Below are 60,948 nucleotides of genomic sequence, written 5' to 3'. Positions count from 1 at the left end.
TTTCAGCTTTCACTAAAGCTATGGTGTACATAAGTGCTAACGTCATATTTGCTCGTCGTCCAGTTTATTAGTTCTAAGCAAAATATACTTCGCCTGAGGTTCACCGCGAAATCATTCAAGCGACGCGCGGGCTGGATCGACCAGCTGAGGGCAAATATAATGTGATCACCACATTGTTAATTGTTTAGCACAAACTTTTTTGGAACCAGCAGCCTTGACAACTTAATTGGCCAGTAGTAGGCCTATGACGTCACAATTGTGTACAGAGTAGGCAAACTTTATTTATAGTTGCATTCGATCATCGTTCTCCTCATGATAGAGCAAACAAATATAAACCGGGCGGGCGAAAGCACCTCCATACTACCTTGTGTACACAATTTAAGAGTGATAACAAAAACAAAAATCTATAAACAACATTTAGTATAAGGGTGACGCGAAACCTTCAAGTCCTAAAAAGGATGCCGTGAGTGAAAATGGGGGAAAAACACTGGGTTAGCAGAGACAGTCCTGGGCATAGATCGAAATTCGAGAGCACAACGAGCCCCCCCCCCCCCCCCCCCGCCCCAACCTCCAACCAGGTCAAGTCTTATGATAACGTCTAGCGAGAAAGCTCCAGGACCTTTCGTCCGTCTCTGCGGTTCTCCAATCTTCATCTTTGTATTTACGTTTGATGTCATACACAATCGTCGATGAATGAGCTCAGTCAAACAAAACAAATTACGAAGCCTGTATTTTCTCTTTCAGAAATCAGAACAGTCATTTATCGCCAGGTATAAAAATAGTCATGGCATGATTCATTGGCAAAGCTTTCGAGTCGTTTCTCCATCGTTACATTCCAATGATCACGAACAAAAGAAACAAACGAGCGAACGGTATCACAAAAGGTTTTGGCGAGCCGTTTATTGCAATACGGGATTTCATCCTGGCCCTGCATTGCACGGAACGGGTGACGGTTGACGATGCCCGCAGTAGCAAAGGGGACAGAGTGAAAGGGTAAACAGCGAGGGAGCTGCGAGAAGATTCAACATTTCCGGGATAATATTGGACCGTTTTGACACATTCTTTCCAGGAATCAGATGTAACTAGGCAAGAAGATGAGTATCAGGATATTTATGATTGCGGCATTTCTGGCCAAACTAGGAGGTAAGTTATCAACTCATCCCGATTTAAACTCAGACAGGGAGAAAAAACATGACTGTGATGATTACACAGTTTGGTATGTTACGTAGACTAATATGTAGTAGTGTACCAGTTTTGTTAATGCGAGAGATGCTCAGTAATATAGTCATGATTGTAATTTGTATACCACCGATTGAATCATACATGTTTCGTGAAATTATTCGTATTTCTGTTCCATCGCTGTAGACCAACAATTGATATTCAGGTAATCCATTTAATTTAAGTCATAAGCCTAAATTAAATTAAAACTTATACTGTGAACATTTTTAGTCTATTGGAACGAAAATAATATGTTTGTGTGTGGTACTGCACTGGCAGCCTATATAATTCATTCAAAATGGCGATTGCGATTGAATCTCATAGTCATAAATAACAATGATGCACGTACAAGATCAGCCGTTTACTCTGTGATTTTCACTTTGGGTTATTACATTATAAATACATGTATACTCAGGATTTAATTAAGCGTTGTTTCAGGTATGATTTTGTGGTGATATGTAACCCCATCAACCGATGGAATTTATTAATTTGTGTAGCCTTATATATGGTTTGTGTTAGGCGCATACAGACTTGAAATTGTAAGTCTATTCGAAACCATTAATTCAGATGCAATGATGGAATATTTATTATGATATCAAAATGGATGTATGGTGTATATGGTGTATTTTGTTACAATAATGTTGAAGATGAAAAGATATAAAACTGGGGCGTTTAAAATGCCGAAATAAATATATCGTGCAGTTTCATTCCATGCATGCATTAATTGGGTACTAGGTGTTTGCTGGTTCACTTGCCATTATTATCATGCCAATAAATACAATTAGACTCCAATTCTCGACCCCTAAACCTTTTTTTTCAGACTGCGGCAGGCCGGCCTCAATTTCGTTTTCGTTTTCGTTATTCGATATCTATGTTGTGAAATATAAGAAAAAATGAGAATCTGAGAGTGAGACATGAATAAAAAAACCCATACATTTCAATGATATTTCAGTATTTTAATGACATAAGAAATAGCACAACACTGTCCAGATTCAAATCATTGTCCAAGTTACATTAATTCAAATCTTTAAATAATCTCAATCTCTCTTAGTAGCTCTTTATCATGTATTTTTGTTTTACTTCCTCTTACATGTATATGTTTGCTCTATCCTGTCGGGTGTGTATGAGTGTATGTGTTTGCTTGTAAATAAAATTGATATCATTTTTGTTGAAATTGGCACAATAGCATATGTATGTAAAAGGAGAAAAATATATTAGAAACCCCTTCCTCCTTGTTCGGCAAATAGAGAAACTAGGAAATAGGAATCCATTTTAAATGGCATATACATGTACACACAAAATGGTGGGGGTAAAGCGAATATTGACTATGATGACTGAGAAAATACTGGTACCGAGAAAAGTAGTGGAAATAAGGAACATATGAACACCCGCATGTTAAGTATTTTTGAAGCCTCTTAAAAGTTACAATAATGCCATTTCATAGATGATGTACAGTAAAGAATATTTCTTTTATATTATACAGTTAACGACTAAATTACATTCATAGTATAGACTACGGATGTATCATATCATTACCAAGTTTTGTATTTTTTGTAAGTACATGTACATACAATGTTGGTTTCGTTTTCCAATTATACCTGTACATGTATTTGTTATCATGCATCTGACCGTATGGAATGGAAAATATGTGCATGTAGCTATATCTTTCTATACAGGTACCATGTTTTTAAGTGATTCAGTTCCTGAAACTTTATATCGTAAGTCTTTTGGTTTAGCTTACATTGTACATGTAATGTGGCATCACTAAATTGCCAACGCGGAGTGAAATGTTGTAATCACTATCTATGTGTACAATGTGGACATTTTTTGTTGACTTGTCGTTGTTGTTGTTGTAACTTTCATTCATATTGGTTCATTTGCTAAATGTAATTATTTCATTAAAGTATGAACGAGTGGAAAATCCAAACTGGTGCCAAATAAGAGAGAAAAAAGCAGAAGTTCCCCATTTAAAAGATCCCCATTTTATGTATGAAATCAATTGTAATATCTTTGTTTACTTTTCTGTTGGAAATGAAATAAATATGAATATGAAGATGAATATGAATAGACCTTTGCATATACTATGTAGAAAACTCTGTACTACTACTACTATATTAGGTTTAGGTTAAACCACTTGCTATACACGTAGAAGTACAGGGCGTACATGCACAATGTATAATGATGCCTCTCTTATAAAATTTGGTATGAAGTAGAATATCATGAAACATGAATATCAAGCTGTTTTCATAGAAAAATAAAACAGTACAGTTTCCCATCCATGTTGTTTTGAAAAAAAAAGATGAGTTCTGGGACAGGTGACAAATAATTTGTGAGCATTTGTATTCCTTTTTATATTAGTTTGGAAAAAGGCCACATAAAAAATAAACATCCCCTTGAATTGCTCTCCAAAAGTTGTTATATTTGGAATATGAAGAGTAACAGTTAAAGTTTGTGGACCAGTGCTACATGTATGCCCTATATTATGTTTGTGAAGTCCCGTATACTCATTTCTGTGTATTGCACGTGACTTTCAGCAAAACTTGGCCAACTTCTTAATCATTGTAATGATTCCAAAACGTCACACTCACAGTCCATCCCTTTCCAATTGCCTCAAGACAGTTTTTTTCACCCTGATCAAAGGAATTCGCCTTTGAAGTTGGGAGAGAATGATTGAAAATTAAATGAATTTGAAGGTTTGGTGAATAGACGAAAATGAAATGAAAACATCGACGTCCGATGATCGCATGAGGTTATTGTAAAATAATAAGATTAATTGAAACTATGAAAATCGAGTATTGAATGATATAAGAAGAGATGTGACTTGTAACCATGGTAAGTGAAAAAAGTTGTGAAAGTGCCTCGTAGGTTTAGCAAAATTCGGTCTGTAATAAAGAGAAAAAATAATCCGACACATATATATCAAACATTGTTGCTAGTTGCCTCTTTTTACAACTGTTATACATGTAGGGTATCTGTCATAGAAAGAAGTGACGATCGAGCCACAGGAGGTAAAAGAGAGAGAAAAAGAAACAAGAGAACAAAATCAAAGGAACGAAGAAAAGAAAAAAATATACAAAAACTAAATTTGTTCTTATTTGTTCCTTCTTTTTCCAACTTTTATCGTCAGTGTTTGTCAAAGAAACAAGCGTGAACCACACGAGATATTAGTTCGGTTAGTAAAAGAGAGAAGTTCAAAAAGAGTAAAAATCAAAGGAACCACAAACAAAAATGAACAAACGGTGTTGCTGTTTGTTGTTTCTAGTTTTGTTATTGTCAGTTCTCCGCAGATAAAAATAATAATGGAAGACTAAATACTGGGTCTTGACGTTCCGAGCAACCGACTCGCATTTCTGTCTAAACTAATTTTAATAAGTGAGTAGAACATTCAATCATTCATGACAGTTTAGAATCATGAGCTGGGACGTTGCTCGGGGTGCATGAAAACAATTTGTATACCTCATACAAAGATAAGACATATCTTGCAATTTTGCAAATTGAAGAATCTACATGTAATTGCTCTAAACTTAAGAAGAAACATTTGAGACGTTGTTTTTGTACATGTATACAAACTCTCCCGAATGATTATCAATTTAAAGTGTTATCTGTATCACGATCTAAAACACGTCAAGGAAATATTCAATCAACTTTAGGCAAATTCGATTGCATTATCCATCACAAATCGAAATATACGAACATTGTAATGACGCACATACATGTACATGTATACATGAAGTGCGTAGTCCGATTTCGTTTACATGTTCAAGTTCGTTTATTTACACTCATCATTAAAATATACAGGATATATACAATTAAATACGGAGTAATCACTCATAAATTATCATACATCCAACAACAACAAACAAAAAACAAAAAGCACACACACACAAAAACACACATAACATAATGGGAGTGAAGGGATGGGCTAAAAAGGAGTATGGTCCTTATGCTAGAGCCCATCCTTCGTATATAATATTAATAAAAGGCAAATTAAATGTTGTACTATTGGAAGCATGGACAAAAAATGGGGGAAAAGAGCCTGGTGAGCTATTGCACGTAAAATTAAATTAAATACATTTTATATTTTTGTTTAAAAGTTTGAAGACTTTTGCAATTTTTTATATTAATTGGAATTCCGTACAGGGTACAGAATTTGTTTCCACGAGAAAAAAAATTGCGATCGTGCTTATAGACGCATTACGTCAATATGTATATGTACAGTGTACTTTCAACCTGGAAGTTGCTTAGGTGCTGTGACGCCCAGTTCTATGATTCCGTGATCTAATCCGCTAACCATTACCGCCATTACCACCACCATTATCACCACCACCATTATCACCACCACCACCACCACCATCTCCACCACCACCACCACCATCATCACCACCGTCATCATGCACCACCACCACCACCATCATTACAACTACAATCACAACCACAATCACAACAATCATCACCATCATCAACATCATCACCGTCACCACCACCTCTACCACCATCACCATAACCACCACCATGATTATCCCCACCAACATCACCACCATTATCACCATCACCACCACCATCATTATCCCCACCACCATCATCACTACTGCCACCATCACCAACTCCACCACCGTCACCATCACCATCACCATCACTAGTTCACTACCACCACGTACCATCACCGCCACAACCGCCGCTACCTCCATCACCACCATCACCACCGCTACCACCATCACCACCACCACCACCATCACCACCACCATCACCATAACTATCACCACCTTCATCACCATTACGCCGCATACAGTGCAAACTACAACATCAAAAAATAAATTTGAAATTCTCGACCAGGATCTGTTATTTCTTCTGAACAAACATGGCAGTCCGTTCATCGCTTGGGACGTGTGCAGCTCTTTGAAATCAAACTTCACTTCGAGGACTTTTTGTTGACTTTGCAAATTGACAAGAATACATGCGTATTATACTTCTGAACAATATATTTACTCAAAATGGTAGGACGAAAAATGTAACATCGCAGTGCATATTTACTTGCAGTGGAAGTCAGCTCGAACTAGATTACAAAAGATAAACAAAGTCGGACTTTTTCTTCATGTGACTTTCTTTGTATATTTTTCCTTGATCTTTGCGGAATATTTTCATGCGCTCGTTAATACTCACTCTCATGTACTATACTATCCGATTGTTTATTTTCTCTAATATTGGAGCATTCATTAAGATTTACCGCCGTGCTTTTTTGTAAGGGGTCTGTTTTTTGTTTGTTCTTTTTTTTTTAAAATTCTCTTGTATAATCATTATATTTCATTATGGTGTTATATAGTTTTTGATACATTTTATGCTTTTTAAAATCACCCCCCCCCCCCCAAAAGGAGAAAGAAATATACGATTGTTTCTCTAATCTCTACCGATCGGTACTCAAGCCATATGGATCGCAATTTCCCAATATTTTGTGTGTTAAAGTGTCAGGTTTATCAGGTTCAACTAAACTGCATGTACAGTGTAGCTAGCATGTGGCATCGCATGCATTTGTACCAGTGAAATTACGACGAGCGGGTCGTGACCACTGTGTAATTTTTAAGAGATGTGTGTATGTGTAACTTTTTACAGATGTGTATGTCAATCATTCAGATATGATTATTTACGTCTGAGGATCGAAAGACGTCTCGAACGCGAACCGGGTCCGTCCGCCCGAATCAGTTTGAAGACGAATAATCAAGGGATTTCCCCTTTTCTGTAGTAGTCTACAGCACATGCGTGTGTGCTGCTTTGTTGTGGTTAATTTAAGTGGATCCACTTCTGTTTTAGAGTCTGCTGTTTGTATTTGAAACATGACTCCCCCTTTCCTTTGCGATTGAATCGTCGAAACCCTTTTAAACATTGTCTCTCCTTCCATTACCAAACAGATGCATTGATTGTGACGCCGACCACCCCATACACAAAGTTTGAAGGGGAGAGCGGGTTTTTCTACAAATGTGAGAACCCAGATTTAAACGGACCCCAGCCAGCATGGGACGATTCCGAGGGAGACCCTATTTACACCATAAGTGGAGGTAAGGTGGTATAATGGTTTCATTGTTGTGCTTTTATTAAAGTTAATAGGGACTTTAATCAAATTAATAAAAGGGAATTAGTAGATCTACATGTACATTGTACACATTTTAACTTATTTTACATAGATCTAATACAATTCTCCTAGTTCTTCCATACCTACAGTGTGTAGCAATTTCTTAGGCCAAATAATTTGGCAAATTAACTGAATAAGATCTTAGGAAAGTTACTAACTTAGGCTGGGTTTATATTATTTGCAAACATAAAATTTGCGAGGAATACTAACATTGAAGATAATAGTTGAAAGTGATGGTGCATTTCATAGTGCTCGGAAAAGAATGCTGAAACTTTTTTAACCAACATAATAAACCACATCAGTACCAAAAGTCAAGTTTGTTAATGAAGTAAATAGTATAGTATTAATGACTGCTTTGAGAGAAATAGTTGTTTTATTACGCTCAAGGGAAGGTTAGAATTGTGCTATTACCCGAGGCGTGCCGAGGGCAATAGCCCAATTGTAACCTTCCCGAGAGCGTAATAAAACAACTATTTCTCGAATATTAAAGCAGTCATTAATACTTTTAAATGCCGAAAAAAAATAGACTAAAAAATAAAAAATAAAAAATAAAAAAACTTTTGTCGAAGATGAGATTCGAACTCTTGCGTACAAAAGGTGATGTAACTAAAGTCAGCGCCTTAACCCGCTCGGCTATCGCGCTCTGTTAAATACATAGTAGTTTTTTGTTATATATACCATTAAAATGGATTGAAAACGGTTTCGAGTGGAGGATGCTTCGCGGCTGCTCCATATAAACAGGCCCTTCTTTTACTTTTGCAATGCATATTGGCACGAATTTAGATCAAGATCTATCGGCAGATGTTGTTTTTTTGTTTTTGGAAGTTTATTTTCGTCTTCATGTCAACAATGCAAGATAAAATTGTCGGTAAGATCGATCGAGATTCAATTGTATTGAAATTGCCGACCAATTTTTCGCACACGTTCGCGGTATCCTCGATCGCTCAGACCATTTTTTAACATGTAAACCTATGGGGTAACCATGGAGACTGAACTATTTTCCCAATAACCATGGTTATTGGGAATTTTACAGAAATAGTTGAAGTTTATGAATGCAATTCGACCAATCAGATGGCTGGATTTCTTAAGTGAGGTATATAATAACGAATGCTTTGCTCATAGCATATGATTGTTGTTTTACGATTGTGTTGTTATGACAAATTAACCACAAACCATTTAACAGCACCAGTCCTGATTATATATATTTGAGAGGATATAAAGGCCAAAGCAATTGCCACCCGAGTAACCGTTGGAGCACCAATACTAATATGGAGATGTCATGGTATAATGGTGTATCACCTTGACTCTGAATCCAAGGGTCAAGGGTTCAAATCAAGGCCCGGACCGGGAAGACATTTATCCACTTTTGCCACTCTCCATCCAGGTGTAAGTTTATGGGTACCGGTACTTGATATACCAGTGTGCTACATATTTGGCCGTGAGCTACAACTGGGTACTAATAATGTTAGAGCACTTGCAGATTCATGGCGTGACGCCACCATTATTCCTATTAATATGTAATTGTGAAAACGATCATTCCTTCCTTATATTTGCAGGTGGCAGCAACAGGGTCTATATCACCGAGACGACAAGCTCGACAAGCTGCGCCACCCCTGGAACGCTCTGTCGGTTCACTCGTCTCCACTTTCGAGACGTTCAGATAGCTGACAGTGGTCTGTATGCATGCAAGGCCAATGGGCATCAAACGCAGACAAGAAACGTATACCTCTATAGTGAGTTTTTTAAATGTAAATTTATACTAGTTTTGTAACTGAATTGTTATCTATAGTGGCCCATCTACAAGTATTTTTATTTTGCCTGTCAATTAATTTTATGGACAAATTTTAAAATGACATTAATGATGAATGCAACGTCTACATTTATGAATGTGGCAACAACAAGGAATAGACCTGTTTACTTACATTTATATTCAAATTTTATGCATACTTTTCAAACAAAGGTTTTTCTTGACAACCTGTAAGCTTGCCCAAGGCTTGTCCAACAAAGCAACAAGTTTTGTATGCAGAATGGATTTCAAGTATTGTACTTCATTTATTAATATTGATTATATATCAAACTTTTAAACAAATTTAATATATAGCAACATCATAAAGTACAGATTTATTATTTTCTACTTGAACGAATGTTCAATAAATATCTTCTTTGCATAACAATAGGAAAGTGTAGACCTTGGATAGTTGTGCCTAAATTCACTGCTAATTTGAGGTGTCATTGTCAAGTGGTCTAAGCACTAGACTTGGAAATGAAACGCAAATGTCTTATTCAATCCCCGACATGACACTAATGTCCTTTGTAAGGCATTCATCTACATTTGCCACTCCATACCCAGGAGAGATATGAGGTCCTGGCAGGATGCCCTCATGGTGACCATATGGTAGGAATACTCCCCAGGGAGTGGAGATGGTGCATACATGTATTGAGTGCGTGAATGAATCCGATGACTGGGGTAATGATATCTTTAAAGCTCTAAAAGACAATATTTTGTATGAAGCGCTATATAAATTCAGATTATTATCATTATTATTATTACTGGTATTTTATTGTATGTTTTATTTCATTTTTTTCTTCTTCAGAAATCATCACATTTCCTTTATATGATGGCAACGAAGAGGCCCAGTCGCTCATCTACAACACGACCGCAACAATCTATTGCTCGGCAAGACCTCTGGATAACGGGCTAGACATGTTTTGGCAAAAAGATGCAACTTCTGTCGGAGATACAGGTGACCTTTGAACCTCGTCTTTTTAGAGGGTCCTTATTTGTCAGTGGTGTTAGATACAGGGACTCTATATGCGTGTTCAAATATAACTCGATAAACCCTTCTCAAAAACAGATAAAAAGAACAGCCCCCTTTTTGGAAAGTGTCCATGGGAGTGTTTCACAAAGACTAAGATTGACTTTAAGTTGGACTTAAATATGACAGGCCATTCACGCCACTGTTTGCTCTCACCATTATGATCTTTATATAATATTTTTTCCTTCAATAATGAATTATCAAAAAATGTAAATTCTGTAGATTTGTGTCTGTGATTTGTACGTCCCTTTAGAGACATATGCCAGTAAATGGTGAGAGCAAACAGTGGCATGAACGGCCTGCAATATTTAGTAAGTCCATCTTAAAGCCGATCTTAGTCTTTGTGAAACACTCCAATAAGTCTAAGGGGTCATTTTCAACAAGCCAATTTAGTGCTTTTTATGGCCCCGCCACTATTATTCATATGTATATATTATTGATTTGTAAATGTTTTTTAAAGTGGAAATGAATTGAATTTGAATTTGAATTAAAATATTTTTTAATGAAATATTACTTGTAATTAAACCTATTCAAATTGCTGTTTGAAATTGACAGTACGGATACACAACCCGTCTATAAAGACACCCATGGGAATCAGAGAAAGTGACCTCTGTAAACAGGTGGCCCTTGTAGACAGGTTCAACAACACACATTTCTCTCTCTCGATGGAGGCAGTAAAAATGGCCACTGTAGACGGGTGGCCTTCATGGAGAGGTGGCCACTAAGACAGGTTTGACTGCACATTCTCAAACAAAAACGTGCAATTTATCCACAATTTGCTTCGCTCTCTTGCAGAAAAATATAACGGTAATACGTTCGGGCAGCTTACCGTCAAAAACGTTGAAGTTTCAGACGAGGGAGAATATTCCTGTGTGGCTTATTACCAAGACACCCCCTTGAGTATCAATAAAAACATTGATGTTACAGTACAAGGTAAGTTTATTTATTTATTGATTCAATTAATTTCTATTTTAATCTATTTATTTTATTTAAACAGGGTAGTCCAGTCAGTAATCAAAGTACTGTTTTCCAGGGGGCCTGTAAACAAATGCAACATAACAATATGAAGATAAAAACTACTTGAACAATATAAACAATATGAACATCATGGAAAACATCAATACATAGTAAAATATATGAGTGAATAATGAATAAAGCCGTAGGAAGAATAATTTCCATGAGCAATTACAAATCAATAGAAATTACAAATTAGCGTATACACTGATTATTATCAATGATCTGTTCAGATTATAACATAGTATCATATTGAGAAATTTATGTAAATATTCATGAAAGAAAGAAAGAAAGGCAATTCAATCTTTAACATCACTGCTTAAAACAAAAAGAACAAAATGCATTTGATAGGTCGAGAACAATAGCCAGTAAAATAAGCAACAGGTCTATCATGATGGCCGGTGCATACGTACTGGGGAGTTCATGAATAGACAGTATAATCATCTGTGAATATTAGTTCTCTTTCTAGAATGAATAACATTAAGAAACGTTGGAAAGTAGGTACATGATTTTACTGCTTCTTATATAAGTCACATTAAAAAAAAATACATAACAGTGCAAGCGCTTGGACAGTAAAACTTAATCATGTCTTATTAAGATATTGAAACTTGCAAGATTCCTGGCAAAATATTCTAGAAGTATAAAATCTGAATGAGTTTGTGAAGTTGTCTATTGTATGTGAAACAACAGTGAAACCTGTATATAAAGACCGCTCAAGGGAGACATAAAATAGCGGTCTCAATAGGCAGGTGGTCTTCATAGACAATTGCTTTGATTGATTGATTCAAAATTATTCCATTTCATATCAATTGTTTGCCCAATAAAGAACATAGTTGACAAAGTAAGTTTAAAATTATGAAATGATGTATGGGTTTCAGTGGGAAATAATTTTAAAGGAAAGTAAAAGAGACAGTCTTTATAAACAGGTGGGCTTCGTTTACAGGTGGTGACTAAACCAGGTTTCACCGTTATACTAACGACTGCGACAAATGAACTGAAAATCATACTTAACTCCGTCATTTCTACTTGTCTTATACCCTGTAGTCCCACCTGCGTGGAACGGTGTACCCCCCAGGCCCCGGAACGTTGTTATAAACTCTGACGTGACCCTGGTGTGTGCGGCCTCGGGGCGACCCGACCCCACGGTCACTTGGACGGACGTAACCGGTGGCGACCGGCAGGAAATCACAGACTTCCCCAATGTGTATGAACTGTCGTCGACTGGAAACAGGCAGCTGAGGATCATGAATATTCAGCTCCCTGTCAGCGGGAACATCATCATCATAGAATGCAGGGCTTCTAACGACCCTTCCGGAGCCAGAGTCAGGTGAGCGAAGCCTCGTTTAAAGCCCCACTGCACTACTTATAGCTACTTGCGCCCTCTATATAGCAAACAATGCCTAATCGGTGCCTGTTGGTCCCCCATGATCCTCTTTTTCTTTTGTTAATTGAGAGCTTAATTGATGAGATAACCATCTGTCAGTGACCTTGCAGGGAGGTCTAATCCCCCTGGCCAAACTAGTACAGATGGACTTTAGCTGTGACATGTTAGATTGCGGAAGTTTTTTAATGAAATACATTTAAGTGTCATTTACGCTTTACAATTCTGTTTTTGACAGTGACACGGAACCTAATATGTGTTGGACCTTTGTTTTCATGCAGTTGTCAGTAATCATACATTTTATTATAAAAATACAGCAATGGTGTACTGCAACATATGAGAATGATCCTTCAGGCTGTGAATTCAGTGGCGAATCCAGGAATTTATGGTGAAAGATAGGCGTGAACCAAATTGCCAAAATACATGGAATTCGCTGTTTAGACGCCATTTTGTATACCGGTACACTACTAATAGTTAATTTAAAAGAACAGTCGATGCACAAAATTTACTGTTTTTAACGGCTACAAAATGGCGATAAAACAGAGGATTTTTGTTAGCAACAAAACGGCAAGTCTATTGTTATCATTGAAACGTATGGAATGCCTCAGTAGTCAAAACCTAACCCTTTCTAGCCTTTTCCCAGCTGTTCACTCCCTGTTTTCTAGCCATTTCCCTTGCCCCAAAGGAAGAGCAAAATCACAGGAAAACGGCTAGAAAACCGAGTTGAAATAATGTAGCTAGTGGCTAAAACACTAAAATTGTGGTTTTAGCTCACCGTGTCTTAGGTAAAGCATGACTGTTGTGAAGGCCCATTCAGATATGATGCAGTAAACTACAGCAAATTGCCATGCCTTTTTTTAGCGTGTACATAAATTAGAACTGAGCGCAAATAAGGTCCTCCAGGTAGTCACTTAACTCTGTGTCTTGTAAGATACAGAAATGTGAACCATATCTGAACAAACCTTGAGAAAACTTGACTGTGGAAAAAGTTGTTTTCAAACTAAAACTTCAAAGCCATCTCTGTTAGAGGACATGTGTTAGGGAAGGCCCTTATGAAGCCCTTATTGCTCCCAGGAGATGACACGGGAATTGTTTATCTGCTTGCTCTTTCTCTTCTTCTAGTACGGCAATCACGCACACCATACAACTCACGGTGCTTGTGCCACCCAGCCTTACGCAACAACAGGTCTATACAGTGGACGAGACTGCTGAAGGTGGCAATACGAGATCGTTCGAGTGCGCCAACACAGACTTCCGTTCGCAGGCTCGCCTTTCGTTCAGGCGTGATGGGCGGACCGCAATGGATGAGCTTGAGATAGGTCCTCAGGTAAGGAGGGATTCATGTGGCGTGTTCCTACAAGATTTCAAAACACGTTCACCTTTTTGTCACTATCTGCTACTCTCCCGGGCTTTCCTGATATGCAATTCTTTAGGAAACACATTGTGATCTGATTATAACGATAATAATAATCTGCTATTATATAGCGATTAATACATCTACAATGTCTCTAAGCACTTTACAGATATACTATTACCCCGATCATTGGATTCAATACTTGCCCGCACACAATGTGTGCACAATCTCCACTCCCTGGGGAGGATTCCAGCCAGGCGTTATGATAAGGTTAACGGAATAGTGTTTCCATGTTTACGCACATGTTGTCAGTTCTCTAGAAAAGATTCTGTACTTTAGCCTTAGCATTTCTTATTACTTGACACAATAAATTATTTTTAGATATATTGCACACAGTTCATATACAGTTCAAAGCGATATGGTAGCTTGCAGTTTTCCTCTGCAGTAGGCCATAATTCGCTGACACCGGACATGGTTGAAGTACCATTCGTGCATGTATAAGGCTTGCACTCAGCAAACTGGATGTCCCATCGAAATATAACTCCTAGCCTCTCGGAGAGTCTTCGGTTGAGGGCAATGTAAGATAATGACTTTTCCTTACTATGAGGCCATTTGTGAAAGAAACAGAGGATGGACAAAAGACCAAAATTGAAGGCCCATCCCGGTGACTGACAGCACCTGTTATTGGGGTAACCCCCTAATGGTGTCAAATTCCCCATGAGAGGCCACTACTAATTGTCCTTAATTTATTTTGAACTCTGACACAGCCGGATGATTCCCGCGTCGTTGTGACGGAGAACAGCCAAACGATGGCCCTCACACTGACCATTTCCACCATTCAGAGGGAGCATGAAGGAATCTGGACCTGTTATGCCGAGAGCCTTGCCGGGGACGTCTGGGTGGATCACATGCTTCTTGTGGAATGTGAGTATACCTAGATGTTCATCTCATCGTCATCACCTTTTCCTGTAAATGTCTGTCTTTCCAATGCTTTTGGGTAGAACGTTACATTCCCTTAAGCCCCACTGTACTACTTGTAGCTACTTGCTCCCTCCATATAGAAAACAATGCCAAAGCGGTGCCCGTTGGTCCCCCATGATCCTCTTTTTTTAATGTTAATTGAGAGCTGAGTTGATGAGATAGCCACCTGTCAGTGACCTTGCTGGGTGGTCTAATCCCTCCTGGCTAAACTAGTGCAGACAGGCTTTAATAGAGTACTGACATGCTTCATATTTGCTCGTCCAGGTTACTGGTTGTAAACAACTTTAGTGTTTGGCGTTAGAGTGAGCACCGCGCCATCGTTTAGAACTTCTTCATTCGGAAACAGCAACCTTGATAGCTTGGCCAGTATGACGTCATATTGTGTGCATGTTAAATCTTTAAAAAAATCTTTTGTGTATCTTGTATCGCTAAAATGTAATTTGATTTGAATGTTGCAGAAGAAAATGAATTCAATTTACACAATCCTTTTGCAAATTTCAATCTTTTGTGATGATCTACCCTTTTCCAGACAAGCCAATCATCAACCATTAATATTTCTTTATACAATCCTTTTACAAATTTCAATCTTGCTTGTTCATCTACCTATTTCAAGATAAGCCCATGGTAGACCATTAATAAATTTCATATTGCTTTAAAGGGACTTGGTAACATTGTTCAGATGAGAGAAAGTGATACTAAGGTAGTGACTTGGATGCTAGATGTACAATAAAAGAGTGAAAACGGACCATTATTAGTGATACAAATTGGGGAAAAACTGATCTGATCGATTCCTTAATTCTACCAACTATGCTATAACAATTTAATTACATTTTAGGTGAACGTAAATCGTCACAAAGCAATGAATTGGCTCTATAGGAGGTCTATTCCATTCCAGACATGGAGTTGTTGAAAGAATTTTAATAGCCTGTTTTATGTATTTTTTTTCATCGTAAAACGGTTGGGAAAAAAATCAAAAATGGTTGGGAGAATTTACTGTTAATCACTGGAAGAGGGTGTTGCACAGTGACGCCTTCAAAGAAAACCATAGATATCTTTGTTGTTTGAGAATTTTTTCAGGATTTTTTGCATGTTAGAGGGTTAGTACAGTAGAAGAAATATAGTAAGTAACATTTCATGCATCAACCTTCAACAATGTTACCGAGTCACTTTAAAAAATAATTTGATGAATTTAAATTTTGTTCGTTTATCTACCTATTTCCAGATAAGCCCATTATCGATCAGTCGAGGACCCCATCTAGCACCGTATCGTGGGAAGGGAGATTGACCGACCTGACCTGCATTTTCTTTGGCTACCCCATCCCGACCGTCAAATGGACACGGAACAACGTAGAGCTCACAGCCTTAGATGTTGATTTTGTCCCGGATTTACCGCCAGGCTCCTCCACAATTCAGGTAATCATTTCTTCTCCTTTGGGAATTCAAAAAATACACCCCCTCCTCCTTTTACAGACAGTAAACCCCTCTTTCAGATTATGAAATGTTAAACCGTGATTTTTTTTAAAGTGATGACGTCAATTGTACAGTTCCCATTTCTGTATCTTATTATACAAAGCTCAGTGCATACACTTTAGGACCTTAATTGCACGCAGTTGTCATTCATTTTTGATATAGTTATAAAGAAAACAGTGAATGTTTGCCCATTCATATCTGAACAAGCAATTTCATGTTCTATTCTTAATGAAATGTCAAATCCAGGTAAAGTTTTATTCTCCTTTGGGAATATAAGAGGCTTTTGTCAAACAGTTGAATTGTGGTAGGAGATACAAGAACACATTGATTTGTCTTTTACCCAACTTATGTTCTGCTTGGAAATCATCCTGTATGATGCATATACTGTAGCATTTTCATTGCATCAACCCGTCTTATCAGAGCAGAAAGTTGTTATGCTATAAGAGCTTTTGTTTAAAGGGAGTGGGCCGCCGGTTTCCATGTGCAGAAGTTTATAATTCGCTGACACCAGACTTGCACACAGCAGACCAATCATAGGCCAATCAAGGAATAACCCCTCGTCTCTCAGAGAGTCTTTAGGTGATGCAAATGTAAGATAAAGACTTTACCATATGGGGAAAGGCAGATCATTACATAAAGCCTGGTGGTCACAAAACTAAAGGCTTATCCTGGTGATATTGACAACACCTGTTATTTGATAAACACACCGAAATAGCTGTCGAGTCTCATTGTACTGAGCAAATTGTTGATAAGGTCTGTGCAATCATGAAAGACAATACCCATCCACTTCATTTATTTTATTCATTTAATCGTTCTGGTATCCGACTTCGCCCCACCCCAACCAGGCTTTCACGATTCAGATATTCATTTGTACCCGACTCTGTTCATAAATTAAACTCACAGGTTAAACGTTAAACTTCTGCGTCGGAAATTAATTTTATGATTTGAAATACCAATGACCAAGGCTTAATTCTGAAACTCATGATTTGAAGTACATGTACCAATGACCATTTTTGTCGTTTCATTATCTTTTGCATGTATTTGTTCCTTATTTCATCTATTTTATTCTATAAACGTGATGTATTTATTTCTTGTAATTATGTATTTTGTTGAATATGACTGTAACGCCAGTGGAAAACAATTTTCTATGTAACTTGTTAGCAAAGACCAAATAAAATATCTTGTATCTTGTCAACTGTTACCAAAAAAAATTGTAATTGTTACAAATTTCCCATCCTCGTTACGAAATTATAAATACCCCTTCTATTATTAAAAAACAAAATGTGTGTGCCATTTTCAATGGCAAAATGCCCATTCTGTCCTGTAAAGTATCCTACAAGCATCTCACATCGGCAATTTGGGGATGTTCATTGGTTCATCGAACACACCAGTCATGACGAAATCATGCAAAGGTCTTTTCAACCAATGATCCATACAAAAAAATTCTTCCTGTATGTAGGAGCTGTAAGAGGCATTGATCCTTTTTTTTTTTAAATACAATTTTTGTCAGTAAAATACAACTTTGGGGATTGAAGAATACAGTTTTTGAACTCCAGAGGATGGCAGGTCTAACATAGACGTGCGCTTCACGCACATGATATTCAGTTTTACTTCCGAATGTTTGCAGCTATGCGAATGGTGTTGAATACTTCACGAGAGCCCACTTCTATGTGTCTTTAAGGCTCTTGTTTCGTATAAATTCTCAAGCATCTGAACAGACTTTAATTTGTCTTCGCTATTTATTTTCTGACCGATGCAGATCATGCCGGAGAATGAGGACTTTGGAGCCTACTTCTGCAATGGGTCAAATACCAAGGGATTTGTGAACTACCGCCAGGAGCTCACTAAAGCAGGTACGTCTATAATGAGATATTGTTAGGTCGTACCAATAAGCAGTGTCCCCATATCTCTCCTGGGGAGTGTTTCACGAAGATCGACTTTAAGTTGGACTTACCTATGGCAGGCCGTTCATGCCACTGGTTGCTCTCACCATTGGTATCTCAATTATGATCTTTACCGGTAGATACTATTTTTTCGATAAGGTCAATTTTGTACATATGTGACCGCGATTCGTACGTTCCATGAGAAATCAGTACCAGGAATGGTTAGAGGAAATAGTGGCATGAACAGCCGGCCATCGTTAAGTCCAACTTAAAGTCAATCTTAGTCTTTGTGAAACACTCCCCTGGTATGGAGTGGCAAATGTAGATGAATGCCTTGCCATAGGTTATTAGTGACGTGTCGGGATCAAACCCGAAACCTTTGTATTTCAAGTCGGGTGCTTTAACCACTCAACTACAACACCTCTACTAGAAGTTTCAAGTGTAAGAAGTATTTTTCTTCATCATGTATTATGTTCCTTTTTATGCTAACATGTCTGTGAAATATTGATGTATTCTTTTGCTCTATTCATATCATTGTCTAACTTATTTCGGGGGCAATAGAATTAATGATGACATTTGTCAATTAGCATTATTATACAGAAAATGAAAACTTTATTTTTTTTCTTCTTCTGTTATATGTCGGGTGCCAGTGCATTTATAAAGACAATTCAACTGTCTTTTCCTTGGCTGCCTCCACAATAATATAATGTGTAAATATGTGACATTTTTTCCCCATCCTGTTTTAATTTGTTTCCTTACTTTAATTGTCTTTGACATTATTATTTGTTAACAAATAATTTTCATTTGTATTTTGATTTGTCACAGTTGTCACCTTAATGCCTCTTTATTTTATTTGTACACTTTTGTATGTTTAATTGTTGAGGAAAGTAAAATGAACTAATGAACGTATACATTAAAGCTTATCTGCCATAGTTTACAGGAGGGATTAGCCCACTCTGCAAGGTCACTGGACAGGTGGTAATCTCATTAACTCAGCTCTCAATTAACATAAGAAAAAGAGTATCATGGGGGATCAATGGTCACCGATTAGGTATTATTCTATGTAGAGGGAGCAAGTAGCTACAAGTAGGACAGTGTGGCTTCAAAGCCTTTTTATTGATTTGTACACTTCTGTATGTTTAATTGTTGAGGAAAGTAAAATGAACTAATGAACATATCCATTAATCCCTTTCCTTTTTGGTTTGGCTATTCATTACCTACATACAGAGCGACCATCTGAGCCTATAGGTCTGAGAGTCACGGACGAGACGTCGTCAACGATCAGTATCCAGTTCAGTCCGCCGAACAGCGATGGCTCGCTTCTGATCGCAGGGTATACGATCGAGTATCGCGTTTTCACCGATGTTCAGCCGACTGTTCTCCAGTATGAAAATAGTGAGTACCGGTTTGTGCTTGGAGAGTTAAAGTGGATGAGTCGGCAGTTTACTTGTGCAGAAGGTCATAATTTGATTATCCTAGTCTGATTCCTCTTTGCCCTCACTTAAAGATAAACTTGAGTTCTGGTAAAAAAAGAAAATGAATTCTAACAGAATCTAACGAAACTTACACTGAATGTTCAAGATTACAAATAAATGTCATGTGCCAAACAATTTTGGAAGAAAATGTATACTGGCTGAGTAATGAGCATAGAAAGATAAGGAAATCAGGGTAGTACTAGCCCCGACACCATGTGTGTTGTCCCATATACACCTTTCTGTGTAAGTGATTGTTACTTTACCACGACTCTGCCAAATTTATGATGATTTTGATGACTCCAGAACCTTGCATTACACACCATTACTTACATGCTATATGATCAACTTTTCTGATCCATTCCACTCCTTTTCTTTCACAATGCAATCGCATTACCAGAACTCAAGTTTATCTTTAATGATCTTTCTTGATATCTATCTTTCTGATGCTATCAGCCTGCAGCAGTATGATTCTACTGACATCAAATGGTTTTGAGATAGAGCTAGCGCATGAAGAATTGTGATGTCGGCTTTTCTCAGTTAGATTGCTCTTTGCCCCTCTTAAATGATGTTTCTCAGTGTATATCTTTCTCATGCCTTCATCTACAGCTGAATCGGACGAAACAAATTGCCGAAGAACGATTTTTACCAAGATTAAAGGATTGTGAGGAATAGTGCATCAAGTATTGTGACGATTTTTTCAATCTGATTCCTCTTTGCCCCTCTTAATAATCATTAATTTCATAATGTCCCTCGGAATAGTTTACTAGACAGATACTGCATCATATTATTATTATTATTATTATTATGATCTACAGCTGTATCGGACGACACGACTTGCCGCAGATTGATTCTACCTATATTAACCGGTGTGGAGCAGGAGTGCATCAACTACTGCGAAGATTCTCAGTTGTTCATCTGCTGTCCGGTTGTGGATCGTAACATCTGTCTCGAGCGTCCGGTGGACCAAGGCTGTAAGTGCCTCAAATTCAATTCTATTCAATCTAATTCAAATGAACATTTACTTTCTTCCCAATTAATTTGACATCTGTTCAAACAATACAATTTATATGTAGGAACATAAATATAACTAAAGAACTATAACTAAAGGAAGAAGGCGCAAAGTCTGATAAGCAATGCTTGAATGTAGGTACGCCCGAATACATAAATACATAATATACATTATAAATAGAAGAAAGGGATAGTCAAGGAGGAGAGGAGGATAGAGAGCTTGGAGAAAGAGAAAGAAGAGGACTGCAACATAGTAGCAATAGAGTGTATGACATACATAAACAACATAATGGTAAGACATAGGTGAAGAGTATAATTGTGGAAATATTTTACTGCATTTTTATAGGATAATACTGGATTTATCACCCCTACTTCTGTATGGGTATCGAAATATTAGTAATAAAAGACATTCTTATTGAAGAGTAATTTTTGTATAGTTTTAGAGGATAAAGATATATGCTCCTTTCATGACAAGCATTCCACAACATTGTTGTTTGGCTCAGGCCGCTCAAAACTTTGGCTCAGTAAATTCAGGGCCCTAAAGAATTTACTAGATGTATGAAAAGAAAAGGGCAAAAATTTCTGCACTCAATATGTCCATGTTTGTTTAACGACCATATTGTGTTTGATGTCAGGAATTTCGTCGAGGAAAATAAGCTTTACAATTGGCAACAATTTGAGAGTTTTATAATCACTGTTGCTCAGTAGTTTTGGCTCAGTAAATTCAGAGCCCTAAATATATACTAGATGCATGAAAAGAAAGGGGATAAATTTCTGCACTCAATGTGTCCATGTTTTTTGAACGACCATATTGTGTTTGATGTCAGGAATTTCGTCAAGGAAAATAAGCTTTACAATCCTTAAATTGGCAGTCCTTAAATTGGCAACAATTTGAGAGTTTTATAATCACTGTTGCTCAGTAGTTTTGGCTCAGTAAATTCAGAGCCCTATACAAATTATGCTTGATGTATGAAAAGAAAGGGGATAAATTTCTGCACTCAATATGTGTCCATGTTTGTTGGACAACGGTATTGTGTTTGTTATCAGGAATTGTGACAACGAAAATAAGCTTTACAATCCTTAAATTGGCAGCATGTTGAGAGGTTCATAATAATAATAATAATAATAATAATAGTGGGTTCTTGTATAGTGCCTGTATAATCACTGTTGCTCAGTATTTTTGGCTTAGTAAATTCAGAGCCCTATACAAATTATGCTTGATGAATGAAAAGAAAGGGCAAAAATTTCTGCACTCAATATCGTCCTTGTTTTCATGAAGTGACGGTAGTGAGGAAAATCGTAATGCAAAGTGAATGCAATTTTTTTTCACTACCGTCACTTCGTGAAAACAGTGACGATATGTCCATGTTTGTTGGACGGCCGTATTGTGTTTGTTGTCAGGAATTGTGACAAGGAAAATAAGCTTTAAAAAATTGGCAACATGTTGAGAGGTTCCTAATCACTGTTATTGCACAATATCTACAGTTTTAGTTTTTTTGTCAGTGTCATTTATAAATATGGCTGGGATATGTATCTTAATATTACAATTCTTCTTTCTACTTCTTAGATACGGAGTTGCATTTAAGAGGGCTACGCGCAGAGAGCATCTACGAGATTCGTGTAGCCGCTAGAAATGAGCTGGGGACTGGAGATTACACACAGATAGTCACAACAAGCACCGAACCACTCTGTAAGTGAAGGCTGTATTTAGCCATATTGCTCCTCTATACCCAGGTGTATAAATGGCTGACCATATAGTCACGGGAGGAGTCAATTGTTGTTAAGGAAAGGGTTGAGTTCTGGTCAAGATGAAAAAATAATGTCCAAGCTTTGTTATCCTTGTTAAAGGGAAAAGCCAACCTTGCTAGTGAACTACTACTGCTGTATAATTGTACAAATTAAGAATAGGGCTTCATGCAAGCATGATTACATAAGTTCAATAATCATTTGATGATGATTAATATTCAGGATTAAACGATTAGTAGGCCATATGGATAGTAGATGAAATGGGCATTCAACAAACTGGGAATTAGACCGATTGGAAATTAGACTAAATAAGCAATAGACAAAATGAGTAGTAGACTTATTGAAGATTAGACCAATTGACTAGAAGCCCAAATGGTCATTAGACCAAATGATAATTAGACAAAATGATTATCAAACCACAATAATAATAATAATAGGCATTTATATTGCGCCCTCTATCTAGACGATCCTATTCTGAGGCGCACAAGAAAAATAAAAAGAATAAGAGAGTTTGGATGAGTTTCATAGTGCCAAGTACAGGAATTGTTAAAAAAAAAGAAAAGATGTGCATGATAAACGGGCTGGGTGTAGAACATATGGGAATAGACTAAATTGGCATCAGACAAACTGGTTGTGGACCAAACAGCAATTCACAGTTTTGACCTCTTGACCCCTACAGCTTTGCCGGATCCTCCCAACATCATCTCCAAACGTGTATCAGACAGGAGAGACCGCTACACGCTTCGTTGGATACATCCTTATGATGACGGAGGGGCGACGGTCATCAATTACCATGTGGAATATTCACAGGTCAGTCAAAAGAGTTGTTTTTCAGTTGGTTTAGACAAACTAGTTGTAGACCAAACAGCAATTCACAGAGCTGCCAAACATTCCGTTTTTGCCGGAATTACTCTGTTTTTTCCTCCAAATTACGGTATTACGTTTTTTCTTCATAAAATACGTTTTTTAATAATTTTTTTTTTTTTTTTTTTTTACATACCGCACGTCAAACAACTGCCCTAAAATGGTGTTTTGATCACAAATTCAATAGAAAACTAATTTTAAAACATACTTGAAGAGAAAAATATTCTCAAAAAAAATGAAATGCCGATAATACCACAATAACCTCCAAAAAAATTACCTGCTTGTATGGAAAAACAGCATGATGAATGAACATTTCTGCATTGGAAGTGTGTCATGCGTGGTTGTAAGTTTTTTTTATTTTTTATGAATTCCTTTTTTTTGGCTTGAAATTCCTTTTTTTGCCATCATGATTCCTTTTTTTGGTCGCACAAGGTTGGCAGCTCTGAATTCAATGATATATAGTACACTGTTCAATCATTTTGATCACCCACAGCTCATGGAGTTGTTTGTCTCCCTGTGCTTTGCGTTATAATTTGCTGACCCCAGATTTGGTCGAATTAGCTATTGATATATGTAAAGGGGGTGTTTCACAAAGATCTTAAGTCGAACTTAACTCTAGGTTGGACCTAAAAACTATGGAGAGCCATTTGTAGCCTTAAAATAAAGTATATTCAAAAGTGAAAATTCAAGTATTTTAGACTTTTTATAAATTCCACATCAAGAACATGAAATCTCCTTGATGATAGAAAATATGAACGGTTTGAATTAACATGTTATGCCTTTTAAAATAATTTTTACAAAATGTTTTCATTGATGCTGATGGCTTTCCATTATTGTTAAGTCTAATTTAGAGATCAACTTAGGATCTTTGTGAAACACCCCCCCCAGGTCTCCTAGGCAATGATCGCCAAATGTATGTGCTTTGTTTCTGTAATCATTCCCTATCTTACTCGTCTATGTTGGTCTAAAGTGATGTTTCTTTGCAAGAAGTCTTATATTCCTGAACATATCCCTGAACACATTGCTTAAATACTTAATGACATCACCTACTACAGTAAGTGTAGTATTTTGATGACTGCTTATCCCCATCTTTTATATGTAGTATAATGTGCATCATTGTAACTGCTTGAAATAAGACTACACTTCACCAGATACGAGACTGGGCTGTGTGGTATTAAATGGTTGAACCTAGATCACGTCTCACCGCCTCGTCTGTTGACTTACAGTAATTGTAAGGTATCTAACCACCACAATATGGTGGCAGCGGTAAAAAATTGAATCATGGAAAAATCACTCCCATTACCAGAGACTTTTGAGAAGGTTGCTGGCCTGAATCAAGCTGATGCATGGCCAAAATGGTTCCGGAGGTTCAAACGCTATCGGACTGCATCGGGGCTCGCTACACAGCCGGATGGAGAACAGGTCAGTACACTGTTGTATGCCATGGGTGACTGTGCGGACGACATTATTATGACTCGGGGTATTGATGAAAGCACCGCAACTTACACGAGCGTTGTGGCAGCATTCGAAGCACATTTCAACATAAGAAAGAACACTATCGTTGCAAGGGCAAAGTTTAGCAGGCGTAGCCAGCAGCCTGGGGAAAGTGTAGATACTTTCATTAACGATTTATATCGGCTAGCTCAAGACTGTGAGTACAAAACATTAAAAGATGAACTGATCCGAGATAGGATAGTTGTCGGTGTGCTTGATGATGGATTGTCTGATCAACTCCAAGCGAAGGATGATTTGACATTAGAGAAGGCCGTTCAAGTAAGCAGGCAAGCAGAAGCTCGAAAAGCAAATAGACCAGTTGTTCGAGGTGAAAGAATACATGCAGATGTTGCCCACGTAGAGCAAGTAAAACAAAGAAATGTAACTGACACAAATGTAAGACCAAAACGCAGTCAGCAAGACACACATACAAGTCGAATGCAAGGTGGTTGTATGTTTTGTGGCAGACAGAAGCATGACCGTGCCAATTGCCCCGCCCAAGAGGCTACGTGTCATAAGTGTGGAAAAATCGGTCACTTTCGAGCGGTATGCCGCAGTTCATCATTTGGAGCAAAGAATACAGTGCATGAGTTGGAGGATTCCCTTGAGGTGGAGACTGTTTTCCTGGGTGAGATTAAGGACACCAGCAAGAACTATTGGGGTGCTTATCTTCAAGTAGATGGTGACACTACGCACTTCAAATTAGACAGTGGTGCCGCGGTAACTGTACTGTCAGATGGATTACAGTGGCTTCGTGGAATAAAACTGAAGCCTGCAAATAAGAGACTCTGCGGACCAGGAAAAACAAAACTAGAAGTTTTGGGACAGATCAAAGCCATTCTCCAGCACAAAAATAGGAGAGTCTCAGAAACCGTCTACGTTGTCAGGAATCAAGATTGCTCATTGCTCAGCAGAAAGGCATGTGAAGAGCTGAATCTATTGATCAGAGTAGAGGAACTTGGAGATACCCAGAAGGAGCAGGCGAATTTCAGGGCTGAATTTCCACAGCTATTCACTGGATTGGGGAAACTAGAATGTGAGTATCATATCACACTATCCCCAGGAGCAAAACCGGTATGTCTCTACACACCTCGGAGAGTTCCTCACCCCCTCTTGCCAAAAGTGAAGAAGGAGATTGACTCGATGTTAGAACAAGAAGTAATTTCTCCTGTTACAGAGCCTACGAAATGGTGCTCCGGAATGGTACCAGTCCCAAAACCTAGTGGAGCAATCAGGATTTGTGTTGATCTTACACAACTCAACAAGGCAGTAGAGCGGGAAGTACATCCAATGGCATCAGTTGATGAAAGCCTTGCCAAGCTAGGGAGAGGCACTATCTTCACCAAGCTGGATGCAAACAGTGGGTTCTGGCAGCTGCCCTTAGATGAAGAATCGAAGCTTCTGACGACTTTCATCACGCCGTTCGGTAGGTTTTGCTTCAATAGGCTACCGTTCTGGATTACATCCGCTCCCGAGATATTCCAACGCACAATGTCAGGTATCCTGGAGGGTCTGGAAGGAGTCATCTGCCATATGGATGATGTTCTGATACATGGAGCTACAACAGCAGAACATGACACTAGGGTGAGAGCAGTGTTGCAGCGTTTTGTGGAAGCTGGCCTCACCCTTAACAGCAAATGTGAATTTTCACGAGAGACAGTGAAATTCTTAGGCCACATTGTGGATGCAACAGGTGTGAAAATTGATCTAGAAAAAACACGGGCAATCAGAGAGTTTCCGGCACCAAGGACCATCACAGAACTTCAAAGATTCATGGGTATGGTTAATCAAGTTGGAAAGTTCCTACCCAATTTGGCAGTCATGAATGAACCGCTACGTGCACTCTTGAGGAAGGACAATGGATGGTGCTGGGATGAACCTCAACAGAGAGCATTTGAGCACATAAAGAAAATGCTGACAGATGTCACTGAAGTTCTTGCCCACTACGACCCATCATTGCCTACAACTTTTGCTGCTGATGCATCGTCGACTGGAGTAGGAGCAATACTGCTCCAGACTCAGAACGATGGACACCGACGGCCAGTCTGCTATGCATCCCGTTCGCTGACTGAGACTGAGCAACGTTACGCAGTCATTGAGAAGGAAGCTCTAGCGGCTACATGGGCATGTGAAAAGTTCAGTGACTATGTTCTTGGTATGTCCTTCAAAATTGAAACTGACCACAAGTCTTTGGTCACACTGCTCAACACAAAGGAATTGTCAAAGTTGCCCCCTAGGGTGCTGAGATTTCGACTAAGGTTGATGAGATATGATGCAACCACAGAATACGTGCCTGGAAAGCAACAGGCCACAGCAGACGCCCTCTCAAGAGCACCAGTAGCATCCCCAAAGCCAGAGGACATAGAGCTAAACGAACTGACCGAAGCCTTCGCATCTTCATCTACCCTCACCTTACCTGCAACAGACCGGAGACTGGAGGAGATTAGAGAAGCACAGAGACTTGATGAAGAATGTGCGTTAATCAGAGAGTATTGTGAGAAAGGCTGGCCTGACTACATGCCTCACAACTCTATCCTCAGGCAATACTTCGAACAGAGGGGACACCTCAGTGTGATTGATGATTTGCTCCTGTATGATGAAAGACTGGTCATTCCCAGGGCTCTGAGACTAGACATCCTACAGCGCTTACATCAAGGTCATCTAGGCATCACAAAGTGCAGAGCCAGAGCTCGACAGTCGGTCTGGTGGCCAGGCCTCTCGAAGTCAGTGGAAGAGATGATCTCCAGATGTACTACTTGTGCCATCCATAGCCAGGAGACTAAAGAACCACTGATGACTTCGTCCTTCCCAATGCGTCCTTGGGAGAGACTAGGAATGGACCTCTTTGAGTATCAAGGAAAGATGTTTCTGATAGTAGTGGACTACTATTCAAGATGGATAGAAGTAAAAAGGCTTCATGGACACACTTCTGAAGCCGTGATCAAATCCTTGAAGGAGATATTTGCTGTACACGGTATCCCTGATGTGGTGATTTCGGATAACGGACCACAATTCGCGAATGAGACTTTCCAGAAATTCGCAGAGAAGTTTGGATTTGTCCATACTACCAGCTCGCCAAGGTATCCTCAGGCAAATGGGGAAGCGGAGCGAGGTGCACGTACAGTGAAAGCCTTGTTGAAAAAGAACGATGATATCGACCTTGCTTTGCTGAGTTACCGGTCGACACCACTTCAGAATGGTCTGGCGCCATGTGAGCTGCTCATGGGACGGAGACTGCGAACTGAACTCCCCACTCTACCTGATACACTTATGCCACAAGTCCATGCTCAAGACTTGGAAAAGGTGAGAGTGAGAGAAGACAAGTACCGTTCAAATCAGACACTGAACTACAACCAACGACATAGAACCCGCATCTTACCGACCCTACAGCAAGGTGACGAAGTGTGGATCCGAGATCAAGCTCGCCGTGGTCAAGTGGTCAGTGGGACCCGTCATCCACGTTCCTACATCATCCAAACGGATAACGGTAGGGTGAGACGAAACAGACGCGCCTTGGTAGCCCTTCATAGCCCGGATGTCACCGACCCTGACAAAGCCCCCTCTACCCCCTCAACCCCTCTCAATGATGACGACATTGTAGGTCCTGAGCAACTTCCCTATCCCCCGCCTACCCAGGGTCCTCAAAACACACTGGGATATCATACCCGTTCTGGTAGACTAGTCAAACAACCACATCGATTGACTTTGTAGAAGATAAAAGGGAAGCATGAAGAAAAGAAGTTTGAAGAAATCAAGATAAGAAGATTCGTAATGAACATTACTTGACAAGGGATATTGGATAATGTAATACAAAGTTTGTGTATGAAAACAAGAAGTTGGCTCAAGAAATATATATACACCCATGCACTCCCAAATTAGTGTTTTAATGTAACTTGAAAAGAACTATCAAATACTTGGGGGGAGATGTAGTATAATGTGCATCATTGTAACTGCTTGAAATAAGACTACACTTCACCAGATACGAGACTGGGCTGTGTGGTATTAAATGGTTGAACCTAGATCACGTCTCACCGCCTCGTCTGTTGACTTACAGTAATTGTAAGGTATCTAACCACCACAATATTATACATTGCTAAATCAGATGTAATATTGCTGTGAGATGTTCCCATTTTGTTAGTGTTTATTGCATTTGTAATTTATGTTTGTGTTATGATGTAAATATCTTAAATTTAATACTTGGTAAACAGACAATGTCAGCCTTGAGCTGCATGTCATGATGTTTTTAACGAACCAATTAAATCAAATATGATCGAATCAAATCAAATTTGAATTTGAATTGAATTGAATTGAATTGAATTAAATTGAATTAAAGTAAATCTTGCCTTCAAATCTCAGGTGAGGGAAATTCATGATGATGTGCTAGCCTTATGGGATGGTTGGTGGAGGGTGCAGTACGCACTTTATGCAAGAACATTTTGGCCATATGAGTGAAGTCACTTCTCAGGGATTTTACAACACCTGTTTGAGGTGCTGTACAGTTTTACACAAATCTGACTCACAAGGAGGCGTGCAAGGTGGCAAAAAGAGGATTAGAACTCTAGTGAATTTTCTGAGAATGGATTATCAAATTTTCCACAATCTTTGCACACTAATTAAAGGGATTGGGTAACTTTGTCTCAGATTCTGAAACAAAATTCTGGATTTAGCTCATGCTGCAATGATAATTATAAACCTTAAGGTCAGTCAGGAACCCCAAGATTTTTACAAGCCGATCGCCTGTCTGATTATCAAGATATTTAGGATTAGAAATCGAAATCAAATGTTTCCGTTTTCATAACGGTTTTTATAACACTACAGTCTATTGGGAACAATGAGTATGGTTAAAATGGTCACTCAAAGATTTTTACTTTTTTTGAAGCGCAATTTTTTAAGGGCTTCAATATTACACCATATCACAGACACTGATAACAGGTAGGGCCACGCATCTCAGATTTAACATTGTTAAACGTTGCCTTTAAGCACATTGGGTGGTATTCTCATAAGTTAAGCTGGGACTAAGTCCAGACTAAACTAGAATTTTAGTTCACACTTCTATGGAATGCTAGGTTTCATCTTCCTCCTTCAATATTCATGACAAAGATAATCTACCAAAGACTTTGTTGAAATTCAGTTCATACTCATATTATCTTTTTCTTCCTATTTCAATGCAAAATTTATTTTTTGGACACTTTTCACTGAAGGATTAAAATAATCTGTACATGGTAAATGAGTTAGCAACAGGCACTCCATAAAAGTGTGGACTAACTTAGCACGCACTAACTTAGTACATGCTACCGGAATACCACCCATTCTGTTCTTGATTTTTTACTTTACATTTGTCTTCTTTTTTTCCCGTTTTCTATTACAGGTTGAGAGCAGAGATGATTACGAACTGACACCGAGGCCAGTTAGTGTCCTGGTGATAGGCAATTCAACGGCACTAGAAATCAATCCTCTCAACCAGGGCAAGTTCTATTTGATAGAGCTGAGGGCCGAGACCAACCTGGGCTACAGTGACCCCGCCCAGATCTTGATTGAGACGGCCGGGACGTTCACTTTCATGACAACCCCTCCAAGTATGTTTCAACCGTCTAACACCTACCGGGCCCTGTATCATAAAACTTGTTATCAATAACAAGTTACAATAACTGTTATAAGCTACTGAAATCATGGCATCTGATTGGCTGAGAGCATATTTGTCATAGAAATTGAGCATTTATTATTGATAACATGTTTTGTGAAACAGGGTCCAGATTATGAGCACTGTAGCCATTTGTTCACATAGGGATGTGACCTAGATACGAGCTGGGCACGTGGCAACTGAATTCCAAGCCGGATGCAGCGCAGATGTTCTGCTCCAGCAAGGCAGAGGTCACCACCCTTCACCTTGTGGTTTATTTCAGGTTTTCCTTCCCTACCCAGAGCCCCTGTTGGTTTCTCAGCCCGCAAAGCCTGAGGTACCACAAAGAGGTAGGGGTTGAGATACAAGATGAGAGGCGATTATGGAAAGGAAGACTGATGGGACGCTACCAGTCCATACAGCTAGGAGAGGAGAGGAGAAGAGAGGGAAAGAGCAAGCAGAAAGGGATATGGTAGGAAATTAAGTGACCCTAGTTCGAGTTGCGCATCTGCATGATATTTTAACATGTTTATCATTTGCATCACAACCTACCACACCAAGCAAACCAGAACGACTGATGCTCGCAGACCTCTGGGACGTCCTCCTACGAGATGGAAGGACCAAGTTTGGATTTTTGTTTTAGTGTTGCCATTTTCTTTTACAGGTCGAGAGCAGAGATGAATACGAACTGACACCAAGGCAGGTTAGTGTCTGCGTGATCGGCAATGCTACAGCATTAGAGATCAATCCACTCAACCAGGGCAAGTTCTACAGTGACCCCGCCCAAATCTTGATTGAGACGGCCGGTTCTATCTAATAGACTACCAAAATTAATTGCATTGCTATGCAAAAAAAACACTTATTAGGTGACCTAAAATGTATAATGTCAGTCGGCCGCCGAATGTTGCTTATTTATTTATTTATTTATTCCGTTTTATTTAAACAGGGTAGCCTCGTCAGTAATACTGTTTTCCTGGGGGACCTGTAAACAAATGCAACATAACAATATGAAAATACAAACTACCTGAGCAATATAAACAGTATAAACATCATCAAAAAATATCAATACATTGTAAAATAGTAAAATCATTGTCAAATGTCATTGTCATCCTTACTATAATATCAACAAAATAAAACAGCGGTTCAAAAGTATCAAGCCCGAAATGCTCTTACCGATTACGCCACATCGATTGGTTGTTCATGCATATTGCACATTTATTTTATATAGCTACGATGCTGATTAGTCTTGACGAAAGATATTCGTTATGAGATCAAGGAAAATGACCATGGGCACATGCGCAGGTATAAGAAATTGGGGCCCAGCCCCAGGTTTCTAGGGTTAAATTTGTAGACATTGGCATTAATATATTTGTTGGTAATTGGTGGCCTCTACACCCCCCCCCCCCCCCGACTGAAAAAGGTGTAGCGACGCCCCTGTATATCGCCCATATATTGTTATTGAACAGTATAGTGAATTGATGAGTTTTGCAAGTACATACCGGGGTAAGTGTGTACTATGTGTGTTGATTGCAACATCTCTCCATTTCATTCTATCTTCTGCCATTCTGGTGCCCTCTTGCAGTTTTAGTCCACTCCAGTTCTTGACATTCTCTTCCCAGTTGATTCTGGGTCTCCCTCTAGGTCTACTTCCTTCCACTCTTCCTTCCAATACATCCTTTAAGAGGCTTTAGTGCCTTTTAACTGACCAAAGTATTTGATTTTTCTCTCCTTAACTAATCCTACTAGTGCAATTTGTTTACGCCCTGCCATGTGCAATATCTCTTTGTTGGTTTTCATTCGTTTCCAGGATATTTTCATCATTCTGCTGTAGATCCACATTTCAAAAGATGTTATTCTATTTTCCACGACCTTGTTTATTGTCCATGTTTCTGCTCCATACAATAGGACAGACCATACATAACAGTTTACTAGTCTCAACCTAAGCGCAAATTTCACCTTTCTATTTGTGAACAATTCTTTCATTGCCAGAAATGTATTTCAAGCAATTTCTATTCTTCTTTTTATTTCTGCTTCGCATCTGGCATCATCTGCGATATTTTGTCCTAAGTAGATATAATAACACTTTACAAGGAATATAATTGGTAGAAGAATAGGATTATGTTTAGAATATGAATGAACGCCACATGAAATGGTAGTGTGTGTGGAAACCCATTTCACAGCTAGTGTGTGAACAAGCCTGTAGCCACTTGCATAGACTTACTGTAGCGTAGTGTAAACAAGGTACTTAAGTTCATTATTTATGAATGTGAACTGGGGCGGTATTCTGAACCCTGTGTTATCTCTAATATTGTTGTATCTTTGAAGATAAGATAAAGTTGGTATTCTGAACACTGTTGTAACTTTTGTGTTATCTTTTGTTGTATCTTTTCTCTCATCTCATTGGCCGCGCCTGCGTCATAGTTTGGTGCGCTTGTAATTGTGCGTATTATTAATAAAGTGGCGTTTAATCCTCATTTGCATATGCGCACGAGAGATAATATGTCGAGATAATTGGTATTCTGAAAGTTGTTGTATCTTTTATCTTATCTTGCATGGTATTTACAACAATATTTACAACAGGTAGGGGGTTGTTGTATCTTTCGTTGTGATATAATGGCGGCAATATTTCTTGCCCAGAACCAACTTCGTGCCAATAGACGAGTTAAAAGAAGATTGTGTGTTGACCGGAAATATCACAGATGAGAACTTTCTATGAAATTACATGCTAGGATATGACGATTTTAATGCTCTCATCTTAACCAATATGGTGAAAGCGTGATTTGTCTTCATGATCCACATTCAACAGCGCATAATGATGACGCGCGTAATAAGCGCTCAAATAACTAATTACGCTCAAGATTAGTATGCGCTAGGCGCAGGCGCATCTTTAGATATGGCCTAAATTATTCCTATTGTTTGACCTACTTATAATGCTTATATAAAACAGATTTTGATTCGTAGGGTTCATACAAATGGGCGTGTCAATAGTGGTCAAAGATACGATAGAGGCGGTCCTTCGAGAGATAACACAGGGATAAAATGATTTTCAGAATACCAACTTACAACAATATTAGCGCTGTGTTATCTCTGGAAGATACAACAAAAGATAACACAAAACTTACAATGTTCAGAATACCACCCCAGGACTTAATTCCGCTCTAAGAGAGGAACTGTGTGGCACCTCTGTCCTCCATTAGTGATAGTAGTCTAATTAGGCGCAGGCCCATTAATAAGATTTTATTGTTTATTGATATTATTTTATTTTGGAGAAAGTTGGGAGAAAGTTCCCTGAGTGGTCTACTTTGTAGAATAGTTGAGGTTTAGGCCGACCCAGCGGTTTGCAAAGTTTCAGCAAAATGTTTGCTGTCACAAATTTGGTAAAAACAGGTTTCTCTTTAGCTTATGCAGTGAAACAAGAGCACAGAGAGTATCAGGGAAAATGATACTTTTCTTTTGCAGGTTTTACTCCAGCTAGGGAGTTAATTTTGGAGTTTAAAGTGACTCGGTAACATTGTTGAAGGTTGATGAAAAAAATTGCTTAATTTTTGTATAAAATGTTACTTACTATATTCCTTCAACTATACTAACCCTCTGACATGCAAAAAATCCTGAACAAATTCTCAAACCACAAAGATATCTATGGTTTTCTCTGAAGGCGTCGATGTGAGGCACCCTCTAACAATGATTAACAGTAAATTCTCCCAACCATTTTTGAATTTTCCCAACCGTTTTTCCATGAGAAAAAAATACATAAAACAGGCTATAAAAATCTGTCAACACTTAACTGTCTGGAATGGAATGTAGAGCCATTTTATTGCTTTGTGACGATTTACATTCACCTAAAATGTAATTAAATTGTCCTTGTCTTGATGCTGAACAGGCTTTGACAAGTAGCAGAATAGAAGTAGAAAAATATAGTTGGGAGAATTAAGGAATCGATCATATCAGTTTTTCCCAATTTGTACCATAAATAATGATCCGTTTTCACTCAAATTTTCAGATTATCTTTAATTGTACATCTAGCATTGAAGTCACTACCTTAGCACCACTAACTAACACGAAAGATTAATGCTTTGACTTTGCTTCCTCTCATTTTATTGCACAGTTAGTTATATTCTTAAATCTTAAGTCTATTTAGGCCGACCCAGCGGTTTGCAAAGTTTCAGCAAAATGTTTGCTGTCACAAATTTGGTAGAAACAGGTTTCTCTTTAGCTTATGCAGTGAAACAAGAGCACAGAGAGTACTTTTTCATCAGGGAAAATGATACTTTTCTTTTGCAGGTTTTACTCCAGCTAGGGAGTTAATTTTAGAGTTTAGGGGAACCTAACGCGAAAGATTAATGCTTTGATTTTGCTTCCTCTCATTTTATTGCACATTTATTTATATTCTTTATATTCTTAAATCTTAAGTCTATTTTTAGACGATTTAAACAATCATTTCATGTATTTAATTGTCCTTGGTGGCTTTTAGACAGAACAAAAAACGATTATAGTTCAATATACATTTAGTTTTATCTTGATTTATTATGTTTTGCTCGATGCATAAGCAATTTGGAATTGCTTGGTTATTGAACCTAAGGATTATACATAGCAGGATATATTCTATGCTAAACCTTTATTTATTAGTTAGAGGTTAGATTGGGTTTTATTTTTAGAAAAGATCTAGCCTATGCAGAGTGATATGATACGCCAGTATGCCAGAGAATAACATTCAAAATCTTGCTGATTGTATATAAAGCACTTCTTGGTCAAACTCCCACTTATATCAAAGACCTGTAAAATTTCAAACTTAATCAACACAATTGCAACTTACACAGTTCCCGAAAAAATTTGTTGCTGCAGATCCCATCTATCAAAACAAAAGTAACGCTAGGTGATCCAGCATTTGCTTGTTCAGCCCTAAAACTCTGGAATAACTTACGATGTCCAGTTATCATACTTTTTTGCTTTCCCCCATCTCTCATCGTAGCACGGCCAAAGAACTACGGTTTCTGGGGTCTCTTCAACGAGAACACCACCGTCATCATCATCGTCCTTATCATCGTCCTCATCGTTGCTTTCGTCATCATCACCGACGTCTGCTGCTTTTGTATCAACGACTGTGGCTTGCTCATGTTCATCTGCGTGACATGCTGCGGAAAAACACCGCCCTCTACGAGACAAGAAATAGAGCTTGGGGAGCAGGACTATGGGTACAAACTTTTTCATTATTAACCCTTTATATGCCACACTGTCACAATTAATCTTCCTATGCCACAAAATATATACATTTATATATATATATATATATATAGAACCAATAATTCAATTTGGAAAATCCTCTATCACAATAATAAACAAATAATGATTAAAACAGTTGAAATATAATTTGTTGGGAGTTCACCTGATTTAATTATTATACCTTGAAAGTTTTTAATCGAGTTTTTAAACAATTAAAAATTCGAGAAAGAGTTCGAGAAAATACATGAAGTTCGAGAAAATACACGAAACACAAGAAGTAATGATCCTTGGTACAAAAAGGAATTGTTTAAAAATTGTTCCACCTTAGAGATTTGTCAAGTAATTATTTGATTTGACTTAGAAAATTGTTATGCGACAAAATATGTCAAAGTATATATATATATATATGTATAATATATATATGTTGAGCTTCGTTTTTAAAGAGGATAACAGACAGAAATGTAGACTTGTATTTATCTTATACTTTTTGTAAGTGTTTTTGGAAATGCCAGAAGGAAGAAATCTTAAGATGTTTTTTTAAAATAATGTTTGCACAACAAATTAATCTCCCTGTTTGTGTGCTTCATGTATTTTCTTTTTCAGACCGGATAGCATGAAAGATTGGGACAGTTTAGACGATGAAAAGCATCGTTTTGAAGTTCGCTGACAGTCCAGATGAAGACCTAACGATATGTGAACGGGCCAAGAAATACACATTCTTCACCACATAATCGGAATTCCATAATTTGATCGGATGTTATTTTCCCATTTCTAAAAACGGGCCATGTCGTAAGTAAACAAGAAAGCCTTATTGTGGATTTGTTTGTAAGTAAAAACAACAGAAAACCAATGCTTAGTATTTAGTTTTGCTGAGTTTTGCTTTTAGGTCTAGTGACAAAATATAGAGATATATAGTAATTAAAAAAGTCATACTTCTACATTTAATGGCAAGTTAACACCAGGGGTTTCTTATTCCCTTTTTAGTCCTTTGAAGCCATTTTTACTCTTTGTATGATCTCTATAACTGTAAGGTTTGGTGATGACATGTAGAGAAAAAAAAGAGAGAACCCTTAACGCTTGTTCGAACATGGTGTGTTAAACCGTCGCACAGAATACGCACTAGTTGGCCATGTTGGCATACGCAACAAAGAACTTGCATGTTTTCATTGATCTCTGTGTTATAAAACACAGAAATGTGAAACATATGCCATTTTACGGAATCATTTAAAAAGAAACTGACACGATTTTGCTGCGTTATAGTGAACAGCCCTTTGATGCCCAGAATTAGAGCAATCTTGCTCGTACATTTGATGGTCGGTGAATATCCGAGATTTTCTCGCCCCCTTTTCAGTACTATCATTCAAAATGTATTCTTTGTACGATTGTAATAGTTTGTACTCTTTATAGTTATATGCTTACGCAGAGTTTGCTTAATTGTATGTGTTTGTAATGGATGAGGAATATTGAAATAATCATCTAGAAATTTTTCTGTTCTGGTGATTTGGAAACGTTGGTGATGTGTGTTTGTAGTGGAGGTGAATTTGTACAAATTACATCTTGTAAGAGTGTAGGAAGGTTATTGTTTCAGTAGGAAGACTTTAATTGTTCCATGCCAAACAAAGTGAGAGAGAGAGAGAGAGAGAGGGAGAGAGGGAGGGAGAGAAAAAGAGAGAGATAGAAGAGAGATGAGAGAGAGAGAGAGAGATGAGAGAGAGAGAGGGAGGGAGAGAAAAAGAGAGAGATAGAAGAGAGATGAGAGAGAGAGAGAGAGAGTGAGAGATGAGAGAGAGAGAGAGGGAGGGGGATAAAAAGAGAGAGATAGAAGAGAGATGAGAGAGAGAGAGAGTGAGAGATGAGAGAGAGAGAGGGAGGGAGAGAAAAAGAGAGAGATAGAAGAGAGATGAGAGAGAGACAGTGAGAGATGAGAGAGAGACAGCGAGAGAGATATATACAAAATATTGTACTTCTTTTTATACTGTGAAAGAAAATCAAACAAAATTTTATAGCTGCTTTTTACAAATTTTGATATAGCACAGTTAAGGTACATGTACATATATATTTATACAAGTGATTGACTGTACATAATAATTGTTGTCTGCTAACATAATTCTGCCATGTGCATTTCAGTTTTGTTGATTCAGCTTTAATTGTATTCATTTTAATTCTGTATTCATTTTTTTGCCCTTTTCCTTGCAAATGTGATAATATTAATAATAATAATAATATGTTCATTTATATAGCGCCCTCACACAATTGGTTTATAGAGCTTTACATCGTATGAAGGTGGGAAAATCAGGTCAATAAATACGTCTTCAAGTGCTTCTTAAAATGTTAAGGATGAAGTGAAATATACAAAGATGCTTTCTATTATTAGACCCTTTTTCTCAATAAGTGCTACAATGTTTACCCTACGGTATACAGAATTTCATATACTTTTTTTGTATCTCTTTCAAAGCCCTTTTAGTTTGTAGCAAATTTTGTATCCCATGTGAGAACTGTAGATCTAAATGATTTTTGTCGCAAAGTGGTAATTTCTTCCATTCATTGTTGACTGTGTGTCACTAATTGGACGCAAAGGTATGAAATGTTTTGTGACGTGCTTTCTGCATTTACTTGTTAATACTGGATTACAGGGTGGTCAAAAAGTTTAAAGCTCGTAAAATGCAGTTTTGGAAGCAAAATTGAAAGTAAAGTGGAATGAACATGTTGAGTATCGTCTCATTCGTTCTCCTTTTATCAAAAGACATATGTGTGACGATAAAACGTCAAATGATCTTGCACGGGTTTCCTTTGATTCAAGGAGAACAACGAGGAACTACATTTAAAGCCCCACTGCACTACTTATAGCTACTTGCGCCCTCTATATAGCAAACAATGCCTAACCGGTGACCATTAACCCCCATGATACCCTTTTTCTTATGTTAATTGAGAGCTGATTTGATGAAATAACCACCTGTCAGTGACCATGCAGGGAGGTTTAATCCCTCCTGGCCAAACTAGTGCAGTGGTGCTTTAATACATTTAAGACCTTCATGCTAATTTTCATTTTGCTACCAGACCTATAAGGGAGCTTTAAGAATATATATAGGTAAAGAGAGTATGGCAGTGTTGCTATCTTATCTTTAGGCTGAACCTCATGCAAGCATACAGATAGATACACCTGTTCTCTGTAACATGAAGCCATGTAAATTTGATTTCTAGTTTCTCGTCCAGATTTGTCAAAAATGAGGAGAAGCCGGTTCCATAATATGTGGAATTCGATAGTTTCCTGTACATTGAATTCCCATCTGGTCAGTTTCAACATAAACGTTGTTAATTCAAATTTCTTTTGTACATTGATGCTGAAAACAAGGTAAATTTGCATTTTATCAATGAAATCTCTCACTGCCATTGTCGACATGTCCTCATACTGTTTAATGGTATTTATTCAAGCTCATAACAAAAAACTGAAAAAACAACAAATTGAGGCGGACCAAAAAAAAAAGGGAGGAGGGAGGAGCAAGGGCAGAGAAACCAGAAATTATTATTATTTGGCATAAAATCTACTTACATTCAAACATAAAAATCTGTAAGAATTATAATCTTGCTGCAATTAATTGTATCTTGTCGTTTTGCTAGATTCGAGAATCTTGGTAAAATCTTGGCATTGTTTCTGTCTGTTTTATGAAATCCATCGTAAGTTACTATTTATTTTAAAGTTTGAGTGAAAGAGATATGATAAATGTTAAGAGGTGCAATTAACTTGAAGGAGATATGATTAATTTTAGAGGGATACAATTGATTTGTGGGAGATACAAGTAATCGTAAATGTTTAATGCATTCATCCAATTTTCAAGTGTCTTTTTGTATTTCATTACATATGATGTAAAAGATTTGTTGAAAGTACATAAACATTTAGTTATTTAGATAAATCACTACTAAATCACAAGGAAAAATTAGTACCCTTTATCATTTTATTGATACTTTGTGCGCATGTATCTGCGCAATACACACTGGTGTTTACATCATCCATCTATATGAGTAGCAAGTTTATTTATTAATAATAATGATAATAATAATCAGATTTATATAGTGCCTTTTCCAGGGGATACAAGGCGCTGTTCCTTTATAGTCAAAGGTGAAATTAAAATCAGAATACAGTCAACCTTTGTCTTCGTGGCCGCCCCTCCGTTAAGGCCACCTGTCTATAGTGACCATGTATTCTATCATTATCAAGAAAGAAAGATTTGCTATAGAACCTGTCAATAGTGGATGCGTTTTCTACTTCCCATGGGAATCCTCGGTATAGACAGTGTTGACTGTACGTGTATAAGAAATAGGATACATTTCACATTTCAATCTCATTTTGTGCATGAGCAAATGGTCAAGGTTTCGGTGCATTATCGCTATAGAGTGAATATTAGCTTTGTATGTTTTACAATTGTTTTTTTTTCTTACTCTGTACAATGAGGAGCTGTAAATAATATTGCAAATGTCTTTTTCTATTGAATTTCCTTTGACCTGTTTATATCTGTTCTGTGTGATTGTGTCGTTCATTTGAAAGTGTACAAGATGGTGTAGAATGGCAGAGGAATTCAAAGAGAAAACTGAAAATGAAGGGGGAGAGAGAGAGAGAGAGAGAGGGGGGGGGGGGGGAGATACGGGGAGGGGGAGGAGAAAAGGAGAAATACATTTTGTTTGCGAGAGAGATGAATAAAATAGAGAAAGGGGATGAAAGTTTGTATTTGAGCAAGATAAATAGATAGGTAAAGGGAGAGAGAAAGAGAGAGAGAGAAGGGGAGTGGGGAGAGAGAGAGAGAGAGAGAGAGAGAGAGAGAGAGAGAGAGAGAGAGAGAGAGAGAGAAGGAGAGTGGAGACAGAGAGAAGTTGAGGCGGGGGGGGGGGGGGTTGCCCTCTCCCCTAAATCCATCACTGGTCTAACAATGATTTAAGAGAGTTTGTGACTTTTGCTCATGAAGTTGTGTTATTTTAACTACTCATTTCACCTCAATCACTTATCATTTTCTGTGTAGGCTATCTAAATATTCCCCCCTTTTTTCTCCCTCTTTTTTGTTCTCTCCCTCTTTCTCTTTGTACCTCTCTCTCTCTCTCTCTCTCTCTCTCTCTCTCTCTCTCTCTCTCCTTCTCTCTCGTAGCGTCCCAAAAGTGGTGCATGCATGTACTTCTCACAACAATACTCAGAACACACATTTAATCATTGCATAATTCTACATATATTTATTTATTTCAAGTTATCCAAATATTCTTAGATCCAGATAGAAACACTGATGACATGATGTGACGTCACACTTAATACTGCGCAGTAATTGGTCAAATCAGCTCCTAGTCTTCTCTCGTGTCGTATTTGAGCATCCCAATACAGTCGATGGTTGGGTTCGTTGGCTGTGAGATTCAGCGGGTTAATCTAGATTCCATTACCGTTTCCTTGACCTTTAGAAAAACAGACAATAATATGACATGTAAGATGCGATGAACAAGATATGACCAGTTAAACCCCTCAACAACAATAACCACGAAAAGATAGTAAGCAAGAGAAAAAAGGAGGAAGGAACGGAGGAACAAAGAAAGGAATATACAAACAAAGAGTGATGACCGCCGCAAATTAAAATTTACTTAAGATCATGTATAAAGCATGTGCAGATGAGAGATCATTGCTGCGCCCAGCTTAAATTCTGTGACCCCCTCTTATGAACTTGCGACTCAAGAATTTACGCTTCGTGTAATAACTATTGCTAATCTTAGCTGTATTCCCCTGGGATCAATCCACTAACATCAGGTTAATTCATCTATTAAATATGACAAAAATATATTAAAAGGCAGGTTCAAATCCCACTGGTTCCGAGACTCTTTCTGGCACGTCTATAATTACAAGATCGAGCACTCGATCTTTACTTACTGATTTATTCATGAATTGAAATTACTCCGAAGAAGTCTAACATTCAGAGCTAGCGGAGCATGTGTTGTTTAAAGGCCCACTGCACTACTTGTAGCTACTTGCGCCCTCTATATAACAAACAATGCCTAATCGGTGACCATTGGTCCCCCATGATCCTCTTTTTCTCATGTTAACTGAGAGCTGAGTTGATGAGATAACCACTTGTCCATTGACCTTGCAGGGCGGTATAATCCCTCCTGTAAACTATGGCAGATAAGCTTTAACCCTTATAAAATCGTTCCCTCCCGATGATATCAATGCCCTTACGCCACCGGGAGCAAATTGTTTGGTTTAGAGTTTTGACAATGGTTAAAATATATATGTACTTCGTAAATTCGAGCCATTAAATCTGAGAGTGACTTACCTGAGCAGAAAGCGACCTTTCCTCCTCGTCTATTGCACCAACATTGCGGTAGAGCAACACAAGCTGGACAAAATGATAGCAGAAATGAAAATTAATAACCATGAATTATAGATTGAGGATGAACGCAGGAATAAGGAATGGATAGAAAGTAAGCATTAAGAGCGTGGCTAGGGGCGATTAATATCCCATATTATCAGCAAAATTGTCAGTCTATTCGTTGTTTTGCAAGAGAGATCTTAAACACGTATAGGCTAACCGTTTCTGAAAATTGTGAGAAAGTTTCTTTTATTTTTTATATTTTCTAAATTAGTTTTTGTTTTTGTTTTGTCCCGGGGTGTTTGCCTCGTTGTTTGTTTGTTTGTTTGTACTTTCTTTCTTGCTTTCCCTTTTTTTTACAAACGTTTTAAGACATTTGTCCCTTGAAAATGTCCCATCACTCATTTCCTTATACGAATGGCTGGAAAGATATCTTAAAAAATTGCCCCCTTTCAAATTTTGTTTTTTATTTTTGTATTCTTAATAAGTATAATTGTGTGCTGTTTTTGTTTTGTTTAGCTCGTTTGTCGTTGCTGTCTTGCCTCTCAGAATCGGATAATGTGATAACTTTTATTTCTCTCTTTGTTTTTATTTTCTTTTTTACTTCAGAGATTATCAGAGGTTCATTTAATAATAATAATAATAATAAATTTATATAGCGCAGCTTTTATACAAAATATATTCAGCTGCGCTGGTTAAGAGCTCCTTTTTACTAAATTCTACAAAATAAGATCACTCAGTTGAACAAATAAGTTTTTTAATTGAATTTAAAAACATTGAGAGATGGAGTGCTTCGTATTTCTATTGGCAAGCTATTCCATAGTTTGGGGGCAGCAATTGCAAAAGCACGGTCCCCAAGAGTTACTTTAGTTTTGCCATGGGGAATCTGAAACAATAATTTATCTGTGGAACTGCGCAGGCTACGACTGTGTGATTGGACTTTGAGTTGAAGTAATTCTTTGATGTAATTAGGGGCTTGACCACTCAATGATTTTGAATGAGATTCTTTGACGGACTGGCAACCAGTGGAGTTCTCTCAGAAGAGGTGCGGTTGAAGTGAATTTCGACCGACGATAGACAAGTCTTGCACATGCATTTTGGACTCTTTGTAATGGTTTCACTAAATCGTGTCTTTAGATATTATAATTGTAATTGCACATAACGTTAGCCTGGCCCTACTACACAAACTCTGTATGGAAGGAATATAAGCCTAATCCTATATAAACAGAGAAAATGGAAATTCATGAATTAGGATTCTCTCGCACGATCCGTTACAGAGTTGATTGTTTCTGGTCGATTGATTACAGCTTCTTTGTGTGGATTTTGCGCAATCTATCACTGACCAGTTTGTCTAATTTTTCCCGCTTGTATTAAAACCAACTAAATAATTGGGTGGTCTTCAATCATTGGATTCGACCCTGCTAATTAAAGGGACTTGGTAACATAGTTCAGATGAGAGAAAATGGTGCTAAGGTAGTTGCTAGATGTACAATTTAAGATAATCTGAAAGTGAAAACGGACCATCATGAACGATAACAATTGGGAAAAACTGATCTGATCGATTCCTTAATTTTCCCAACTATATGTTATCACAATTTTAATAACATTTTAGGCGAATGAATGAATGAATTGGCTAGTTATACCATTCTAAACATTTAAGTGTTGGAAGATTTTTGAAGCCTGTCTAATGTCTCATTCTTCAGGACAGACGGTTGGGAAAATTCAAAAAATGGTTGGGAGAATTTACTGTTAATCACTGTTAGAGAGTGTTGCACAGTGATGCCTTCAAAGAAAACCATATAAATATCCTTGTGGTTTGAGATTTCTCAGGATTTTTTGCCTGTTAGCGGTAGCGATATACTTCTTTATTGCTTGCAGCGAGGAGCCATTGCGGTCCTTCAACTCGGTGATTGCTGTAGCAACCATCTCGGCAGCCGGTGGGTGGGCGGCCGGCTTCTTAGTTAGAGGGTAGAGGGTAAGTACAGTAAAAGGAATATAATAAGTAATATTTCATACACAAATTACGCAGCTTTTTTTTTAAATCAACCTTTAACAATAAATAACTCACGTTTGTATTTCTTCATGGACTGTCCCCTCTTCACAGCTAGTTGGTAGTCTTGCATGACGGGGTCCCTCTTCATGAATTCCGCGACATCGAAATCCTCATCGGTCTCTTCGAACTCGAAGGCCATGGCGACCACCAGCATGGCCATGAAAGCGATCAGGATCTTGGAAACCATTGTCTGTCAAGGAATGAAAAAATAGTTCTTGGTGGATACTCGCGACTAGGTTTGATTTTAGAGAGCTGGAAAACGACCACTATAAGAAAAATCTCCAGATCATAACAAGAAAGGGTTATCTTTGACATGTCGCTGGGTTTCTTTAAAAAAATACAAAATACACAAAACTGAAAACAAATACAAGTTGTTGTTGTTCTTGGGTTTTAAGGCTGACCAATCTATAAACAAACAAGTGTTTAACATGGGTATTGTAAGTCAAAAGGAAGATGATAAGCTATACTACGGAGAGGTTAGAACAAGGGTACATGAGGGAAAGCGATGGAGGTACATGGCCGCCAACCCCTTCCGAAGGGACGGCACTAGATGATGAAGGTATACATGATACTTCTAGTGTCGGGAAATCTACTATAAGCACCACCTGAATCTCTTATCAAAAAAGGTATTAATTTTACAACCTTTTAAAACATAGAATTAGGATAGGTGTGTCAACTTTCTCAGAGGGCACACTAATTTTATAATTAAAGTAATGCTATCACTGAAGAAAACAAGGGCAGGGATGGGATTACGTTTTAACTAGGCAAAATTGAAAAGGGGACAGTCCAGTTTGATGTCCTCTTATGATATTGATCAAATACAAAATATTAAACATGCTTTTAAAATGAAGAGAGGAGCAGCCGCTACGTAATGTCACAAGTGGGATACAAACTTATAAAACGATACAATCCATAACGTAAGTTTGCATATTGTATTTTTAGATCTTGAAAAAAGCTCTTCAAAAATATTGTTAAAATAACTGTTGCAATAAAACAGCTATATACTTCACAGAAATGAAATAAATTATAGAAAAATTATGAAGTTACGATTTATATCAGCAATAATCATTTTCTAACATTGAGAGACAGCAAAATGTTGTAAGGTGCAGCAATAAGTACTTACGATTTTGTGAAATTGGCTGGCTTGGTGAGTAAAGTTGATTGATGCTCGTTGATCGCCTTAGCTCTTGTTCTTCCAAGCCCAACCCATCCTCCCTTATATACTCTAATCCCGTCTCTCATGACTGACCCATCTTCGATTGCGGTAATAAACCTGGCATTTGATCCCGGTATTTGATTGACTGTTTGTTAATTTGGTTAGATTAATGGAGATCACGTAGTAACTCAACCAAGAAGTCCATTTATTTCCTTTATTTCGTTTTAATAGCTTAAGCATTACCAAGGTTGCTGCATATAGACATAAGTTTGATTAGTCTTATCTGTCTTAGTTTCGGGTATTCCCCCAGTCACACATGTGGGACCCACTTCATACTAACCTAGAATGGTTGTTAATAAAAGGTCAGTCCGGGGTTAATTTGGTGTCGGTTTGTCTGTTTGACCGAGGCACTTTTAATAAGAAAGCTTTTTATTTAAAACTATGCATGTTGAAGAAGCACTTATCTCTTAGGTTTCAAAACCAATGTTAGAAATAAGAAATTCTCGAATGTTTTTATGATCATAATGGTATTTTCTGATATTTTTGTTTAAACACCGTTTTATAAACATATAAGTATCTTGACAACAGTGTCACTTTGTTTCAAACCAGTGATATGGCTATATGATGTACATGTAAATGTATATATTCAAGTAGACCTATACTTCTATGCTGGTCTTCTTGCAAGCAGTACAAGTAAAATTCTGCTTCTAAGGGTTCCTAACTAGACCATTATATTGTATAATTGTCATTGTAAATTGCTTTTTATTGGTTGAATACAGATTTGAATTGAATTGAAATATTGTAATATAATGATTACGAAGATGGAAAGATTTCACTTCACTCCATATCTGTTTGATACTGTGTGTTACCTCATCATCATCCCGTGTGCCTCTGCTAAGGTAGAGGGGGGTCGGGTCGGGTCGGGTTTACTCGTTAAACCGGTGCTGTACACGCTTTGCATGTCGCTACCAAAAAAAAAAAAAAAAAAAAAAAAAAAAAAAAAAAATCCTTATTATTGTCGTCATTCTGTATAAAATTAGAATTGCTTAAAATATAAAACTATAACCAGGGACATTCTAGACAGGAGGCAGCTATCCTGACCTGACCTATCATACTCACATTTCACAAGTATAATGTGTGTGTGTGCATCCATACGGTTTAAAGAAATATGATGATATTGCCTACATTTTGTTTCCATCAATGCCCACATCCCCATACGCACACCCTATCCACTTCTCTCTCTCTCTCTCTCTCTCTCTCTTCCTCTCTCCCTTCTCTCTCTCCCCCTCTCTCTCCCCCTTGTTCTCTCTCTCCCTCTCTATCCCCCTCTCTCCCTTCTCTCTCCCCCTTGTTCCCTCTCTCTCTCTTTCTCTCTCTCCCCCTCTCTCTCTCCCCCTCTCTCCCTCTCCCCCTCTCTCTCTCTCCCTCTCTCTCTCTCTTTCTCTCTCCCATTTCTCGATTTTCTTTTGACAGGTCTTTGATAAATAGTCGAAATAAACTCGGACTCTTTTTACCGTAGGTCCCTATACTATAACCCATTCATTAAAGAAATCCGGTGCGAGGAAGCAACGATGATAAATGTAACAGAGGAAGATAACGAAAGTGAAATTATTACGACAATGACATGGAGACAGAAAGATAGACAGATATACAGTTTAGAAGGAAAAACTTGTCTAGGCGAAGAGGCAGAGAGGGAGGTAATTTTATATGGAAAGGGAGGTGTAGAGAGGGAGAGGGAGAGAGGGAGACAGAGAGAGACAAAAAGAGACAGAAAGACAGAGAGAGAGACAGATAGAGAAAGAGGGAAAGAGAAAGAGAGAGAGAGAGAGAGAGAGAGAGTGTCAAAATACATAAACACAATTGAGATTAGTATCGGCATTTCAGAGCAACTATCTATATGTCACTTTTAATTGGTTCAATCTAATTAGTCATCTGCCAATGTAATCATGCAAGTAAATTCTTCATTTTTTTCATTTCCGCACCGTTCGCCTGACTGAAGTTCAAAAAGTCCCATGACCAGTTCGCCACACATGGATGCTCGATATACTATTTGAACGGGCAAGGAAATATCATCACACAGCTGAATGGTCTTTTAATGTGTCTTATATTATGGATTTACTTAATAATTGTTCTATTTGTTTTTCTGCATATCGTGCACAATCAACAGTATTATACGTATATAATTATGAGGGCCGGGGCAATTAGGTGCAAAGTTTGATGCCTTGGAAAAGGGCATCTAATCAAGAATCTAACTGGGGCAAAATATAATGTAGGCCTACTTTGAGAAATTACTCTCTCTCTCTTATACTCACATTTTTGAAGAAAAAAACCCTGAAATGACAGTTTAATAATGAATGATTGAGCCCAAACATCTAAATATTTCTATGTATAATTGTAGAAATAAAGGTGTTAGCATATCCTTTTCCAGAAGTTCAAAGGCGTAAGCCTATGCTTGAACCATCAAACACGGTCAAAATTACCAAAATGATTTCAGTGATGTCAGTACCATTCAATGATGATTGATTGGGTTTAGATGACTGATCGCACTCGAAGTACTGTTTTGCAATAGCGCCCTCACTTGTTTTTATAGAAATCGGGAATCTGCTTTTAATGTAGTGTCATCTCTGCATAAGAGCAATTTCCCCCAAAGCTCGCTTGCTACACTCACTCGCATTCATATATGATATGATTATGTTACTTTTTTTTCTTTCAAATTCGCTTTATCTTTTGAAGTAAACAAAACAAGTAAATGCTTATACATTAAATATTACAGTCTGTCAAAAGAAGTTTAAAAAACTCATACAGGACTACCTCTGAAAAGAGAAAAAAAATCCCCTGACAGGGAAATAAAGATGGAAAAGAACAAAACACAAACAAACATAAAAACATAGCAAAGAAAGACTTGTTGGGATAGAGGGCTGGGAGTTGCTTCTTTCAAGTTCAATTATATCACAAAACACCATCCAAGGCCTCCCATTTTTGTAAGTGAATTGAAAGAGTATCCCTTTTCATTTCAAGTTATTTTTTCCTATTTCCTATTTTCGAGAAATTTATCTTTCTCTGCTATTAAAAATCATCAATTTAATCAAAATCAGAATGTGGTTTAGTAATTGCTCCGTTTTCATATTATTCCCATTTATTCCAATATAAACTTCTTACTAAGACAGTTTCTTTAGAATTGGTAAATTGAGTTTATCAGCACAACTTTCCCCAGACTGTTTTTTTTAGATTACATTAAAAAAATACATGTTGATAGCTTTCCTCAAAAAAATTGTAATACGAACAAAAATTGTTTGTACGAAATTTAAATCTATGCAAATGATTGTTTGTACAAAATATTCTATGCACAAGTTTAAACTGAATTTTTCTCAGTTTACTGTTTAATGTGCACAACCTTGGTTGAACACAAATCTTTTCCATTTCTTTAGTTGTAAAATTATAAAGTTCAATTAAGTTATGAAATGCTGAGCTGATTTCTGCATTCTTCTTGCTTGACTTTTATACACCATCTTTGCAGTTATTTCTTCAAATTCAAAAACTTTCTTTGCAAATATTAATTTTAAACTAAGGCCACACAGGATGGACTTTCTTGCATACTGAACATTCTTTTTCCTTTCGTGAGGAATTATTTGAATAGATTTTGATAACTTTTGTAATTTCTTCCTTACTTAGCCCCATGGCGATCAAAAATGCATTTTTTAATAACCCTTGTTCATCGCAGATATGGTGAAGTCGATATATACATTGTTTTAAACAAATTTTCATTAAGTGTTTGCCCCCCCCCCAGTTGAATAAACTTAATAACTTATAATAAAAAATAAATTTAATTTCCCCTATACCTCTCTTCTACTTTAACGTAATCTTTCACATAATCTCAATGTTAATTGAGAGCTGATTTTACGAGATTTAATGAGATAACCACGCAGGAGGGTCTAATCTCTGCTGGCCAAACTAAAGTGCAGATAGGCTTTAAGATGGGAGCCAGCCAAAAAGGCGGGATGCGTAGGCAGCTTGTTCCAGATCAATAACGGTGTGTCGTCTCTCGCTGGCAAGGTAGTCCACGATTCTCGGCTGCTTTGAGAAGTGATCAATGAAGGCCTGAAGAAAACAACAATAATTATAATGATAATATTAATAATAATAATAATAATAATAATAATAATAATAATAATGATAATGATTATAATGATAATAGTAAGCAGAAGAAGAAGTAGGAGAAGAAGAAGAGGAATGGTCGGTGATGATGATGATTATAAAGAAGAAGATGATGATAATGATGATGATGATGATGATGATGATAAACAATTAACGACAAGACTAATATTGATATGCATTACAGAAAAGAGTAACAACAAACTAGTTACATTTAAGCGATATTTCATCTCGAGAATATCATAGAATCCCATAAAGTGTAATATTTAAAAACTCAACAGACTCAGGTAGGCGCGGATCCAAGATTTTGAGAGGGGGCGGGGGTAAAAATTGGGGGTGTTAAATTTGTTTAATTTTACTGGTAAAAGAAGTCTGATGGGCAAACTTGAGGGGGGAAAGAGACGACCGGCGTCGGAAGACGAAGAAAAAGAAGAGGAAGAAGGAGGAGAAGAAGAAGAAGAAAAAGAAGAAGAAGAAGAAGAAGAAGAAGAAGAAGAAGAAGAAGAAGGAGAAGTAGAAAAATAATTTTTCCAACTCATCACAATTTCTTGACAAGTAAACACCTCATTTTCGGAAATGCAAAACTTCGGACTATAGACATTTTTTGTTATCCCTTCGTTATCAAGAGGACACGAAATCATGAAACTCCGGAAGCGTTCGAGATTATGAACCTCAGAAAGAACGAAACTCCCGACTTATGAACTTTCGGAATTATGAACCTTCGGAAAAACGAAATGTAACCGAGGACAAGTCACCTACCACGCAGAGCGGGTACTCGTCAAGGAGACCGATAGCTTTGAGTTCGGGTATCTCATTCACACAGCTCAGTGCATCGAAGAGCATGATGTCGGCCATCGTCATGGAATCACCTACGAAGAAACCAGACTTGCTCTCCGACAATACCTATATGAAGGGATGGAGGGAAAAGGGAGGAGAGAGAGAGAGAGAGTCGGAAGGAAAGATGGAGAAACAGTAGGGTGAAGACGAGAGAGAGAACGAAAGAAGAAGAAGAGAGAGACAGAGAGGATAGATAGATAGATAGAGAAAGAGAGAGAGAGGGAGGAGTGGGGAGTGGGGTGGGAGAGGGGGAATGGGGGTGGGAGAGGAGCGAAGTGGGTGGGATGTGCTGAGACATAATTCATAGAGACATGTAGTGAAGGAGACGTATAGAGAGGCAGAGAGTGGTGGAGGGAGGGAAAAGAAAAACAATAGATAATAATTCAGAGATTGGAAGAGAGACAGAGAGAGCACGGAGAAGGGGAGAGTAAAGAAAGTGAAAGAGAGGGGGAGAAGAGAGAAGGGGGAGAGGATGGGGACTTCGTTATGTAATTAATTATATGTGTTATCTGTCCTAGTCGGAAGAGGATAAAAATACTCAATTATTTTATGTGTGTGTTATCTGTCCAAGTCGAAAGAGTTTGAAAGTATTTTAACGATATTTCTTGTTTTTTCTTTTGGTGTGGAAGTGAAGTTGGAAATGTTTTGATTAATCAAGACATTGTTATTCTTTTTATAAATATTGATTTACTTTCTCGAAAACAGGCAGATATCGGTTCCGGCACTCTTTGATGGCGGTTTCGATGTCTTCTTCGGCTTTCTCCTTGGAAATGAGGAGTTCGTGAAACCTGGAATACATGATGGTATTGAGGACCATGTCTTTTGCCCCCATTGCTAGCATGTCGATTCTGATTAAAGCGTAAAGGAGATCATAGTTGGGAGGGCGTCATGAAATCAAACACAGAGAAAATAGACAGAGAGAGAGAGAGGGGGGGGGGGGGGGGGGGGGGGGAGAGAGGGAGAGAGAGAGGGGGAGTGGGGGGGGGGGTAATGAAGAAGGGGAGAGAATGATATATTAAGAGGGTTTGGAGTAGAACAAAAATGGCAAAACAGAATTTCGAGAGAAAAATGCAAACGTCTCATCAACGGTTTTCAGATTTAATCACCACTTCATCCTCCTCATTATCGCAATGTTGATGCCTTAAAGGCAGGGTATATTATGCTAGCACTTCTGCCACCTGCTGCTCACAATATCCCGATGTGTCGACAACCATGTCCCACAATGCATCACAAACTGCATGACGCGCGTGATGATGCTTGGGTACAGGAACCTGACGTACGTCTTCAGCAAAAGATGACGCATATGGAAATCCATTAGGCCTACAGCAGTAGTAGCGATGTCTGTAAAAACTGAAATGCCCTTGCCTTCATTATCACAATCTTTTCCCTCCCCATCGTTAATATCTCCCTACCATGCCAGCACCATCAGCCTCACCACCACGATAAATACTGTACACTACTTCACTGTCATCATAATCGTCGTCATTACCAATTATAAGATGGGTGGAAGAATCCCTGCAATCTGATTGGTCAATTACCGTTTAATTAATTTTACTGGATGCACGCGATATCAACACGATATATGCGATATCGGAATCGATAGCACCGATATCTAGATTGTTTACATTTCGAACGTCAGCTGATAGCCAGCTGATATCTGCGGCTCAAGATGGCGAATCTCGGCGGCGATTTGACTTTCCAGCTTCTGTCGGAGGAAGAATTAGCTAAATTGTTGGGTGATTCCGATGCGGCCAGCACGAAAAGATCAATAAAGTACGGATTCTCTAAGTTGGAAAAGTTTGCGCAGATAAAGGAAGTCAATTTAGGAGACATTTCAACGCCAGAATTGGACAAACTTTTATCATCATTCTATGCCAGTGTCCGTAAGACTGACGGTGAGTTATATACGAAGAAGTCTCTTCAATACCTTCGCTATGGCATACAACGCCACTTTTTGGATAACCGTAATGCTTTGGATATCTGTAGCAAATTGCAATTTCCAGTGAGCACACGTATGTTTAAGGCTGTGTTGGTGAAACTGAAGCGAGAGGGGCTGGGAAGCACCACACATAAAGCCTCAATTTCTGTGCTTGACATGAACAAGATCCAGCTCTTCAGAGTTGGATTGCACCTCCCCAAAAGGCTTGCAAAACAAAGTGTTTCTAGATTTAATGACTTTCTTTTGCAATAGAGGTCGTGAGAATGTACGTAACTTCAAAGTGTCTGATTTTACGATCTTCACCGATGAAGATGGACTGCGGTATGTAACGAAACGTGACCAGCTCACAAAAAACCACAGAGAGAATGACGATGAAACGACCGGAGGATATATGTACGAAATTCCAGGCAGTGACCGATGCCCTGTGAAGTCATTTGAGATTTATGTTTCAAAACTGCATCCATCTTGTGAATGGTTTTGGCAAAAACCAAAAGCTAGTCAACCGCACGATGGAAATGAGCCATGGTACTGCAACAGCCCGGTTGGTGTCAATACACTCTCAAACAAGATGAAGAAAATCTCCACCGCTGCCGGATGTAGTAAAGTCTACACTAATCACTGCCTGCGTGCAACGTGTGTCACGTCACTCGACAAAGCTGGTTTTCAGTCAAGGGACATCATGGCTGTGAGTGGGCATCGCAGCGAAAGTTCCATCAAGATCTACAGCAAGACTAGTGATGGCCGAAAACGGGAGATGAGCAGTGAAATTGGAAAACAGATGTCCTATGCTCCTGCTACATCAACCGTAGCACAAGCACCACCTCCTTCTACTACTACTACCGTAGCACTAGCACCACCTCCTCCTACTACCCCTCTCATGCCATTGGCATTAGCACAAACTCCGCAACCTCGTGCTCCACTCTCATTGTCTCTGTCATCAGAGAACAATATGCGTGCCACCAGTCACAACTTTAGCTTTAGTGACTGTGTAGTACACATTCACAATAACTAGACTGTAATACAGACAGTGTAAATACGTTCAGCGTTCATCAGTTTTCCTGTTCAGCGTTCATCATTTTTTCCTGTTCAGCGTTCATCATTTTTGTTGTTAGCATTGATTTTTCATACTTGACTTCACAAGTTTCATGTTTAAGGTAAGTCATTACATTTTTTTTTCATCCATTGCACTAAAATTTAAAAATTATGCAAATTTAAAAATTATGCAAATTTATGCAAATTTTAAAAAAAATCATGCTTTCCGGTAATTACCGGAAAGCATGGCTATGGCCAAATCATGCTTTCCGGTAATTACCGGAAAGCATGATTTGGCCATGCATCCGGTAAATCTGTAAAATAACACAATTTTGTATTTTTGACAATTTTTTGGGCGCCATCTTATAAAACAGATGATGCACAGGTTTAATTCGTGGGTCGGTGGAATTGTGTGCACGCGGTACCTTTGAATTTGGTCTAAAACCCACTCGGCTGCGCCTCGTGGGTTCAAACCATTCAAAGGTACCTTGTGCACACAATCCCTACCGACGCACTCAAACCTGTGCATCATTTGTATATAGTGCCACCATATCATCGTCACCATCACCATGACTATCATTACCAATACCAATGTCACCTTTCCATCATCATCATCACCACCATACCATCATCATCACCATCATCATCATCATCATCGTCACTATCATCATCATTATCATCATCATCATCATCATCACCATCACCATCATCCTCATTATCATCATCATCATCGTCCTCATTATCATCATCATCGTCCTCATCATCACCATCACCATCATCATCATCATCATCATCATCCTCATCATCATCATCATCATCATCATTATCATCATCATCATCATCACCATCATTAACAATACCAATATCACCTGTCCATCATCATCATCATTATCATCATCATCATCCTCATCATTACCAATACCATGCACTGCCACCAGCATCATCATTACCAATACCAATATCACCTGTCCATCATCATCATCATCATCATCATCATCATCATCATCATCATCATCATCATCCAATACCATGCACTGCCACCAGCATCACCATCAGCACCATCATAATAATACATGTACTACTACCGTACTTCCAACTCCTAATGACAATAAGGATAACAACACCAACAACATCAATCTCGACACAATTCATCACCACCGTATAATCTCTGGTTTGCTTACTTCACTTTCTCTTCATCTGTTTTGCCTTCGAGGTTTCCTTTGCGACACACGTAACGGAGAACAGCTTCAGATCCAATCAGATTCAGGCCATCAATCTCCAGGAGTGGAATCTGCTTGAACATCAGTTTCCCACCTAAAAGGAAGATCCAATGTAATGATCATTATTTTATTTATTTATCTATTCATTTATTCATCTATCTATTTGTTCTTCTATTTATTCATTCATTCAGTTATTCATGCATTCATTTATTCATTTATTTATGTATTTATTCATGTATTCATTCATTCATTTACAATATGTATCTATTTATTTATCTATTCATTTATTCATTATTTATCTATTCATTCAAATATTCCTTTAATCATGTATCAATGTATGTATTCATAGATTTACTTCTCTCCCCGCCAAAAGAAACAAATGAACAAACAAGAATTGCTCATGGCTTTATTTTAGTCAAAATTATAGAGTTATGGTTAGGTTAAGGTTTAATGTTCTGTCCAGGGCCGAGGATATGAACTCGGTTTAACAGTGTAGGACTTCATACCGAGGTGTAATAATTGCAGGAGCAAGTGAAAATAAAGGGAGCCATTATGTGTATTAACCCCAAAGGGTACAATATATTTGGCAGGTTCGGTGTAAAGCTATGGGAAAGGGAACACTAATTTTTTGTTTTACCAGTAACGATTTAATGCGCACTCAATTAAACCCCTATTACCTCAATGAACACTTTGGTTGCCTTCCTTGCCTCTCCGCACGGTCTCTTGATTGCCACAAGGGCAATTTTGCACAAAACAATACGCACCGATCGACGACAGGATTTCTTTGTGCAACACAAAGGCTTTGCCAAATTAGCTCCATGACAACCCCTTTGAACAATGATATAGATAAATCTTGCTCAGGAAACAGTTACACAATTTTGAACGCTTTGGGATATTAACTCCAGTGTAAATAAAATGTGGCACATGTTATGTTTTGATAAAGAGTTGACGAAGCTGCTCTCGTCAACTCGTCTTCACATCTTCGCTTCTTCTCTTCTTCGCTAAGTATATTCCCCCTCCATTCCTCATTCATTACCTTCAGTTAACTTGACGAAGTCCTCTCTGGTTTGGAGGTAGATCTCGGTATACTGAACATAAATATTGAAAGGAGAGAGAAGAAAAGGGAGATAGAGATCGAGAGAGAGAGAGAGAGAGAGAGAAGAAAAGGGAGAGAGAGAAGAAAAGGGAGAGAGAGAAGAAAAGGGAGAGAGAGAAGAAAAGGGAGAGAGAGGGGGAATATATATATAGAGAGAGAGAAAAAGAGAGAGAGAGAAGAAAAGAAAAAGAGAGAGAGAGAGAGAGATGGAGAGAAAAAGGGAGAGAGAGGGGGAGAGAGAGGGAGATATATATATATATATATATATAGAGAGAGAGAGAGAGAGAGAGAGAGAAAGTATTATATAAAACAAAATTACTTTATGCCAAAGTAGGATAAACCATGACCAAATTATAGTTCGTTGGCTACACAAGGAGTTATCAAAAACACTTTGACATTGCTCTAAAGGCACATGACATGATGCGATATCGACGACAAAGATAATGGACTAGAAAGAAAACTCCGATAAAAGTCGTATTCCTGACGATGATCATGATACAAAATGATCGAACATTTACCTTTCCACATGATACCTTTACGTAGAATTTCAAATTGATATCTCTTAGCTATTCTAAAACACAAGAAAAGCTGTCGAAAAAGTACGTCATGAAGTTGGCAATTTGCGTCTGTTCGATTGCAATTGTAAACTTTAAGTATATTTTTTAGATCGGATTTTCCTCCCACTCTCAATATCTGTTTCTCGTCTACTTCTAATAAAAAAAAGAGGAAGTACACCCTGATCTTAAGCTGTGCGTGGTCTAGTGTATGCACCATGAGACTAAGCTTACAGCATACTGCATATACTTTTTTTTTTACAAAGACCATCCACGCTTAGACACAGCCATTTGTTGTTGTTGTTGTTGTTGTTTTAATTTATAGGCGTTTTTCATTCAGAAGTGAATATTTACGCCTCTTCTCTCAGGATTTTTATTCCTTTTAAAATTAGATTTACTTTTTTTGATATATAGATTTGGATAAATTGGATTTTTAAAAGCTAAACTTTTATTTAATGATGAAGAATTCAGTGGCTGGCGAGCAAAAGGCTTATCGGCTATATAGGACGCCCAAGGACCAACTCGGACACGGTACGTAGTGACAAGCTTCTCAACTCAGCCTAATGCTGAGCCTAGGCCCTCCGACGTCCACCAATATGTCTAGTCGTCTCCATCGTGTTTCTTCAAAATTTTGACCGAAAACCAAAAAATAAAAAAAAAACAGATCATGATACATGAAGATTTTAAACGTTAATATAGACAGTTCTCTCTTCTAATTTCTTTTTTTCTTTTTTTTTTCTTCTTTCTCACTCTTCTTCTTCATGTACATGTATACTCACTATAAAAAGCGAAACATATTGGGCTCAAATAATTATGTGCGGTGCAAGGTGGTTAGTAGGGGTACAGGTGTACCCTTTTAGATCTAACTACGAAGTTAACCAGAGCCTGTTGGTGATTAATATCTGTTGATTTCAGGAGTATTGGGATTAATTCTTCGTTTTCTATTCCAGATTCTGTTATAAGCATGGCTCTCTCTATAAGAAAGAGTGGGCACTTACATAAAAAATGTTTAACTGTTTCTTTTTGGTGCTCACAGTTTGGACAATGACCTGTCTCATGTTGATTCAACTCAAAAAGATTATTATTTAAACCTAAGTTTCCCATTCTTAGGCGATGAAGAATAGTTTCATGATATCTGTTGTTCAGGTAACACACAAATGTTTTTGATACTAGAGTTTGCGTTTCCCGTAGGGGGGATGATGTTTCATTCCATCTTTTTTGCCATATCTCTATGTAGTATTTCTTTATAACATAATTTGATTCTGCTCTGGTAAGAGCGTTGTTGATTTCTATATTTTTATTTAGTCCTGCTTTAGCAAACTTATCTGTTATCTCATTGTGTTGTAGACCACAATGACTGGGAATCCATTCGAAATAGACCTGGGTGCCCTTGTATTTTAGTTGACTACACAGGGTTAAAATTTCAAGAATAAAAGATTCGTCTTTACGAGATTCTATGGCCTGGAGTGAACTCAAAGAATCAGAAAAGATGACTGCCCCGGTGTAGAGTCCTGGGAGTTGTAATAGCCATGTCAGGGCAAGTACAATTGCGGCCATCTCTGCTCTATAAGACGATGTGTAATTAGCCAGTCTCTTAGATTGAGAAACATCATAATAAGGTACATGAAATGCAGCAGCAGCAGATTCTTTATCTGGCGATCTTGATCCATCTGTATATATGTGTAAATAATTTGTCCATTTCGAATTTATCAATTCTAGGGCTGCTTGTTTTTGGGCAAAACAGATATCTGTTTTCGTTATTACCTCTTTTAGCTCTGATGACACATGGGGAGGGAGTATTTTCCAAAAGGGTGTGTTGAAAAAATACTTCATTGGATCTTCTAGTATGTAACTGAATTTTAATGTACAATCCTTGGTTCTACGTCCAAAAGCTAATCTAGAGTTAGTACCTCCAAGAATATTAAATTGCCAACAATCTTTCACATCTTCGTTCAGAGGGTGTTTGCGCATACTCTCGATTCGTTTTCTTAGTTTAATTGATAACATTTCTCGCCTTAAATCAAAAGGCATTTCGCCTAGTTCGACTTGCAGCGTTTTAAGGGATGTACCTTTCCGAGCGCCTGCACAAACAAATAACGATTGGTACTGAACTGAGTTCAACATATTTTTTGCGCTTGTCGTAGCCGAGTTGTATGCTTCGCAACCATAGTCGATAATTGATAGTATTAATGCTTTATATATCATCACTAGTTCTTTAGCATCTCCAGACCACTTGGCGTATGCTAGACTTTTGATAACATTAATCCTTCTTTTACATCTTTTACTAATATCTAATAAATGAGGTCTCCAAGTCATCCGTTTGTCAAATGTGACGCCGAGATACTTGTGCTCTTTATGTGGTGTCAACTTTTGACCTCTTATATATAACTCGTAATTATCATCATTTGTATTGTTCGAAAATAAGATAGGAGTCGTTTTCTCTACCGACATAATAAGTCCAAATGGATTGAGCCATGAGTTCAAGGAGTTTAGATATTGTTGTATGTTCTGGATATTTTGTTTTACATCATGGCCTGATTCCCAAATTACGATGTCGTCTGCATAAATCAAGCTATGTATATCTGGTCTCAAAGGTATGTCACTTATCATTATATTAAAAAGGAGGGAGCTCAAAATGCTACCCTGGGGTAAACCGTTTTCAGGATGCGTAATTGCCGATTTGGCATTACCTATTTGCACTTGAAAGGTACGGTTCAACAAGTAGTTTCTCAAAAAAATCAATATGTTTCCTTGGAGACCAATTCTACGTAACTTGACGATTAATCCTTTCGTCCAGAGAGTATCATAGGCTTTGGCCAGATCAATAAATACGACTATGGTTTTCATACCCACAAATAGATATTTCTGAATTTCATTTTCTAAATGTACTAAGTTATCTATTGAGCTTCTCTTTTTTCTAAAACCATGTTGTATACTACTCAAAATTTCGTTTTTCTCTATGTACCATTCTAATCTCTCCTTTACCATACTTTCTAATATCTTGATAAAGCAAGGTAATAATGAGATAGGTCGGTAGGATGTTAGTTGGGAGGAGTCTTTATTTGGTTTTAATATTGGTATCAACATTGCGTGTTTGCATTGTTCCGGAATCGTCCCAGAGGACCATATTCTGTTATAAAGACAGAGTAATTCCTAGCCCTGGTTGGAAGGTTTTGAAACACAGTATATATCAAGCCATCTTCACCAGGGGCTGATGTCTTTTTTATATTAAGTACTTTTTCGAGTTCCATCATAGTAAAAGGTTCATTGATAACTGAATCATGTTCTCCTTTATAATCAATAGATTTATATTCATCTAGCAGTTCTTTATTTCCCTTTTTTGTTTTACTATTGATCTTCAGAAAATGCTTTCCAAATTCGTTAGCTTTTTCTTGATCATCTATAATTACTTTAGATTCTACTTTTAGTGCTGATATCTTAGAATGAGTTTTATTTGGATTACCCTTCAGACAACGAATCAAATTCCATAGTTCTGAGATTGAAGTGAACCTGTTCAGTTTTGAAGTGTAATCCAGCCAAAACATTCGTTTTGTCTGTCTAATAATCCTTTGGGCTTCGGCCTTCTTTTGTTTGTATAATTTTAGATTTTCATCATTCCATACTCTCAATAACCTATTTTTATATTCGTTCCGTTCCTTAATCTTTATTTTGCATTTTTCTGTCCACCATGGGACGGGGTTGAATCTCGCATTCTTGTTTTTATTTCTTTTGGGTACAGTGTGTAATTCATTTAAGATATTATTTAGAGATTCCATGAAGTTTCCGTAAAAAGTTTTGACATCTGCGTCTAGCAGCGAGTCAGTGTCCATTCGTTGATCGCACAGTTTATTGAATTCGTGCCAATCTATCTTCTTGAATGACCGTTTTAGAGTTAGGTCATCTTTCGTACAAGATTTAGGAGTTTTTTTGTCGATTTCAATGTATATTGGAAAATGGTCACTTCCGAATTTGTTTGATAGCACTTTCCAGCTAGTGTAACTGGCTAGAGCGGGAGTTGCTAATGATAAATCTAAACATGAGGTTTCGCCAGTAGTTGGGTTTAGGCGAGTACCCGAGCCATCATTTAGGAAGACTAAATTGTGTTTCAGTAAATATTCCTCAATCACTTTTCCATTTTTATCTGTATTTTTACTGCCCCATTGAACATTATGAGAGTTAAAGTCTCCCAATATTAACATTCTACGTTTATTCTTTATTTCCTTTATCAAGAAATCTAGTTTATTCATAATTATGTCTTCACATGGATTATAGTAATTTATCACGGTTATGGATGTGTTGTCAAAATACAAATTAATCTGTTGCATTTCGATGTCAGTTTCTATGATTGGGTAATCATAATTTAAACTGTTGTGTACATATATGGCACATCCTCCACCGCGCCTTGTTTTCCTGCTTTTAGCAAAACATTTGTAATTAGCGATTTGTATTTTGTCGTGATCGCGGAACCATGTTTCCTGAATACATAATAAATGAATGGTTTCACTTTTTATAGAGTTTAAGTAGAGCAATAACTCATCCCCGTGTCCCTTTAATCCCTGTGCATTCCACTGTAGGATGCGGAATGCCATCTTAGTTCCTTTAATTAACTCGCTTGCATTAATAGCTGACCAGCAGCTATCTTAATTAAAGACAACACCTCTCCTTCTGACTTATCTTTCATAATTTGGATCATTAGTTGAAGAAAGAAGGTTATCAATTCCTCATTTGTTGCTTTAGTTATAAAATTTTCCTTGATTTGTGAAGACGGTCGCCCTGTTTTTTCGCTAGTTTGCCTATCTTGGCGTTGTGGCAAGGGAGGATCTGCCTTTGGGGTGTGATCCGGAAACACATGAGAGTTATCGACTTGGGGGGTGGGGTGGTTTTGCTTTACTGTATTTAAACCAAG

At 37.8% G+C, this 60,948-nt stretch overlaps 2 protein-coding genes across 3 annotated transcripts in view; one reads left to right on the top strand and one right to left on the bottom strand.

Annotated features, from left to right (window-relative positions):
• Nucleotides 1-927: 927 nt before the first annotated feature.
• On the top strand, nt 928-37,348 carry LOC593916 (neural cell adhesion molecule 2). Of its 2 annotated transcripts, XM_030977679.1 has the most exons (17): nt 929-1,143; nt 7,122-7,268; nt 8,899-9,075; nt 9,937-10,086; nt 10,954-11,091; nt 12,217-12,499; nt 13,676-13,880; nt 14,675-14,831; nt 16,111-16,301; nt 18,118-18,211; nt 19,469-19,636; nt 20,532-20,687; nt 22,292-22,414; nt 23,150-23,280; nt 30,197-30,404; nt 35,418-35,640; nt 36,272-37,348. In XM_030977679.1, the coding sequence occupies exons 1-17, from the start codon at nt 1,095-1,097 to the stop codon at nt 36,333-36,335; spliced, it is 2,664 nt and encodes an 887-aa protein (XP_030833539.1). In that variant the 5' UTR covers nt 929-1,094; the 3' UTR covers nt 36,336-37,348. The 2 variants fall into 2 exon arrangements, with proteins under 2 accessions (XP_030833540.1, XP_030833539.1); XM_030977680.1 differs by lacking the exons at nt 30,197-30,404; nt 35,418-35,640; nt 36,272-37,348 and adding an exon at nt 31,113-31,295 and having other exon boundaries at nt 928-1,143.
• Nucleotides 37,349-48,995: 11,647 nt separating this feature from the next.
• LOC754437 (glutathione S-transferase alpha-4) overlaps nt 48,996-60,948 on the bottom strand; it is a 16,485-nt gene continuing 4,532 nt past the window's right edge. The window contains exons 2-6 of the mRNA XM_030977677.1: nt 55,429-55,480; nt 54,354-54,486; nt 50,893-51,049; nt 50,124-50,267; nt 48,996-49,310 (exon numbers count right to left, since the gene is read on the bottom strand). Of these exons, the coding sequence (XP_030833537.1) occupies nt 49,182-49,310; nt 50,124-50,267; nt 50,893-51,049; nt 54,354-54,486; nt 55,429-55,480 (615 nt within the window). The 3' untranslated portion in view covers nt 48,996-49,181. The remainder of the gene's footprint in view (nt 49,311-50,123; nt 50,268-50,892; nt 51,050-54,353; nt 54,487-55,428; nt 55,481-60,948) is intronic.

Source organism: Strongylocentrotus purpuratus, unplaced genomic scaffold (genome assembly GCF_000002235.5).
Source record: "Strongylocentrotus purpuratus isolate Spur 01 unplaced genomic scaffold, Spur_5.0 spur5_scaffold_1, whole genome shotgun sequence".
Taxonomy (NCBI): domain Eukaryota; kingdom Metazoa; phylum Echinodermata; class Echinoidea; order Camarodonta; family Strongylocentrotidae; genus Strongylocentrotus; species Strongylocentrotus purpuratus.
This window is presented reverse-complemented; position numbering and strand designations above follow the sequence as displayed.

Excerpts from the sequence above, each read along its gene's own strand:
- LOC593916 (XM_030977679.1), top strand. The coding sequence starts at position 1,095 with ATGAGTATCAGGATATTTATGATTGCGGCATTTCTGGCCAAACTAGGA. Across the intron at positions 18,212-19,468 it reads CCAGGAGCTCACTAAAGCAG|AGCGACCATCTGAGCCTATA; the intron begins GTACGTCTATAA and ends ACCTACATACAG. Across the intron at positions 20,688-22,291 it reads GCGTCCGGTGGACCAAGGCT|ATACGGAGTTGCATTTAAGA; the intron begins GTAAGTGCCTCA and ends TCTACTTCTTAG.